Raw genomic sequence first — 59,433 nt, forward strand, 5'->3', positions numbered from 1 at the left:
GAGGAGGAGGAGGGAGAGGAGGTGGAAGAGGAGGAGTAGGAGGAAGAGGAGGAGGAGGAAGAGGATGGGGAGGAGGAGGAGGAAGAGGATGGGGAGGAAGAGGAGGAGGAGGAAGGGAGAGGAGGAGGAGGAGGGGGAGGAAGAAGAGGAGGAGGAAGAGGATGAAGAGGAGGAGGAGGAGGAGGAAGAAGTGAAAGAGGAGAAAGAAGAGGAGGAGGAGGAAGAACAAGAGGAGGAGGAGGGAGAGGAAGAAGAGGAGGAGGAGGAGGAGGAAGAGGAGGAGGAGGAGGAGGAGGAGTAGGAGGAGGAGGAAGAGGAGGAGGAGGAGTAGGAGGGAGAGGAGGAGAGGGAGGAGGAAGAAGAGGTGGAGGGAGTGTGTGTGTGTGTGTGTGTGTGTGTGTTAATGTGTGTGTGTGTTTTAATGTGTGTGTGTGTGTTTTAATGTGTTGTGTGTGTGTGTGTTTTAATGTGTGTGTGTGTGTGTGTGTGTGTTTGTGTGTGTGTGTGTGTGTGTGTGTGTGTGTGTGTGTGTGTGTGTGTGTGTGTGTGTCAGGTGTGGAGACGTCTCTGAGGGTCAGCAGGTGTAAGCAGATCGTTGAAAGTCTTCCTGAACATAATTTCATCGTGGCGAACTTCCTGCTCAGCTTCCTCCACACGGTAAAAACCTGCTGATGTCTTTATGTTTCAGCTTCCTCTGTCCTTCCTTCCTTCCTTCCTTCCTCGCTCCTTTCCTCCCTTCCTTCCACCCTCCCTTTTTTCTTTCCTTCTTCCACCCTTCCTTCCTCGCTCCTTTCTTTCCTTCTTCCACCCTTCCTCCCTCCTTCCTTCTTTCCTTCCTTCCATCCTTCCTCTCTCCTTTACTTCCTTCTTCCTTCCAGCCTTCCTTCCTTCTTCCTTCCTCCCTTCCACCCTTCCTTCCTTCCTCCCTTCCTCTCTCCTTTCTTTCCTCTGTCCACCCTTCCATCCTTCCTCCCTCCCTTCCTCCCTTCCTTCCATCCTTCCCTCCATCCTTCCTCCCTCCTTTCCTTTCTTCTCCTTCCCTCCTTCCTTCCTCCCTCCTTTACTTTCTTCTTCCTTCTACCCTTCCTTCCTCACTCCCTTCCTTCCAGCCTTCCTTTTCTTCCTCCCTCCTTTCCTTCCTTCCTTTCCTCCCTTCCACCCTTCCTTCCTTCCTCCTTTCCTTCCGTCTTCCCTTCCTTCCTTCCCTCCCTCCCTCCCTCCCTCCCTCCTTCCTTTCCTCCCTCCCTTCCTTCCTTCCTTCTTTCCTTCCTTCCTCCCTCCTTTCCTTTCTTCCTTCCTCCCTCTTTTCCTTTCTCCCTCCCTTCCTCCCTCCTTTCCTTCCTTCTTCCTCCCTTCCTTCTTCCTCCCTCCCTCCTTTCCTTCCTTCCTTCTTCCTCCCTCCTTTCCTTCCTTCTTCCTTCCTTCCTTCTTCCTTCCTCCCTCCCTCCCTTCCTTCCTTGACTCTAGTACTGTAGTCTCCTAACCCTTGTCTCCTACCTCCTCAGGTGTCTCTGGAGAGCATCGTGAACAAGATGAGTGCGTCTAACTTGGCGTGTGTGTTCGGGGTGAACCTGGTTTGGCCTCGTCAGGGTTCCATCTCTCTGTCCGCTCTGACGCCCATCAACATCTTCACCGAGATCCTCATCGAGCATTTCCCCACCGTGTTCGCCTCCCGCTGCCCCCCCCCCTGCTCAGGTAACACCCTGAACCAGCAGGTCAGCGGGTCCGACCCCAGAGGGATGGACGGGGGGGGGGGTTTGGGGGGTTTTGGGGTGTTTGGGGTTTTTGGGTTTTTTTTATACAAAGGTTGTATTCTGAAGTTGGAATTTCAGGAAGGAAAGGAGGGAGGAAGAAGGAAGGAAGGAAAGGAGGGAGGAAGGAAGGAAGGAAGGAAGGAAGGACAGGAGGGAGGAAAGAAGGGAGGAAGAAGAAGGACAGGGTGGAGGAAGGGAGGAAGGAAGGACAGGAGGGAGGAAAGAAGGAAGGAAAGGAGGGAGGAAGGAATGAAGGAAGGAAGGAAGGACAGGGGGAAAGAAGGAAGGAAGGAAGGAAGGGAGGGAGGGAGGGAGAAGGAAGGAAGGAGAGGAAGGAAGAAGGAAGGAAGGAGAGGAAAGAAGAAGGAAGGAAGGAGGAAAGGAGGGAGGAAGAAGGAAGGAAGGAAAGGAGGGAAGGAGGGAGGAAGGTAGGAAAGAAACTAATCTGTAAAAGCAAGAAAAGAAGCAGCTCCTAATGCAGGTAGGTTTATTAGAAACCAGCAGCAGTGATGTCTCATGTTACTCTACCTGCATTGGGAGCTAACATGTTAAACAGGAAGTTATAGCAGGAAGTTGTGATTGGTAGCTGAGTTTTAGACAATAAAAATGAAGCATTTTCAAAAATAATACCATGAAAAGTATTAAATTATTAATTAACTAACAGAATTAGATTTCCATGATTTTTGCATTAATGTGATGAACAAATATTGATTAGTTAGATATTTAACCCTTGAGCCTCAGTTAAAAAGTGTTACTGAAAATGTCCACGTCTAAAGATATATTCATATTAATTTATATTATAATCCACAACCAACATCAGTCCTGATAATAAATGTCAAATATTAATTTACATTACATATAACAACTAGTATCTAGTGCTAGTAACAACAACATAATTCATTTTTTATTTTCAGGTTTTTTTTTCATTTAAAAACAAAAAAAGAAATGAATTATTTCTCATGTATGGGGAAAAAAAGTGAGTTCTGACTTTTTTAGAGTTTAAAGTCAGAACTCACTTTTTTTTTCACAGTGGCGCTAATCGTCTTCCGTACCCATGAACTAAATGTTAAGTGAATTATTATTTGGGGGGGCGGGGTCTAGGATATGTAAATGATTGGATGATGTCATTTTGGAGTCCAGCCTTCAAAATTGTAGTTTTGTTTTGTCAAATGATCAAGAAAATAAAAAATGAAAAGCTAGAAATGTCCTCAGTGAGGCACAAAGGGTTAAATATCACTTCATGACACGTCTGGTTAAATCTCCTCCATCATAAAGTCAACGTTTGTCTTTATTGCTGCTGATGTTTGTTTTATTTTGAAAGGTCAGAGTGTTTCCTGCTGTAACCGGGGGGGTATCACAGTCTAGGATATGTAAATGATTGGATGATGTCATTTTGGAGTCCAGCCTTCAAAATTGTAGTTTTGTTGGTCCATATACACAAACAGTACGGAAACGTGTTGCATTCACTTGAATAAATAAAAAAATCCGGTTTTTCGAGGTAATTATTTTTTGTTTTTCTGACTAATCTTTTTTCCTGTTTTTCTAGCTATTTTTTCCCCTTGTTGGAGTAATTTTTTTCTGTTTTTTTGTCATTTTTTCTGTTTTTTTGTCATTTTTTTCTGTTTTTTTGGGTAAAAAACCAAACATAAAAATAAATTACTCTGGAAAAACGGATTTTCTTATTTTTATTCGAGTGAATGCAAAACGCTTTCGTACAAACAGAACCCGAATTATCAAGAAAATACAAAATGAAAATCTAAAAATGTCCTCAGTGAAGCACAAAGGGTTAAATATCACTTTATGACAGATCACATTCACATCTGGTTAAATCTCCTCCATCATAAAGTTTGTCTTTATTGCTGCTGCTGTTTGTTTTATTTTGAAAGGTCAGAGTGTTTCCTGCTGTATTTGCTTGGTTTTTGTATGTTTTTTTTATATGTGGTGATATTATATCTATTAAACATGAAAACTGACACATGAATTTGTTCTTGAGTTTTTTCTTTATTAATGATTCCTTCATTCATTCCTTCATTCCTTCCTTCCTTCTTTCCTTCCTTCCTTCCAAAAAACAGAAAAAATGACCCCAAAAACAGAAAAAATGACTCAAAAAATAGAAAAAAATAGAAAAAAACAGAAAAAATGGCTCAAAAAATAGAAAAAATGACAAAAAACAGAAAAAATGACTCAAAAAACAGAAAAAATGACTCAAAAAACAGGAAAAATGGCTCAAAAAACAGAAAAAATGGCTTAAAAAACAGAAAAAATGACTCAAAAAACAGAAAAAATGACTCAAAAAACAGAAAAAATGACTCAAAAAACAGAAAAAAAAAATCTTTCCTTCCTTCCTTCCTTCCTTCCAAAAACAGAAAAAATGACCCCGGAAAAAAATGACCCAAAAAACAGAAAAAAATGACCCAAAAAACTGAAGAAAATGACTCAAAAAAGAAAAAAAATACTCCAAAAAATAGAAAAAAATGACTCAAAAAACAGAAAAAAATGACCCCGGAAAAAAAGACCCAAAAAACAGAAAAAAAATGACTCAAAAAACAGAAAAAAATTACTCAAAAAACAGAAAAAATGACTCAAAAAACAGAAAAAATGACCCAAAAAACAGAAAAAAAATTTCTTTCCTTCCTCCCGTGATATTATCTGTACCAAACATGAAAACTGACACACGAATTTGTTCTTGAATTTTTTCTTTATTAATGATTCCATTTTTCGTAAGAACTTGGTACAAAAAAGTGAGACTACTCTTTAACCATTTACCAACTTCCATCCATCGACTTTTTAATGCATCATAAAGAAGAAAAAAACTACATTGGCATATTTAAGACAAACACTTTTTTTTTCCTATACACACTATCCACTGGACAGTCCCCTTATTTATTATTAATGACAAATAAAAAAAAATAAAAAAAACTTCTACTTCAACAGCCAACAGACATTTTTAGTTTTCCATCTAAAACCCCCATATCGTGTCGTCGCCGCCTCCTCATGGCAAAAAAACAAGAGACATCAAACGTTTGCAAGCTAGAAGTCAGAATGCAGAACCGGCAAACAATAGAAAAATCCCCAATGTTCTGTTTTCTTTTCTTTTCTCTTTTTTTTTTTGCTCCATTTATTTCTCTTCTTTTTTTTTTTTTTTTTTTTTTTTGCTCCTTGATAAAAGAATATAAAAATGTTCTAACTTTTTTTTTTTTACTTATTTGTTCAAATGTTTGTGTCATGTATTAAAATAGATCTGTTTAAGCACTGCACAGTTTCTCCCGGAGAAGATTTTTCTAGAAACGGATGACGAGGAGGGTTATTTTTGGGGGGGGGGGGAGGGAGGAGGGGATGAATGAATGAATGAATGGATGGATGGATGGATGGGTGAGTGGTTGGGAATGAAGGGGGGGGAGCATCGACGTGACACGGAGCGCTGATATGATTTCCATTTTATTTTTTTTGCCGCCACCTGGAGGCTCGTCGCAGTACTGCAGCTCTCAGGTGACGTCGGATATGCATCACATGGTACGTCACATGGTACATTCTGGCATCGAGGAGCTTCACTCCGCACTGATCATGACTTTATTCATTTATAAAAGGCAAAGCTGGGTACGATGTTAATGCATATCTGCTGTTTTTTAATCTCACGGATGCAGAACGAACGAGGAGCCGTCGGGGAGCTGAGGGGAAGTTTCATTTCTGCATTTATTATTTAAATCTGTCTGCAGCTACAAAAAGAAACTTTGTGTTCCTCCACTGAGTCTAAGTTAACCCTCCTGTTGTCCTCAAGTCAAGGAAGGAAGGATGGAAGGTAGGAGGGAAGAAGGAAGGAAAGGACTGAGGAAAGAAAGAAAGAGGGAGGAAGGGTGAATCGAAAAGAGGAAGGAAGGAAAGAAGGAAGGTAGGGGGGAGGAAAGAAAGGGAGAATGAGGTAGGGAGGAAAGAAGGGAGGAAGGAAGGGAGGAGGGAAGGGAGGTAGGTGGGAGGAAAGAAAGAGAAGGAGGGAGGGAGGAAAGAAGGGAGGAAAGAGGCGGAGGACTGTGGAAAGGAAGGAAGGACGGAGGAAAGAAAGAAGGAGGGAGGGAGAGTGAAAGGAAAAGAGGAAGGAAGGGAGGAAGGTAGGAGGGAGGAAAGAAAGAGAGAAGGAGGGAGGAAGGAAAAGAAGGAAGGAAGGAAGGAACAGTCCAAACAGACGGGGTCAATTTGACCCGGGAGGACGACAGGAAGGTTAAAACACTTTCTGAAGTAAACTGATTTAGTTCATTAATTTTAAAGGTTTCATTTAGTTCGCTTTAACAAGAGATGAGTCGTTAAAACTGAATAACCTAAAACCTGAACCTGGTATCACAGTTGGTCTGTAAACCTGTAAGATTTATTCTTTTAATTAATGTGTTTCTGTAAAGATAAAAAAGAAATATAATAAAAGTTTGTGCATTTAAAGCTTGTTTGAGGTTTAAAGTTCATTTTTGACTCATTATCTATTTAGCTTCTTGTTCATCAGTCACTTTAACATCCTGAATTATAAACCACTCGTTACATTTACGGCGTTTTCTTTGTGAGATGTTTTATTTTGTTAAGTGTTAAGTGACTTCCTGTGATGCTCTGCTGCAGTTAAAGGAACAAAGTGAGTATTTATGTTGCAGAATTCAGTAATATGAGGATTATTTTAGTTTTTAGGGGATATAATTGATGCATGTTTCTCTCCTCAGACTCCCACCAGGCTCTGATGTTCTGATAAAGTGAATTGTTTTTTTAAATATGACCTTTGCGTTCGGCTCGGCGCTGACTGACGGCGGGAAACGTGAAACTGTGACAGAGTTTGATTCACGGTTCAGGTTTGAAAGTACGTTTTGTTTTACGGCTGATATTTGTGTCCAAAGTATTTTCTATCTTTAATATTTACTGAACATCAGATTTAAATGTTTGTTAACCCTCCTGTTGTCCTCTAGTCAAGGAAGGAAGGGAGGGAGAAGGAAGGAAAGGAGGGGGGAAGGAAGGAAGGAAGGAAAGGAGGAAGGGAGGAAGGAGGGAAAGGAGGAAGGGAGGAAGGAAGGAGGGAGGAGGAAGGAAAGAAAGAAGGAAGGAAGGAGGGAAGGAAAGAAAGAGAGAAGGAGGAAGGACAGATGGAAAGAAGGGAGGGAAGAAAGGAAAGAAGGAAGGGAGGAAGGAAAGGAAGGAAGGTAGGATGGAGGGAGGAAAAAAGGAAAAGAGAAAGGAAGGAAAGAAGGAATAGTCAAAACAGACAGGAAGGTTAAGATGTTTTATCTAATCAGAAATATTTAAGCTCTGTTAGTTTGAGAAAGAAAAGGCTTTGTTTCAGCTTTCTAGACTTTTATATCTTTATGTTTTTTGGACATTTGAAGTGTAACAGACATAATTTGTGTGTTTCAAGTGTTTGTTGTATTATCTTTTAATTAATTTAATGTTGTATTGAAGTAAGGAGGTGAGATTCATTCTATAAACTCCACTGGGTTTTCTGATCTCGCCTGCAGAATCTGCTTCTTCTGATTGTTGTCCAACCCCTCCCGTCTGAGAGAGCTGAATGAGTAACAACAAGCTGAAGGATTCAGGACTGAAGCTGCTGTGTTACTTTCTGAAGAGTCCAGACTGTAAACTGGAGACTCTGAGGTTCACTGACTGTCTGTTACTATTGTTGAATCTTAATGTTTAACAACTGAACCTAATGTATGTTCATGTATAATTTACATGCATGAACTTCATTTTCTTTTTTCCATATTTAAATTTTTACTGTACAAAGTTTAGTGTGTAGTTATAAAATATGACTGATTCTTCAAGAAAAATTAGCTTTAAGCAGCTTTAATGTTGATTTATTTTGATTAATCAGATTTTTAACGTCTTATTTTCTGACACTTTATTAAAAATGGAAAATTCTTTGGACACTAAGGTGCACAGACCTTCTGATTTTACACTTTTTTATTATTTCTTCAGGTGAAAATCGTACTTTTATTATATTGTATTATATTGCTTTGTTAGTTGTTAGTCTCTCTTAAGTGTGACTCTGCGGCCGCCGGCCGGTCGGTGGAGCTGCTGAGGAGCACGCTGGTCATTTTAAACGTTTGGCGCTGTGCAGTTGATGCTTCTCCAACAGGAAGGATGTGTTCGTCATCTCGGATACTTAACAGACCAAACGCAGGTGACCTGGATATGACTGGAGTAAAATAAAAACCACCTTCTCACTTCTAACCTCACAACCCCCCCCCCTCCCCCTCCCACCCCTCCCCTTTTTTTTTATTCTGATAAAAGGCATTTTTCTCTGAATTATTTAAATCATTTGTTCATGTTTGTGCATCAGCAGGTAGCAGAGAGCTGCACCTCGACTGTGTGGTGAGTACAGTATGATAAATCATTTTAAAAAAAGGACTAAATCTAAAAGGTTGTAACACTTAACGGACCCTCTCTGGACCAGCAGGAAGACTAGCGAGACACACGGAGCGAGCCGGATCCGACAGGAAGCGCCGCCCCGGTCCGAAAAACCCGGGAGGACGTCGCCTCCGTCGTCACGGTTACCCCGACAGTCAAACAGCGTTGTTGACTCAGTTTGACGGCGTTGTCCCATTTCTGATTGACTGGTGTTTATAAAAAAATGACGCAACAAAGACGAAAAAACCCTGGTTGTTTTTTTTTCTCTTAAACGATTTTGTACTTGAGGCAGTGTTCATCTGTCAGATTAACAGGCTAGTCACCGTTTAATGTTCAGTCATAAAACACGAGTAAAAAAGCCAAAAATATAAAATAGGCAGGGAGGAAATCAAAGAGAAGAAACCCACTATAGACATTATTGATGAGCGATCCCAGTACAAAAACAAAGAGTTTTTGGCATATTTTCTATACTGGTTTTAAGGGGAGCAATGGGCTGAATGATGCATCACACATCGAGTCCTTCGACGTGTTCGTGTTGCAGTGCAGCTGTGAACAAACGACACCGAGTCCTGATTCAACCGCTCGCTCTCTGCAGACGCTCAAATATGACTTCATTATTATTATTATTATTATTTGCTCTTTTTTTCCCTTAAAGATGCAGAAACAAGAAGAAATCTGTTCATTTTAAGGTCATAAAAGCCAAAATATATACAGATTATATCAGTTTTTCTTCTCTTTTCATCTAAAAATCTCTTTAACAGGAAGCAAAGAGGAAATATTTGTCCCATCGTCTGTTTTTAACCCTTCACACGCTGTTCATATTCATATTTCCTCACTTAATTAAGCCTTTAAAACAAACTTCTGAACCATAAATCATTCATAAATAAACATGAATGAAGCTTTCAGAGAGCAGAGAGTGTATTCCTTAGTGTTTATGATTAAAATAAAATATAAAAAACACTATTATGCTCCAATATTACATAAAACATGAGAATCAGTTCAACAAATTATAGTAAATGTGAAGATTTGGATGAATATGAGTCAGATATGTTTCATTTTTTTTGTATATTCTGGGTTACATTAAGGGAAGGCATCAAATTAAATCAAATGTCCTAAAAATAAGCAGTTGAATAGCTGCAAATTTCCAGGAAATTACAATTAAATGAATATTAAATATAATATAAATGCTACTTATTATAGTGGGATGAGTCATTTCTCCATATTTTCTTATTATCAGTATTAAAAGTTAAGTGTGTTGTTGTTATAACTGTATAAATATATATATAAATCATGTGATATTTGACATTATTACAATTATTTCTGCATCTTTATGGCAAAAAAAAAAAACTAAAATCATGTCATATTTTTATTTTTCCGTTGCGTCCGACAGGAAACGAGCGGCGGTAGAAAAGCAGGAACTCACCTCGGGTTCCAGATGTGACTCCACTGAAGTTCATAAAAACCAATAAAATTAAAAAATATAACAAAATAAAAGACCTGCGCTGATGATGATGATGATAATAATAATACAACGTATGTACAGTGATCCCCTTGAATACTCCAAACTTACACTTATCAACAGGCATCAGCATGAAAATACTAAAATCTCCACTAGAAATGCTAATTTTCTGTAAGTTTTTTATCTTAAATACTTTTTTTCTTTGACTTTAACTCTATTTTTTTTTTTTTGTAATACTGAAAAAAAAGTTATTCTCTGCTTTTTGTTTGAAAGGCTCGTATGCGTTCACACATACACGATGAAAAAACATTTTTCCTGAATTATTATGGCAAAAAACATTGTTCATAGGAGAATGAGAACAAACACCTACTCAAGATATATCAATGTACAGTCCTTCAACTTCCTTCACCCTCAGTTTTTCTTTAGTAACTACGACTAACTCTACTGTTCTCTCTCTCTCGCTATATGCAGAACAATAATTATACCTGTGGTTTTTAAAAAAGAGGGAAATATCTTTTTTGGACCGCGCAGACTCGAAAAAAAAAAAAACTCCTTTGTGTTTCTGCAGCAGCTGTTCTCTCATCTAACGGTTTTTTTTCTTCTTGTAATAAATACATTAAGGCCAAGAACATTAATAATAATAATAATAATAATAATAATAATCATAGTAATAATAAATAGAAAAATTAACTTAAAAAAAGAAATCTCGTTAAGCACTGTAGGTGTTGGGTTGGTTTTTTTTTCTTTTCTTTTTAAAAATACTTGAATGGAGTGGAGGATAGAGGCTCTTCTTTAAGTTCTTTTGTCGCTTTCTGTGTTTGTTTTTTTTTTTTTAATCGTTCCACATCAGCTCTCGGAGAAAAAAGATGGTTAGATATTCAGACGTTTAAAAAAAAAACAAAAAAAAAGACAAAAAAACAAAAAAAAAAAAACTTCACCGCTCTGAAAAAATCAAACAGTGTGAGCTAGTTGACGTCGTCCTGGCTGTGGCTCTGGGTGGTGGTGGTGGTGGGGGGGGCGGAGGAGGTGGAGGTGGAGGTGGGGGGGGCCGGTGCCGGTGCCGAGGGGCCCGGGGCCGACGGCTGCAGCGGCGGCGGCAGAGGCGCGGTGCTGGTGGGTTGTTTGATCCAGGACTGGGAGAGCAAGGAGGCGGTGATGGTGGTGGTGGTCGTCATGGTGACCTGGATGACCTGGTCGCGCTGGATCAGCCGGATGAGAGCTTTGAGGCGTTCGAGCGACGCCTGCGTGTCTCTCTGCTGGTCGACGAGCCGCTCCCTCACGTCCATGCACTGCTGCAGGAGGGGGTGGGAGGGTTGGGGGGGGGGAGACAGGAAACCGGCACTGTTAACTTCCTGTCAGATGCTGGGCGGGTTTCACAATAAGAGTACCTTTGCAGTAGGGCGATATCATCTTAGATTTAAAGGATATAAAGAATCTAATTTTCTGAACTTAACAGACTGTTGTCCTCGAGTCAAGGAAGGAAAGGAGGGAGGGAGGAAGGAAGGGAGGGAGGGTGGAAGGAAGGAAGGAAGGAAGGAAGGAAGGAAGGAAGGGAGGAAGAAGGAAGGAAGGGAGAGGGATGAAGAAGGAAGGAAAGGAAGGAGGAAGGGAGGAATGAAGGATGGAGGAAAGAAGAAAGGGAGGAAGGAAGAAGGGAGGAAGGAAGAAGGAAGGGAGGAAGGAAGGAAAGGACGGAAGGAAGGAATGAAGGGAGAAAGATAGGAAGGAAGGAAGGAAGGGAGAGAGGGGTGAAGAAGGAAGGAAAGGAGGGAGGAAGGGATGAAGGAAAGGGAGGAATGAAGGATGGAGGAAAGAAGAAAGGGAGCAAGGAAGAAGGGAGGAAGAAGGAAGGGAGGAAGGAAGGAAAGGAGGGAGGAAGAAGGAATGAAGAGAGGGAAGAAGGAAGGAAAGGAGGGGGGAAGAATGAAGGAAGGAAGGAATGAAGGAAGGGAGCTGCCTCCGCTCTAAATGTTTAAAGTCAGAGAATCTGAAGCTTTTTTACTTGAAGCGTCATCTTGAGCTTCTGGTCTTCTTCCTCCAGGTGAGCGCACTCTTTCTTCAGCTCGTTGTTTCGTCTCAGCAGCCGTCGCTTCTCCTCCTGCCTGACTGCTCACACACACACACACACACACACACACACACACACACACACACACACACACACACACACACACACACAGAGTCAGTGCCTGTATGAACACCCCTCTCTCTCTCTCTCTATCTCTCTCAGTCTCTCTCTCTCAGTGACAGTGAAATGTGTTCTTACCCGTCTTGTGTGTAACGTAGGACTGAACAAAGTTTTGTGGCCATGACATGTTCTCCTTATTCAGAACCTGAAGAACAAACACATAAATATATAAAAACACACATTCATACCCCCTAACCCTTACAGCTGCAGGAGCTTCATATGTTAAATACATGAAAACAAACAAAGACTGAAGGCCAATCTTTTATATTTACACTTATACTATATTCTGACCTGTTAGATTATGTTGTAATTATAAACTCTACTACTGTGTTTGTTGTGCTTTTGTTATATTTTGTCTTTTGTTTTAATGTGTTCTGTTTGTCTTTATGATGATATTATTTATTTGTTTTGTCCATTTTTTTTCTCTAATGCTTTTGCTGTGTTGTATTTTGCTCAGGAAGCTTCATCTCAAAGTGTTATCCTAATGGAGGATTTCAAATGTTTCATTAATGTAGAAGTTATTAGGTTTTTTTTTTTTTTACATATTAAATGTGCTTAAAGTCTGTGTAAAGTAAGAATAAATATGAGTTCTGAGTTTGACATACCACAGAAAAGTGTGTTGTTAACCACCCTGCCAAATTTAAATGATTAAAAAAATCACCAAATATATGAAATTAAGCTTCAAAGTTGTGTAAAAATCAGCCTCTTTCTCTGCTCCCAAACGCTGAAGCCCCGCCCCCTACCAAGTGTCACCTGTCAATCAAAGTCACCACCTCTACCAGAAACATGGACGCTACGTCTGAGGGCTTTCTGCTGCTAGCTCGGTGGCTAACTCGGCATCTAACTCGGCTGCTAACTCGGCTGGTAGCTCGGTGGCTAACTCGGCTGCTAGCTTGGCGGCTAATTCAGCTGCTAGCTCGGCAGCTAACTCAGCTAACTGGCTAACTGTAGACTGTAGTAGTAGTAGTGTTAGATGTAGTAACAATAACTGGCCACTAGGCAGGTTAACCACTGAGGAGAGCGGACTCAGGGTCTTATATAGTAGGGGAGGGACCAAGGTAACGCCGATACGTCACAGAGTAGCCGTTTAACCCTTTCCCCCAGAAAATCAGAAAAAATGAGAAGCTGAGAAACAGTTTAAGGCTCTATCTGTAATTCTCCACAGGTCAGCACTGCATAGTAAATCAATGAATTGACTTTACACTGACTTTAAGTTACATGAAAATTGCTTAAAATGGATGTTAATGAGTTAAAACGCTCTAAAAGTTAATAGTTTCGGACTCGTTACCTTCTTCTGACACTTGGGGCAGTACCAGGGCCCTCTGGGGGGGGTTTTGAGGGGCGGGTGGAGGCAGTTGGGGTGGAAGGCTCGGGGGCAGTTGTGGCAGGGCTGCAGCTCGCCGTCCTCCTTACAGATGGCACAGTGTTCGTCATGCTCCAAGTCCTCCTGCCAACGAAGGGTTAAACATCAAACTCACACTCTGATACACACATGGAGACAGAAGATGGGTTTATTAGGGAAGCGTATTGCATTCACTTCAATTTAAAAAAAATAAAATCAGTTTTTTCTGAGTAATTTATTTTTTGGTCTGTTTTTCTGGCTATTTTTTCCCCTGTTTTTCGGGGTAATTTTTTTCAGTTTTTCAGGGAAATTTTTTTCTTTTTTTAGGGGGAATTTTTTTTGTTTTTCGGGGTAATTTTTTTTTTTTTCGGGGTAATTTTTTTCTGTTTTTTGGGGTAATTATTTCCTGTTTTTCGGGGTAATTATTTTTCTTTTTTAGGGGTAATTTTTCCTGTTTTTCGGGGTAATTTTTTTCTTTTTTTAGGGGGAATTTTTTTTGTTTTTCGGGGTAATTTTTTTGTTTTTCGGGGTAATTTTTTTCTGTTTTTTGGGGTAATTATTTCCTGTTTTTCGGGGTAATTATTTTTCTTTTTTAGGGGTAATTTTTCCTGTTTTTCGGGGTAATTTTTTCCTGTTTTTCGGGGTAATTTTTTCCTGTTTTTCGGGGTAATTATTTTCTCTGAATTATCGAGATACTTCGAAATTGCGCAAAAACATCCAACCTGCAAGTGACTCCCATCTATGGTGACTCAATATGAATGCCCCCTGAACTGAGAAAAAAAACTACCCCGAAAAATCGATCATAAAAAATTAATTACTCTGGAAAACAGAAAAAAAAATTACCTCGAAAAACAGACCAAAAAATAAATGATTTTTTTTTTTATTGAAGTGAATGCAATACGCTTCCATAGTTTATAAAGACACTATTATGAAATCTTTGTGTCTTTGCAGGACTAAAAAAAACATCTAAAACTATTAAAATGACTAAAATGGAACCGAAACACATGAAATTCACCTTTTTTGAGTATTTTTTAATTTAATTTTTACTTTCATTTGAGTTTTTTTACAATATATGTCTGTAATCTATAAGTTAAATCTCATCATATCAGCAATTAATTCAAATTAAATGGACCAAAACAAAAGCACACCTTTAAGACTTTGTCAGAAACATGAAAGCTGTGTTAGGAAGCAGCAGTGAAATGATGTTTTCTTGTTAAATATTTGAGATTTAAGTTAAAACATGAAGAACTGAGACGCTCCACTGGAATATATTTACATGATTTACATTTAAAACCTCCTTATTTATCTTCTACTGGTGCTTTATGAGGGTAGAAGTATGTATTATGTAGTATAGAAGTATGTAGTATGTAGTATAGAAGTATGTAGTATAGAAGTATGTAGTATGTAGTATAGAAGTGTGTAGTATAGAAGTATGTAGTATAGAAGTATGTAGTATAGAAGTATGTAGTATAGAAGTATGTAGTATGTAGTATAGAAGTGTGTAGTATAGAAGTATGTAGTATAGAAGTATGTAGTAGGTAGTATAGAAGTATGTAGTATAGAAGTATGTAGTATGTAGTATAGTAGTGTGTAGTATAGAAGTATGTAGTATAGAAGTATGTAGTATGTAGTATAGAAGTATGTACTATAGAAGTATGTAGTATGTAGTATAGAAGTATGTAGTAGGTAGTATAGAAGTATGTAGTATGTAGTATAGAAGTATGTAGTATGTAGTATAGAAGTATGTAGTATAGAAGTATGTAGTATGGAAGTATGTAGTATGTAGTATAGAAGTATGTAGTATAGAAGTATGTACTATAGAAGTATGTAGTATAGAAGTATGTACTATAGAAGTATGTAGTATGTAGTATAGAAGTATGTAGTATGTAGTATAGAAGTATGTAGTATATAGTATAGAAGTATGTAGTATGTAGTATAGAAGTATGTAGTATGTAGTATAGAAGTATGTAGTATGTAGTATAGAAGTATGTAGTATAGAAGTATGTAGTATGTAGTATAGAAGTATGTAGTATATAGTATAGAAGTATGTAGTATGTAGTATAGAAGTATGTAGTATAGAAGTATGTAGTATGTAGTATAGAAGTATGTAGTATGTAGTATAGAAGTATGTAGTATGTAGTATAGAAGTATGTAGTATGTAGTATAGAAGTATGTAGTATGTAGTATGTAGTATAGAAGTATGTAGTATGAAGTATAGAAGTATGCAGTTTCGAACACTTCCTATGACTCAGTTTATTATCCAACATCAGAACAGGAAACATGTTGCCTATAAACTATAAACCTTAAATCAACCCTGACCCTCTGAGAGCAGCTTAATGAAAGGTTTAACTAAGGATAGGTGTGATAGTCCCCAGGTGTGCCGTGCTGGGTCATGTGCTGGGTCATGTGCCGGGTCATGTGCCGGGTCATGTGACGGGTCATGTGACCTACCTTCCAGCAGAAATCCTCAGAGTCTAGCATGTGGGTGGAAGCAGAGCGGAGGTTAGTGGCAGCAGACGGACAAACAGCAGCGAGTCACAAACAGCCTCATGCAAACATTCACTGATCACATGACTCACATTCACTGATCACATGACTCACATTCACTGATCACATGACTCACATTCACTGATCACATGACTCACATCCACTGATCACATGACTCACATCCACTGATCACATGACTCACATCCACTGATCACATGACTCAAATATGTATATGCATTAAAACTGGGCTGATTAATTAATTACAATGAGTTTAGTGAAAATATTAATATAATTTGTTTTTATGGCAAAATTCATATTTTCCTCCCTTCTTCCTCCTTTCCTTCCTTCCCTCTTCCTCCCTCCTTTCCTTCCTTCCTCCTCCTTTCCTTCCTCCCTCCTTTCCTTCCTTCCCTCTTCCTCCCTTCCATCCTTCCTTCCTCCTTTCCTTTCATCATTCCCCCCTCCTTTCCTTCCTTCTTCCTCCGTCCTTTCCTTCCTTCCTCCCTCTCTCCTTTCCTTCCTTCTTCCTCCCTCCTTTCCTCCCTTCCTTCCTCCCTCCTTTCCTTCCTTCCTTCCTCCCTCCTTTCCTTCCTTCCTTCCTCCCTCCTTTCCTTCCTTCCTTCCTCCCTCCTTTCCTTCCCTCTTCCTCCCTTCATCCCTTCCTTCCTTCCTTGACTCAAGGACAACAGGAGGGTTAAGAAAGTTGAATTATTTGGTACAAAGTTTTTATGGTTACACCACTTAGACATTTTTACCATAATCCTCTAATATATTCTCTCTAAATGGATTAAAAGCAGAAATTTGATGCTGGGTCCACAAAAAAAGAATGTGTGAAGTTATTCATACGTTTATTTTCACATTTTAACCCTTTAAATTTAAACCACTGACCTCGTGCCGACAGGAAGAGCGAGCTGTTCAGGTAATGTGACGCCAGACGTTTCCGCTGCAACAAACACAAAGATAATTATTTAAAATCATAAATCATAAATTGATTAATCACGGGATTGTTTGTCAGGAGTTCAGACTGTTAGGGAATGTTCCATCATTAATAAGCACTGGGTTAAACTAGGCTTTGCGGTAATAGCAAGGCCTCCCCAAATGATAGGTTTAGACTAGGGCTGTCAGGGTTAATTTTTTTTAATCTCATTTTAATGTAGCAAGCCTTTTTGTCCCTTCTACTCCCCCGTAGACGGCTCCTCTAGCTGTAGCGCTATGCTTTGAAGTGGCCTCCTGCAGTAAACCTACCGCGCTGATGGAAAGTAAGAGAGCTACTGGACTTTTGAACGGCTTGTTTAACTTTAAAACACTTCCAGACGCTTCAGTTGACAAGTCAAAAGTAAAATGCAACCTGTGTCAAACGGAGTTTAACTACCACCGGAGTACGTGGAGTTTGAGTTAGCACCTCCACGCTAAACACCCAGGTGCAGCCAAGCCAGCCTCAGCTCCACCAAAGGACCATTTTGGAGTGTGGGAGTCGCAGCAGAGCCGTGATTGATTCCCAGTTAAGACACTCTGGTAAGAAATGCTTTACATTATGGGCTTAAAACTGCCTTCAAATGGAAAATAACAGGATTTTAAACATGACATTCAAAACGTGATTAATCGCGATTAACTATGGAAACTCTGCGATTAAAATCAATTTAAAAAATTAATCGTTTGACAGCCCTAGTTCAGACACTGTCTCCTCTTGAGATAGTGGTGAGCAGTGAGTCTGCTCCTTTTGGGGAAAACAGGAGGCACTCTGATAGTGTTGCTATAGCAACCGAGGTCAGATATGTGTTTGACTGTTTTCCCTGGATGGGGTAGAGGCAACTGGAGTCAGAGGTTTGATATAGTGTTGGATGGAGGACAGAGGTGTCAAACTCATTTTCATGCATCATTAAAATCTGTATCACTGACCTCGGGTTCAAACAGTCCGCTGTAAGCCGGGTTGGCCGTGCTTCTCCTCTTCCTCTCCTGCCTCTTCGTCTGGATTTCTGTTCACAACGAGAAGAAAACATTAAAACGACGAGCTCATCCATTCATCAGCTGTTTGCTTCCATCGTTCAGTCTTTGATTCGTTAAACGTTCGTTAAACTTTTCATCTGATTCTGTTTGTTTGTTTCTTCTTCAGTAAAAACATTCAATCAAAAACTTCTCAAAGACTTTAAATGATGAAAATCTAAAGAGACGAAACTAATATTCACATTTCAGACGCTGAAAACTGAAAAAACTACTTTTCTTTATTCTTTTAGAGCAGAAACATAAAATAATGAGTTTTAAATGAGTGAAATGATGATGATGGTGATGATGATGATGATGAAGATGATGATGATGATGATGAAGATGATGATGATGATGATGAAGATGATGATGATGATGATGATGATGAAGATGATGAAGCTGAAACTCACCTTCCAGATGTTCTGTGGTGACGAGGCCGAGGGCGACCATGAAGGCAATTTTCTGTCAGAGAGAGAAACGTTCATGTTTGATTTATTTCTTCTTTTTTACACATTTCTGTTTTTTATTTTCGTGTCGCTTTGACAACGATTTATTTAAATAGTCGAAGAGAGGGAGAGAGAAACGATGGGGAAACAAAGAGAGAGAAATAGAGAGAGAGAAAGAAAGAGAGTATTAATGAGGTGATCAGACTGAAGGTTTATCTTCTTTATTTTCTCTGAGACATTTTGAAACTTTGAATTTTCTCAGCAGCAGAAACAATCTGATCTGATTTAGTTTCATCATTAAAGTTTAAAGTTCATTGATATCACTAAACTCTCTGAGGGTCTCTGAGGGTCTCTCGGGGTTCTGGGTTCTCTAGTGGGGGTATCTATTGGGAGTATCTATTGGGGGTCTCTACTGGTGGTATCTAGTGGTATCTATTGGGGGTATCTATTGGTGGTATCTAGTGATGGTATCTAGTGGTGGTATCTATTGGGGGTATCTATTGGGGGTATCTAGTGGTATCTATTGGGGGTATTTAGTGGTATCTATTGGGGGTATCTAGTGGTATCTGGTGGGGGTATCTAGTGGTATCTGGTGGGGGTATCTATTGTAACCTTTGGATCCCCATTAGTCTTCTTAGAGATGAAGACTATTCTTCCTGGGTGGTATCTAGTGGTGGTATCTAGTGGTGGTATCTATTGGTGGTATCTAGAGGTGGTATCTAGTGGTGGTATCTAGTGGTGGTATCTAGTGGGGGTATCTAGTGATGGTATCTATTGGGGGTATCTAGTGGTGGTATCTATTGGGGGTATCTACTGGTATCTAGTGATGGTATCTATTGGTGGTATCTATTGGGGGTATCTATTGGGGGTATCTATTGGTGGTATCTATTGGGGGGTATCTATTGGGGGTATCTATTGGGGGGTATCTATTGGGGGTATCTAGTGGTGGTATCTATTGGGGGTATCTATTGGGGGTATCTAGTGGTGGTATCTATTGGTGGTATCTATTGGTGGTATCTATTGGGGGTATCTAGTGGTGGTATCTAGTGGTATCTATTGGTGGTATCTATTGGTGGTATCTATTGGTGGTATCTAGTGGTGGTATCTATTGGTGATATCTATTGGGGGTATCTATTGGGGGTCTCTAGTGGGGGTATCTATTGGTGGTATCTAGTGGGGGTATCTAGTGCTGGTATCTAGTGGTGGTATCTATTGGGGGTATCTAGTGGAGGTATCTATTGGGGGTATCTAGTGGTGGTATCTATTGGGGGTATGTAGTGGTGGTATCTATTGGGGGTATCTATTGGGGGTATGTAGTGGTGGTATCTATTGGGGGTATCTAGTGGTGGTATCTATTGGGGGTATGTAGTGGTGGTATCTATTGGGGGTATGTAGTGGTGGTATCTATTGGTGGTATCTATTGGGGGTATCTAGTGGTGGTATCTAGTGGTATCTATTGGTGGTATCTATTGGGGGTATCTATTGGGGGTCTCTAGTGGGGGTATCTATTGGTGATATCTATTGGTGGTATCTATTGGTGGTATCTATTGGGGGTATCTAGTGGGGGTATCTAGTGGTGATATCTATTGGGGGTATCTAGTGGTGGTATCTATTGGGGGTATCTAGTGGTGGTATCTATTGGGGATATCTAGTGGTGGTATCTATTGGTGGTATCTATTGGTGGTATCTAGTGGTGGTATCTAGTGGTGGTATCTATTGGGGGTATGTAGTGGTGGTATCTATTGGAGGTATCTAGTGGTGGTATCTAGTGGTGGTATCTATTGGGGGTATCTAGTGGTGGTATCTATTGGGGGGTATCTATTGGGGGTATCTAGTGGTGGTATCTATTGGGAGTATCTATTGGTATCTAGTGGTGGTATCTATTGGGGGTATCTATTGGGGGTATCTATTGGTATCTAGTGTTGGTATCTATTGGGGGTATCTATTGGGGGTATCTATTGGGGGTATCTAGTGGTGGTATCTATTGGGGGTATGTAGTGGTGGTATCTATTGGGAGTATCTATTGGGGGTATCTAGTGGGGGTACCTGGTGGAGGTATCTGGTTGGGTTCTGGGTTCTCTGTGTTCTCACCTCAGGATCTTCGTCTTTCTTCGGGGTCAGAGTGGGCGGGACTTCCTGTGATGGCAGGTCGGCCGCGGCTCCTGGTGACCCTTCAGTGCTGCTGGGGGCCTGAGGCTGGATTATTATTACCTGGAGACAGAGACAGCAGGAGATCAATGAACAGGGGATCAATCAGCTGGTGATCAGATCATTGATTAAACACTGATTACAGTTTTCTATCAAAGTTGGTTTATTGACCTACAGAGCTGCAACGATAATCAATGAATTAATTGATTAAAAGCAAATTAATCAATAATAATAATGGAATAAATACTAATAGCAAAATAATAAAATAGTTATAAAAAATAAATAATAATAAATAAAAATACCAAAAAAAAAAAAATAATAATAAAATAAAAATAATAATGAAATAAATAATATCAAAATAATAAAAGTTATAAACAAATAAATAATAATAAATAAAAATACCAGAAATAATAATAATAATAATTAAATAAAAAATAATTAAATAATAAAAAATAATAATGGAATAAATAATAGCAAAATAATAAAATAGTTGAAATACATAATAATAATAATAATAAATATATAAATAAATAAATAAATAAATAAATAAATAAATAAATAAATAAATAAATAAATAAATAATAAATAAATAATAATAATGATAATAATAATAATAAATAAATGAATAAATGAATAAATAAATGAATAAATAAATGAATAAATAAATAAATAAATAAATAATGATAATAATAATGATAATAATAATAATAATAATAATGTTGAGCTCTGTGAGTAATAAATCATTTTATTATTTAGGCGTCAGTGTTTCGGAGGATCTGTGTTTGCACCTTGACGGCCTCGCTGACGGGGGAAACCCCGTTTCCGGTGGCGGGGGAGGCGGCGATGATGGCGTACGCCACGCCGGTCCCTGCAGAGGCGTGCTGGGCGGGGCTGCTGGACTCGGGGCCCGTGGACAGGCTGTGGGGTGGCGGCGGGGGCGGCGAGGCGTCGCTCTGGCCGTTGGGCTGGTGGTCCGGGCTGAAGGTGCTGTTGGCGGTGGGCAGCGTGGGGCCCTGGCTCTTAGGGCTCACCACGGCCGTGGCCCTCTGCAGGCTGAGCGGCTGCAGATCCTGGCAGGGACTGTGGGGAAGGCTGTCGGGGATCTGGGTCTTTGGCCTGACCTGCAGGGACACGAGTCTGAGTGTTAGTGGTTCCTGATCCTCCGTCTGGACTCATGGGACACGAGGACGCAGAGAGAAACAGAAAGAAACAGGAAGAAACTTCCTACTGCAAGAGAGGCTGAAGCTTCAAAACAAGAACTGGTCCTTTAAAACACTGAAAGAGAGGCTCACTGCTGCCCCCTAGAGGCTGCAGAGGTAAACTACAGCCTCACTGCTGCCCCCGAGAGGCTGCAGAGGTAAACTACAGCCTCCCTGCTGCCCCCTAGAGGTAAACTACAGCCTCTCTGCTGCCCCCTAGAGGCTGCAGAAGTAAACTACAGCCTCCCTGCTGCCCCCTAGAGGCTGCAGAGGTAAACTACAGCCTCACTGCTGCCCCCTACAGGCTGCAGAAGTAAACTACAGCCTCCCTGCTGCCCCCTAGAGGCTGCAGAAGTAAACTACAGCCTCACTGCTGCCCCCTAGAGGTAAACTACAGCCTCACTGCTGCCCCCTAGAGGTAAACTACAGCCTCACTGCTGCCCCCTAGAGGCTGCAGAGGGCAACTACAGCCTCACTGCTGCCCCCTAGAGGTAAACTACAGCCTCACTGCTGCCCCCTAGAGGCTGCAGAGGGCAACTACAGCCTCCCTGCTGCCCCCTAGAGGTAAACTACAGCCTCACTGCTGCCCCCTAGAGGCTGCAGAGGGCAACTACAGCCTCACTAAAACATGAAACAATATTAAGTTTCTCTTCTGTATCACAGACTTTAAAAACATTTGAATCTGCTCACTTTAAATGAATCCTGTCAGATAGTTTATTAAAGATTAAAACTCTGTGATGATGATTAAACACAGATTAATGATTAAATACCTGCTTTACTTTGACTGATATTCAATTTGACTTTTATTTAAATCAAACTATATTTTACATTATATATGTTTTAAACTAAACATGCAGAGAAGCTGGAGGTTTTAAATCTTCCTCTCAAGCTGCTCCAAGCTTCAGACCCTAACCCTAACCCTCACACATCTGCAGCAGCTGTTTGGAGGACCCTAACCCTAACCCTAACCCTCACACATCTGCAGCAGCTGTTTGGAGGACCCTAACCCTAACCCTCACACATCTGCAGCAGCTGTTTGGAGGACCCTAACCCTAACCCTCAAACATCTGCAGCAGCTGTTTGGAGGACCCTAACCCTTACCCTAACCCTCACACATCTGCAGCAGCTGTTTGGAGGACCCTAACCCTTACCCTAACCCTCACACATCTGCAGCAGCTGTTTGGAGGACCCAAACCCTCACACATCTGCAGCAGCTGTTTGGAGGACCCTAACCCTAACCCTCATACATCTGAGGCAGCTGTTTGGAGGACCCTAACCCTAACCCTCACACATCTGCAGCAGCTGTTTGGAGGACCCTAACCCTAACACATCTGCAGCAGCTGTTTGGAGGACCCTAACCCTAACCCTAACCCTCACACATCTGCAGCAGCTGTTTATAAACTCTTTAAAAGCTGCTCAGACTGATTTTAAATCTTCTGGAGAGAAAAAAGGACAAAAGTTCACAGAGATGTGAGAAAAGGTTTTGACTCTAAACACTGAAGTGAGATGTTGTGGTTTGTGCTGCCACCTGCTGGACGAATGTCACACCTGCAGTTTAAATAAAGTTTCATTCAGATTCAAAGTGTTTTAGAGTTTTAGACGAAAAATAAGATTAAATAATTAAAACTTAAAATTAAAGAAAGAAAGGAAAGGTGTGTGTGTTACAGGTGTGTGTGTATGTGTGTGTAAGTGTGTATGTGTGTGTGTAGGTGTGTTACATGTGTGTGTTACATGTGTGTATAGGTGTGTGTTACAGGTCTGTGTATGTGTGTGTAGGTGTGTGTACAGGTGTGTATATGTGTGTATGTGTGTGTACAGTATGTGTGTGTAGGTGTATATGTGTGTATGTGTGTGTGTATGGGTGTGTGTGTGTGTGTGTGTATGTGTGTGTATATGTGTGTGTGTGTGTGTGTAGGTGTGTGTATAGGTGTTTGTGTACAGGTGTGTGTGTGTGTGTGTGTGTTACCTGAGGTAGCACAGTGGCTGCTTGTCCTGCCAGCCGGTGCAGCGAGCTGACTTGAGGCACCTTGATGGGCACAGCAGTGAGAGTTCCCAGCATCTGAAAGACACACAAATGCATCATTGACTGACGGTAATACCAGAACCTGAAGGCATCACTGACTGACGGTAACACTGGAACCTGAACGCATCGCTGACTGACGGTAACACCAAACCCTGAAGGCATCGCTGACTGACATTAACACCAGACCTTGAACGCATCGCTGACTGACAGTAATACCAGACCCTGAACGCATCACTGAGTGACAGTAACACCAGACCCTGAACGCATCGCTGACTGACAGTAATACCAGAACCTGAAGGCATCCCTGACTGACGGTAACACCAGAACCTGAACGCATCGCTGACTGACGGTAACACCAGAACCTGAACGCATCGCTGACTGACAGTAACACCAGAACCTGAAGGCATCGCTAACTGACAGTAACACCAGAACCTGAAGGCCTCACTGACTGACAGTAACACCAGAACCTGAAGGCATCACTGTCTGACAGTAATACCAGCACCTGTAGGCATCACTAACTGACAGTAATACCAGACCCTGAAGGCATCACTGACTGACAGTAACACCAGACCCTGAACGCATTGCTGATTGACAGTAATACCAGACCCTGAAGGCATCACTAACTGACAGTAACACCAGAACCTGAACGCATCACTGACTGACAGTAATACCAGACCCTGAACGCATCACTAACTGACGGTAACACCAGACCCTGAAGGCATCACTAACTGACGGCTACACCAGAACCTGAACGAACTTGAAAGCATCACTGACGGACAGTAACACTAGACCCTGAATGCATCACTGACTGACGGTAACACCAGACCCTGAAGGCATCACTGGACTGACAGTAACACCAGACCCTGAAGGCATCACTGACTCCAGATGTTTAATCAGCTGTTTTCTGTGTGAACAAAGAGAAACTAGACGAGCTGAACACTGATGTGAGTAAAGTTAGAGACTCTGCAGGCTTCACGCTGTCAGCTGATCGGTGAGTAATAATAAAAAACATAAAAGATGAAACAGAGAAAAGAAAGATCAAAAGGTTTTATAAGGGATTCATTAATGAACTCAGAGATCTGAACTCTGTCTCTATCTGAGGTGTTTGATGTGGAGCAACTAACCAGCATTTACTCATTAACCCTTTACAGTCTGCTCAGAGTCACATTACACCTTTATTTTAACATAGTAGAGCTTTAAAAACACCATATACACATTTCTGTTAGCCAGACTTTTCCTAATAGAACTTTTTTCTTTTTTTCTGTGCAGCTACTAAACATTTATATATATGCAAATGACTAAAAAATCAGCATTAAATTTAACTTTTAATTATTTATTAGAAAAGTTAAAATCACAGCAGCTTCAGTTGCAGTGACTGTAAACGTCCACCGGGGGAGCTGTTACTACACCCAGGTCACATTTACCCATCTGTTTTGACTGTTCCTTCCTTCCTCTATCTTCCTTTCCTTCCTTCCTTCCTTCTTCCTTCGTTTCCTCCCTTTCCCTCCTTCCCTCTTTCTTTCCTCCCTTCCTTCCCTTCCTTCTTTCCTCCCTTCCTAACTTCCTTCCTTGGAGGACAAACAGCTGGTTATTCATCTTATAGAGTAACAGTTTAACATCGTCCTTTCATTAGTCGCTCTGCATCGTTTCAGCATCAGCCTTCCTTCCTTCCTCCCTCCCTCCCTCCCTCCCTCCTACCTTCCTAACTTCCCGTCCTCCTTCCCTCTTTCTTTCCTCCCTTCCTCCCTCCTTTCGTTCCTTTCCTTCCTTCCCTCCTTTCTCCCTTCCTTTCCTCCTTCCATCCTTCTTCCGTCCTTCCCTCATACCTTCCTTCCTTCCTTTCCTTCCATCCTTCCTTCCTGCCCTCCTTCCTTCTTTCCTCCCTCCCTCTCTTCCTTCCCTCCCTCCTTTCCTTCCTTCCTCCTTCCTCCCTCCTTCCTCCTTTCCTTTCCCTCCTTCCTTCCCTCCCTCCTCCCTCCTTTCGTTCCTTTCCTTCCTTAACTCCTTCTTTCCTCCCTCCTTCCTTCCTTCCTTCCTTCCTTCCTTCCTTCCCTCCTTTACTTCACCTCGTCTGGACGCGACTTGTCTCATGATTTAATGAATCGCTGCGGAGAGACAAACCTCCCAAACGTCTCGTTAGTCAGAGAACATTCTACCTTCTGTTGCTCTTGTTGTTGCCCGGCATTAAAAATAAAAGAAAAGCTCCTCTCTCTCTCTCTCTCTCTCTCTCTCTCTCTCTCTCTCTCTCTCCCTCTCTCTCTCTCTCTCTCTCTCCCTCTCTCTCTCCCCCCTCTCTCTCTCTCTCTCTCTCTCTCTCTCTCTCCCTCTCTCTGTCTCTCTCTCTCCCTTCCCCTCTACCTCTCTCTCTCTCCCCCCTCTCTCTCTCTGTCTCTCTCTCTCCCTTCCCCTCTACCTCTCTCTCTCTCTCTCCCCCCCCCTCTCTCTCCCCCCCTCTCTCTCTCCCTCTCCCTCTCCCTCTCTCTCCCTCTCTCACTCTCCCTCCCTCTCTCTCAGTCTCTCTCTCTCTCTCTATCTCTCTCTCTCTCTCTCCCCCCTCTCTCTCTTTCTCTCTCTCTCTCTCTCTGTCTCTCTCTCCCTCCCTCCCTCTCTCCCTCTCTCTCTCTCTCTCTCTCTCCCTCTCACTCTCTCTGTTTCTCTCTCCCTCTCTCTCTCTCCCCCTCTCTCTCTCTCTCTGTCTCCCTCTCTATCCTTCACTCTCTCCCTCCCTTTCTCTCTCTCTCTCTCCCTCTCTCTCTCTCCCTCCCTCTCTCTCTGTCTCTCTCTCTCCCTATCTCTCTGTCTCTCTCCCTCTCTCCCTCCCTCTCTCTCTGTCTCTCTCTCTCCCTCTCTCTCTCTCTGTCTCTCTCTCTCCCTATCTCTCTCTCTCTCCCTCTGTCCCTACCTCCCTCTATCTCTCTCTCCCTCCCTCCCTCCCCCTCTCTCTCTCCCTCTCTCTCTCTCTCTCCCTCCCCCCCCCCCTCTCTCTCTCTCCCGACTAACGAGGAGCTTTTTCTTTTTTTCTTTTCTTTGTGTTGAGATGTGTCACCAGCAGAACTAACTTCCTGCTGCTGAGAAACTTTTTCACCTAATCTAACAGAAATAACAGAAAGTCTGAACAGTCAGCGCTGATATTTATAAAATAAAAACTGCAGCATTAAAAACATTTAATAAAATATTCATACCAAAAAAATGATGAGTTTTAAACTGCAATGAAGTCAAGTATGGAAGTTAAGGGATGCCAAAATTAAAATCCTTCCTTCCCTCCTTCCTTCCTCCCTCCTTTCTTTCCTTCCTTCCTTCCGTCTGTCTGTCCTTCCTCCCTCCCTCCTTCTGTCTTTCTTTCTCCCTCCTTCCTTCTTTTCTTTCCTCCCTCCTTTCCTTCCTTCCTTCCTTCTTTCCTTCCTCCTTCCTTCCCTTTTTTCATCCCTCCATCCTTCCTTCCTTCCCTTTTTTCATCCCTCCCTTCTTTCCCTCTTTTCATCCCTCTTCCTTCCTTCTCCATCCCTTCCTTCTTATCATCCCTCCATCCTTCCTTCTGTCCTGCCATATTTCCTTCCTCCCTTTCTTTCCTTCCTGTCTTCTGTTCCTCCCTTCCTTCCTTCCTTCCCTCCTTCCTTCCTCCTTCCTTCCTCCCTCCTTCCTACCTTTCCTCTTTCCCTCCTTCCTTCCTCCCTCCTTTCTTTCCTTCCTTCTTTCTTCCTTCCTTCCTTCCGTCTGTCTGTCCTTCCTCCCTCCCTCCTTCTGTCTTTCTTTCTTCCTCCCTCCTTCCTTCTTTCCTCTGTCCTTCTTTCCTTCCTCCCTCCCTCCTACCTTCCTCTCTTCCTTCTTTTATTTCCTCCCTACTTTCCTCCATTCTTCCTTCCTCCCTTCCATTCTTCCTTCCTCCTTTCCTTCCTTCTTCCTCCCTTCCTTCCCTCTTTTCATCCCTCCATCCTTCCTTCTGTCCTTCCATATTTCCTTCCTCCCTTTCTTTCCTTCCTGTCTTCTGTTCCTTCCTTCCTTCCTTGAGGACAACAGGAGGGTTAAGCAACTTAACGTATAAATTACAAACATATTTTACTTTTTAAGTGGTTTAAACTTATTATATTATTTTATACATTAACAGCACCATATAATTATAATTATATATAATAATTATAATTGTGCTGTCTTTAAAGTTAAGTTAAATAAGTGGAATAAGTTATTGGTTAAAAAAGTAAAATGTGGGTGTTCTGTTCGTCAGGTCTCAGAAATAGCGTCAGAGTGAGCGCTCTGTTCTATATGTTTTTTGTTGCATCTCTGTAGCTCTCCTGCTAGTTTTAGCTGCTGCTTTAGTGAAAAACAGACAAGCAAGACAGACAGATGAACGCATGTTGCTGAACACTTTTTGATACGCTTCTGCCTTGGAGACTATTTGTCTGTAAGTAGCCTAGTATGTGTGGAGAGTTATTTAACACTTTTGGTTTTTGAGAATATTATGTTATAAACCTTTGTGTTTTATGGGATGTGTGCTGCTAGCTAATATTTATAGCAGTAGCCTTATTTTTTGATGAGAATTGTGCAAGAGTGTGATATTTGCCATTTCTATTTATATTTTATTGTACACTGATTTATGTTCTTATCTCTGTAATATTTCAGTTTTACAAAAAACACAAGAGGAAACCAGTAAACACAAGAAAAGTCAAGCCTTGTGTCGTTATTGGAGGACTCATTGTATGTTAGCTGGCTGTCTAGCTTTGCACAGGACTACGCGCTGCAAGGGCAGTACAGTAAAAAGACAAGAGACCGGCGGGCTCAAGCATCAGAAAACAATACTCAGCAAACATGAGTTTACGTTCAGGAAAGAAATATCTTAAAAAACAAGCCACTACACAGCAAAAAGAAGCTAGTGGAGAAGAACAGGCAGAGGTTGTAGATCAAGCAACTGAGAATAAAGTGCCTCCTCAAGCTTCTGATGCTAAGTCACAGTCATCTAGAGCATCCAGTAGGCACTCTCAGCAATCACCATCAACAGTCTCTTCATCAACAGTCTCTTCAGCTACAAAAGCCCATGCTAAGGCAAAAGCTGCCCGAGTTCAACTAGCCTACGCTAAAAGAGAAGCTGACGTGATGAAGCAGAGGGCAGATCTGGAAGCAAGCATGCTAAAGCAAAAGGCTGACTTCGATGCTAGTCTTCATCTACTCAAGTGCCAAGGAGAAGTTGCTGCAGCTGAAGCTGAGGCTACAGCTTATGAGGAAGCTGAAGCTGAAAGCGAGGATCTCCATCAGCTCCCTGATGTCGAAGAGGAACCCCTCAGTGCAGTGCAACGCACTAGCGAGTATGTCCAACAGCAGTCTGAGTTGGTTTTGCAGGAACAGCCTTCAACGCATGTAGCTGAGGAGTCATATGAGGAAAAAATAAAGGAACTGGAAATACATGATATTAAACCAGCAATTTCTCGCAGCATACTAAGCAACACACAGCCTATTTACAAAGACATGAAGAAAGAGCCAACAATGAGTACATATCCAAGTGAGACTTACCCTCATAGTAATCCAAAGCACACAGCCAATCCTGAAAAAGAGTACTTACCAGACCCTAAAGGTGCACAAGACTTTGCAAGATATCTCATCCGGAGAGAAATGGTGAGTGCTGGTCTTCTGCAGTTTGATGACAAACCGGAAAATTATTGGTCATGGAAAGCCTCTTTCATAAGTGCCACTAAAGACTTGAATCTGTCAGCCAGGGAAGAACTGGATCTGATGACAAAGTGGCTTGGAGCTGAATCCTCAGAACAAGCAAAGAGAATTCGTGCAGTGCATGTCCTCAATCCCTTAGCAGGTGTCGCTATGGTCTGGCAACGTCTCGAAGAGTGTTATGGGACTCCTGAGGTCATCGAAGACGCACTGCTCAAAAAGATTGAACACTTTCCGAGGCTGACCAATAGAGATAATGTGAAGTTGAGAGAGCTAAGTGACATTCTCCTTGAACTGGAATGTGCTAAGGAAGATGGTGCTCTACCAGGGCTCTCATATTTGGATACAGCCCGGGGGATAAAGCAAATAGTGGAAAAGCTCCCTTATAACCTTCAAGAAAGATGGATAAGCTTTGGAAGCATGTACAAGGAGGATTACAGGGTGGCTTTTCCTCCTTTCTCTGTCTTTTCCAAGTTTGTCCGACAACAGGCAAAGATAAGAAATGATCCGAGCTTCACTATATCCACCCCCAGCAGTCACACTCCTGTCAGGACCGAAAAACCTGTGAGGTACACAAACAAATTCTCTGTGGCTGCACATAAGACAGACATCCCCGCAGAGTTGTCAGGCATTCAAACCAGACCTACTCCTGCTCCAGTCTTGAAGAAATTGGAGGAACCAGATCGGCAGTGTCCGATACATAAGAAGCCACACCCACTGAAAAAATGCAAGCTCTTTAGAGACAAATCCCTAGAAGAGCGCAAGGCATATCTCAGAGAGAATCGCATCTGCTATAGATGTTGTGGGTCTACTCAACACATGGCAAAAGACTGTAAGATAACTGTCAAGTGCTTTGAGTGCAGCAGTGACAAACATATTGCAGCATTGCATCCGGGTCCTCCTCCTCTTCCTCCTGTAACCAGACAGAGTGCTGTGGCAGATGAAGATGACAGCGGGGAGCAAGATGAGAACTCAGTCTCTTCAGTCACCTCCAAGTGCACAGAGGTTTGTGGAAATGTGGACAGTTCACGTTCATGCTCCAAAATCTGTTTGGTGAAAATATATCCTGCAGGAGAAAAGGAGAAGACAATCAAGATGTATGCAGTAATGGATGAACAAAGTAATAGGTCTCTCGCCAAGACAGAGTTTTTCACACTCTTTGGAATTAATGCTAGCTCCACCCCATACACCCTGAAAACCTGTTCTGGGAAATTGCAGACTGCAGGTAGGAGGGCCGCCAATTTCGTCATTGAGTCCATGGATGGGAAACTGCAACTTCCTTTACCCCCCTTAATAGAGTGTGACATGGTGCCAGATGATAGGACAGAGATCCCTTCCCCAGAGATTGCACACCATCACCCTCACCTATGGTCAGTTGCTAACAAGATCCGACCTGTGGACCGAGATGCTCCTATCCTTCTGCTCTTGGGGAGAGACATCATTAGAGTGCACAAGGTACGTGAGCAAATCAACGGGCCTCACAATGCACCTTATGCTCAGCGGCTAGACCTTGGCTGGGTCATTGTAGGTGATGTGTGCTTAGGGACATTTCACAAACCATCAGAGGTCAACGTCTACAAAACAAACATACTGCCGAATGGTCGCACATCCTATCTCAAACCTTGCCCAAATAGTATCCATGTCAAAGAAGACTACAGTGGCATGACACAGCATCACAGTTCAACCTTTACTGCATGTGAGGAGAACACAAGTCTCATTGTGAATACAGACAGCCTAGGGTGTTCAGTGTTTGACAGGACCAAGGATGACGACAGACCAGCACTATCCATTGATGACAAAGCTTTCCTAGCCATCATGGATGCAGAGGTCTACCAAAGTACAGGAAACAGCTGGGTCGCTCCTTTACCTTTCCGCTCTCCTAGACGACGTCTTCCAAGCAACAGGGAGCAAGCTTTGAAACGTCTCTGCTCACTACGGAGAACTCTGGAGAAAAGGCCAGAAATGAAAGACCACTATGTCAAGTTCATGCAGAAGATGCTGGACAATGATCAAGCTGAGCCTGCTAAACTTTTGGACAAAGATAAAGAACACTGGTATTTGCCAACGTTTGGAGTATACCACCCACAGAAGCCAGACCAGATACGAGTTGTATTTGATTCAAGCGCTGAGTGTGAGGGTACGTCTCTCAATGATGTTCTCCTAAGTGGACCAGACTTGAATAATACCTTGTTGGGAGTTCTTTTGCGGTTCCGTAAAGAACCCATAGCCCTTACAGCAGATGTGGAGCAAATGTTTTATTGTTTTATTGTCCGAGAAGACCACAGGGATTATCTCCGGTACCTCTGGTATGAGGATAATGACATCAGCAAGAACGTGGCCGAGTACAGGATGAAGGTCCACGTATTTGGGAACAGCCCTTCACCTGCTGTATCCATCTACTGCATGAGACGAGCAGCTCAAAAAGGTGAACAAGAACACGGTGCTGATGCAAGACAGTTTGTGGAGAGGCAGTTTTATGTTGATGATGGTCTAACCTCAGTTGCCACTCCTGAAGAGGCAATAGACCTCCTCACAAGAACCAGAGAGATGTTAGCGGAATCTAACCTGCGACTGCACAAGGTGGCATCAAACAGTAGCCAGGTAATGGAGGCCTTCCCAGCAGAGGACCGTGCCAAGGATCTGAAGGATCTGGACCTTGGAGTGGATCCTCTCCCTCTTCAGAGGAGCCTTGGGCTCTCCTGGAACTTAGAAACAGACAGCTTTACTTACCTGGTGTCCCAAGAAGAGAAGCCTTTCACACGAAGAGGTGTGTTGTCGACGGTCAACAGTTTGTATGATCCCTTGGGCTTTGTAGCCCCTGTAACAATGCAAGGGAGAGCATTAGTCCGAGAACTGTCATCTGAACAGAGTGAGTGGGATGCTCCTCTCCTCCCAAAAAAGGAAGCAGAGTGGAACTTATGGAAGGGCTCTTTAAAGGCCCTGGAAAACCTGCACATACAGAGGTGCTACATACCTGTTTCACTGTCTTTGACACAGAGAAAAGAACTGTGCGTCTTTTCAGATGCTTCCACAGTAGCTATAGGAGCTGTGGCCTACTTGAGAGCTGTTGACACTGAGGGACAATATCATGCTGGATTTGTCATGGGGAAATCTAAATTGGCCCCTCGCCCTGCCCACACCATTCCACGTCTAGAGCTCTGTGCAGCTGTGCTGGCTGTTGAACTATATGAGCTGATCAGAGATGAGATGGACATTGAGGTTGACGCTGTGAAGTTTTTTACTGACAGCAAGATTGTGCTTGGTTATGTACACAACTCTACAAGAAGATTTTATATGTACGTTTCCAACAGGGTAACTCGGATTAGAAGATCCACACACCCTGATCAGTGGTACTATGTGCCAACAGACATAAACCCTGCAGACCATGCAACCAGGTCTATGCCAGCAGATCAACTCCAGCACAGTAACTGGTTCTCAGGTCCGGCTTTCCTGTATCATGATAAAGCAGCAGAGACATCTGAACCCAATCTCTTTGCCCTCATTGACCCTGAGGCTGATGATGAGATTCGTCCTGAGGTGACTACTCTGGCAACCAAAGCATCAGAGTCCCAGTTGGGCTCACAACACTTTGAACGATGCTCAAGCTGGAGAACACTCTGTCGCACCATAGCCAGACTCATTCATGTTGCAGCAGCTTTCAAAGGAAAGACGGACAAGACCGAAAGGAAAGGATGGAAATGTTTCACAGAAACGTCCAGCATAAGTGAGCTTTCACAGGCCAAAGCTGTGATTATTCGTTCTGTCCAGCACGAAGCTTTCAAGGAGGAATTTAAATATATTAAAGACAGACAAACATACCCCAAGCGAAACACACTCAAAAAGCTCAATCCGGTTGTGGATAAAGATGGTTTGCTTCGTGTCGGAGGCCGTCTTTCTTCTGCTGACCTGTCAAAAGAAGAAAGGCACCCACTGCTTATTCTACACACCCATCACATAGCCACTCTACTTGTGAGACACTTTCATGAACAAGTAGCTCACCAAGGGCGACACATTACAGAAGGAGCTATCCGAGCAGCCGGATACTGGATAATTGGAGGCAAGCGTCTGGTGTCTTCTGTCATCCACAAGTGTGTTATCTGCCGCAAACTGCGAGGGAAGATGGTAAACCAGAAGATGGCTGATCTGCCGGCTGACAGACTCACTCCTGAACCTCCGTTCACCACTGTTGGTCTAGATGTCTTCGGGCCATGGACTATCACGACCCGTCGGACAAGAGGAGGATGTGCTGAGAGCAAACGCTGGGCTGTGCTCTTTACATGCATGTCAACCAGAGCGGTGCATATTGAACTGATTGAAACTATGTCAACAGACAGTTTTATCAACGCTCTAAGAAGATTTTTTTCTATTCGTGGTCCATCCAAACTTCTACGGTCCGACAGAGGGACAAATTTTGTGGGAGCTTGTAAGGAGTTGAACATAAACACAGAGGACACAACAATCAGGAAGTACCTTGAGGAGAAAGGTTGCTCCTGGGTGTTTAATCCTCCCCATGCTTCTCACATGAGTGGCTCCTGGGAGAGGCTCATCGGAGTCGCCAGGCGCATTCTGGACGCAATGCTGCTTCAGACAGGACCAACACGTCTCACCCATGAAGTCCTGAGTACTTTCATGGCCGAGGTGATGGCGATCATCAATGCAAGACCCCTTGTGTCTGTATCCACTGACCCAGATATGCCTACAGTGCTCACACCTGCGATGCTTCTTACTCAGAAAATGAGTGCTATTTCTGCGCCTCCTGGGAACTTTGGCACAGGTCAGTTGTACAGAAAGCAGTGGAAGCAAGTACAGTGTCTTGCTGACACTTTTTGGAAGAGATGGAGGGGAGAGTATCTGTCTACTCTACAAAGCCGCAGGAAATGGACAAAAGACAAACCCAATGTCAAAGAAGGAGATGTTGTCTTATTGAAAGACAGCCAGGCCTACAGAAATGAATGGCCAATGGGACTGGTCGTTAAGGCTTGCCAAGTGGTGACAAGAAAGTTCGCAAGGTAGAGGTGCGGATTGTGAAGGACGGAACAGCCAAAGTGTTTCTTAGGCCAATCTCAGAGATTGTTTTGCTACTTTCAGAGACTCAGTGAAAGGACTCTAAGTATGTTGCTACCAGAAGACATTCCCCTTTAAGTTTGGTTGTATATTTAGTGATATAATGTTATTATATCAAGCGGGGAGTGTGCTGTCTTTAAAGTTAAGTTAAATAAGTGGAATAAGTTATTGGTTAAAAAAGTAAAATGTGGGTGTTCTGTTCGTCAGGTCTCAGAAATAGCGTCAGAGTGAGCGCTCTGTTCTATATGTTTTTTGTTGCATCTCTGTAGCTCTCCTGCTAGTTTTAGCTGCTGCTTTAGTGAAAAACAGACAAGCAAGACAGACAGATGAACGCATGTTGCTGAACACTTTTTGATACGCTTCTGCCTTGGAGACTATTTGTCTGTAAGTAGCCTAGTATGTGTGGAGAGTTATTTAACACTTTTGGTTTTTGAGAATATTATGTTATAAACCTTTGTGTTTTATGGGATGTGTGCTGCTAGCTAATATTTATAGCAGTAGCCTTATTTTTTGATGAGAATTGTGCAAGAGTGTGATATTTGCCATTTCTATTTATATTTTATTGTACACTGATTTATGTTCTTATCTCTGTAATATTTCAGTTTTACAAAAAACACAAGAGGAAACCAGTAAACACAAGAAAAGTCAAGCCTTGTGTCGTTATTGGAGGACTCATTGTATGTTAGCTGGCTGTCTAGCTTTGCACAGGACTACGCGCTGCAAGGGCAGTACAATAATTATATATTATAATTATTATTAAACCCAAAATAATGGATTTTTAACTGTCATGAAGCCTTGTATGGAAGTTCAGAGATGCCAATATTAAAATCCAAACAAATAGTAAAATTATGTTTTTTTAAATGACAATCACTCATTTTTTAAATCTGACATCACTTCCTGTGCTGACATCACTTCCTGCGCTGAGGTTCAGACTGTAGATCAGCTGACATCGACCCGCAGCTTCAGTCAAGGTCAGACGGGCGCTGACATTTACGGCTGACCGTGAAATACGGAGGATCAGAGAGGAAGGAAGGAAAGAAGGACAGAAGGAAGGACGGAGGGTCAGAGAGGAAGGAAGGAAAGAAAGACAGAAGGAAGGACGGAGGATCAGAGAGGAAGGAAGGAAAGAAGGGCAGAAGGAAGGACGGAGGATCAGAGAGGAAGGAAGGAAAGAAGGACAGAAGGAAGGACGGAGGGTCAGAGAGGAAGGAAGGAAAGAAGGACAGAAGGAAGGACGGAGGATCAGAGAGGAAGGAAGGAAAGAAGGACAGAAGGAAGGACGGAGGATCAGAGAGGAAGGAAGGAAAGAAGGACAGAAGGAAGGACGGAGGATCAGAGAGGAAGGAAGGAAAGAAGGACAGAAGGAAGGACGGAGGATCAGAGAGGAAGGAAGGAATGAAGGACAGAAGGAAGGACGGAGGGTCAGAGAGGACGAAGAACAGCAGCAGAGAGGAAGGATGGAGACCGTCCTCACGATGAGTTCAGGTTCAGAGAGAAAGAAACGGAGATTACACGAGTCATGTGATCATTAACCCTCGACTGAGGAAAGAAGGAAGGAAGGAATGAGGAAGTAAAGCAGTAAGAAGGGAGGGAGGAAAAGAGGAAGGCAGTAAGGAGAGAAGGAAGGGAGGAAGGAAAGGAAGGAAGGAAGGAGGGAGGGAGGAAAAGAAGAAGGAAGGAAGGAAAGAAGGACAGAAGGAAGGACGGAGGATCAGAGAGGAAGGAAGGAAAGAAGGACAGAAGGAAGGACGGAGGATCAGAGAGGAAGGAAGGAAAGAAGGACAGAAGGAAGGACGGAGGATCAGAGAGGAAGGAAGGAAAGAAGGACAGAAGGAAGGACGGAGGATCGGAGAGGACGAAGAACAGCAGCAGAGAGGAAGGATGGAGAGAGTCCTCACGATGAGTTCAGGTTCAGAGAGAAAGAAACGGAGATTACGCGACTCATGTGATCATTAACCCTCGACTGAGGAAAGAAGGAAGGAAGGAATGAGGAAGTAAAGCAGTAAGAAGGGAGGGAGGAAAAGAGGAAGGCAGTAAGGAGAGAAGGAAGGGAGGAAGGAAAGAAGGACAGAAGGAAGGAAGGAAAGGAAGGAGGGAGGGAGGGAGGAAAAGAAGAAGGAAGGAAAGAAAAGAAGGACAGAAGGAAAGAAAGAAGGACAGAAGGAAGGAAGTAAGGAGAGAAGGCAGGAAGGAGAGAAAGGCAGATGGAAAGAAGGACAGAAGGAAGGAAGGAAAGAAAGACAGATGGAAGGAAGGAAAGAAGGACAGAAAGAAGGAAAGAAAGACAGATGGAAGGAAGGAAAGAAGGACAGAAGGAAGGAAGTAAGGAGAGAAGGAAGGAAAGAAGGACAGAAGGAAGGAAAGACGGAAGGAAAGAAGGACAGAAGGAAGGAAGGAAAGAAGGACAGAAGGAAGGAAGGAAAGAAGGACAGAAGGAAGGAAGTTCAGAGGGAGAGAAATGGAGATCACACTAGTCATGTGATCATTAACTGAGTTTCTGTGACGAGGCTTCAGATGACATCACTGATGACATCATCACTCTATAATTATGATCATGTTTATTATTATAATGTGTTTTAGTAGTTCTAGTTTAGTTCTGATCATAACAGGAAGTGATGTCAGCACAGGAAGTGATGTCAGCACACTCTTTATATGTCACACAAACAGCTGATCAAACTTCTTTCTATCAGAGCTTTTTTATTTTCTGCATGATTTCTATTTTTAATGTCGCAAATAAAAGTATGAAATAAAATCTTATATTTCTGTGATATTTGGGAAGTTTAATGATCTGAAGAGGAGATTACTTTCTATATACTTATTCCTCATGTTGAGTTTTTTTACTAAATAAATATTAAAAAATAAGGATTTTTTAGGTCAAATTATAAAACAGGACATAAAAAAATTAAATAATTTATAAATAAAAAATAAATAAAAAAATAAATTAGAAAATAAAATAAATAAATAAATATATAAAAAAATAAAATAAAATAAAAAATATATAAATTTAAAAATAAAATAAATAAATATATACATTTAAAAAATAAAATAAAATAAATAAATATATACATTTTAAAAATAAATTAAAAAATAAGTAAATTGATTAAAATTATGGGTCAAATAAATGAATAAAAAATTCCTGAGAGTTTAAAGAAGTAATTAAAAGATTTATCCTGAATATTGTTTGTATAGTAACAATTTTAGAGATGAAATATAAAAAATAAAACCAGTTTGATTTATTTAACTAATAAAATCACAAATATTTGCTCAAACAGTTTTAAAAACAAGATGTGAGGAGATGACTTTTAGTTTTTGTGCTCATTCTGAACTGTCTCTCTACATATTATAATAAATAACTTAATTATAGTTTTGACCTTTAAGTTGAAGGAGAATAAAGAACTTAATAAATCTACTTTCATCTTTACTCTCTGGTTTTATTTCCGTCTCGTGGCTCTATGTGATCTATAAATAAACTCTTCTCTGAATGATGAGAAGCTTTTTACACACTTAGTCCAGATTTACTCACGTTAACCAGAATATCTTTTACAGTTAAAATAATTAATCTGGAAACTAAAATGTTTTTTTTTAAAGCAAAATCACCAAAAATCTGCTTTTATCTTCTTAAATGTAACGTTTAGAGAGTTTAATGTGACAGTAAACTCATCTATAAATAAAATATACAGTATATGAATCACTAATCAGCTTTATAATCTTATTTAATAGTTTAATTTAACACGTTCACTTCCTGCTTCCTGTTAAAACTACAAATTAAAACTCTAACCTCTAAATGAATGATGTGTGTGATGTAAATGAAGACATAATGAATCAGATGTGAGTTAAATTAAATGAAATAAAACACACAGTGACCTTTAAACCCCATGAAGAGGTGACTGTATTATCTGTGGATGCTGGGCTGTGATTGGCCGACAGCTTCCCTTTCAGAATAAAAGACATTCACAGCTGTCGGATGAGACGCTGAAGTTTTCTCCCCCCCCCTCGCTCCCCCTCCTTTCTTCTACTGTGAAAATCCCTTCGTTCCATTGTATTGTGCTGCAGAGCGGCTCGGCGAGGAGAAGGGGGGGGGGGGGGGGTGAGGAGGAAGAGGAGGGGGGGGCGGCCGAGGCCTGTTCCCATGGAAACTGCCGAGATGAAAATTCTTGCAGTGCAAGGGCTTTCATTTTCGTAATTGCTGCCTCTTTTCTCCAAACCTAAGCACCTTCGCTTTGGGGGGGGGGGGGGGCAGAGGAGGGGGGTGAGGGGGGGGTGAAAGGGGGGGGGGGGGGGCTCCTTGTCCTCGTCCTCCTCTTCCTCTCGAGAGCCAAACACAACCTTGGACCAATGATTTCCTGTTTCTCTTAATTCATTTTTCTTTTCTTTTCTTTTCTTTTCTCCGAGTAGCAAAGTCAGTCCAGTGTGTGAGAGGCAGATGAAAGCTCAGCAGCCCCCCCCCCCCCTCCCCCCAGCAACCCTAACCCCCCCCCCCACACACACACACACACACACACACGCAGACTAACCCACCCCCCCCACCCCCTTTAAACAGGGGGTCAATATGTAAACATTAAATATATATATAGGCTCCTCTCTCCTCTGCTAACTTTATCTCACATCCAGCTGTTATTAGTTCCTCATGCTTGTGTCCAGCTGCTGAATGTAAAGTCTAATACTCTGTTTTACTCTCTATTAACTCCTGAGGGAAATAACTCACTGTGTAGCAGCAGGTAGAGTATAGTGGAAACGAAGCTATGAGCTCTGACAGTGAACCAGAACAGTAAAGCTGCAGCCAGACATTTAAACAATGATGTGAAACTCAACTCTAAAGCTTCATACTGAGGCTGATAGTTTGGTTTAGCTTCATGAATGTGGACTGTGGTGTGTTTTCACCACTAGGGGGCACAACACGGGGTGCATGAATGAGAACAACAAGTCAAAGTTCCTTCCTTTCCTCTCTCCCCTCCTTCCTTCTTTCCTTTCCTCCCCTCCTTCCTTCCTCTGTCCTTCCTTCCTCCCTTCCACTTTTCCTTTCTCCCTCCTTACCTCCCTCCTACCTTCCTTTCCTCTGTCATTCCTTCCTTCCCTCCTTCCTATCTTCCTCCCTTCCTTTCCTCCCCTCCTTCCTTCCTTCCTCCCTACCTCCCTCCCCTCCTTCATCCCTCCCTCCCTTCCACTTTTCCTTTCTCCCTCCCTCCCTCCTACCTTCCTTTCCTCTGTCATTCCTTCCTTCCTTTCCTCCCTCCTTTCCTTCCTTCCCTCCTTCCTATCTTCCTCCCTCCCCTTCCCTCCTTCCTTCCTCCCTCCCCTCCTTCCTATCTTCCTTCCTTCCTTCCTTCCCTCTTTCCTTCCTTCCTTCCTTTCCTTCCTCCCTTCCTATCTTCCTTCCTTCCTTCCTTCCTTTACTCCCTCCCTTCCACTTTTCCTTTCTCCCTCCCTCCCTCCTACCTTCCTTTCCTGTCATTCTTTCCTTCCTTCCCTCCTTCCTATCTTCCTCCCTCCCCTTCCCTCCTTCTTATCTTCCTTTCCCTCCTACCTATCTTCCTTCCTTCCTTCCCTCCTTCCTATCTTCCTTCTTTCCTTCCCTCCTTCCTATCTTCCTTCTTTCCTTCCCTCTTTCCTTCCTCCCCTCCTTCCTCCCTACCTCCTTCCCCTCCTTCCTCCCTCCCTCCCTTCCACTTTTCCTTTCTCCCTCCCTTTCTCCCTCCCTCCTACCTTCCTTTCCTCTGTCATTCCTTCCTTCCTTTCCTCCCTTCTTTCCTTCTTTCCCTCCTTCTTTTCTTCCTTTCCCTCCTACCTATCTTCCTTCCTTCCTTCCTTCCTTCCTTCCTTCCTTCCTTCCTATCTTCCTTCCTTTCCTTCCTCCCTTCCTATCTTCCTTCCTTCCTTCCTTTACTCCCTCCCTTCCACTTTTCCTTTCTCCCTCCCTCCCTCCTACCTTCCTTTCCTCTGTCATTCTTTCCTTCCTTCCCTCCTTCCTATCTTCCTCCCTCCCCTTCCCTCCTTCTTATCTTCCTTTCCCTCCTACCTATCTTCCTTCCTTCTTTCCTTCCTTCCCTCCTTCCTATCTTCCTCCCTCCCCTTCCCTCCTTCTTATCTTCCTTCCTTCCCTCCTTCCTATCTTCCTCCCTCTCTCTTCCCTCCTTCTTATCTTCCTTCTTTCCTTTCTATCTTCCTTCCTTCCTTCCTTCCTTCCTTCCTTCCTTCCCTCCTTCCTATCTTCCTTCCTTCCTTCCCTCCTTCCTATCTTCCTTCTTTCCTTCCCTCTTTCCTTCCTTCCCTCCTTTCCTTCCTCCCCTCCTTCCTTCCCTTCCTTCCTTCCTTCCTTCCTTTCTTTCCTCCCTCCCTTCCACTTTTAAAAAATAAAATAACACATTTATTTTATTTCCCAGAAAGTCAATTTATTATTTATTATTAATATTCAGCTTCTGTGTGATTACACTTTAATTACAGTGAGATTGGAGCCAGAGTAGTAATTAAATGTCTAATTTATATGAATTACTAAGAAGAAAAAATTATATCTCAAGACTTTTATTCTTCTTTCCACCAACCTGAAATCTACTCATTTTAATTTAACTGCTTTTCTTTCATTAATTAAAAAGAAAATCATCTGTTCTTCATTATTTTATTATTGGGTTTAATCATAATTAATATAATCCTCAAGCAATTATACTGAAATTAACGTATTTCAAAGTAAAAGTTTACACCTTCAAAATTCAAAACTAAAGCTGGTCAATTCCTTCAAAATAAAACTAGAAAACTGGTCAATTCCTTCAAAATAAAACTATAAAACTAATCAATTACTTCAACATAAAACTATAAAACTAGTCAATTCCTTCAAAATAAAACCAAACTAAAACTGGTCAATTCCTTCAAAATAAAACTATAAAACTAGTCAATTCCTTCAAAATAAAACCAAACAAAAACAGGTCAATTCCTTCAAAATAAAACCAAACTGAAACTGGTCAATTCCTTCAAAATAAAACCAAACTAAAACTGGTCAATTACTTCAAAATAAAACTATAAAACTAGTCAATTCCTTCAAAATAAAACCAAATTAAAACTGGTCAATTCCTTCAAAATAAAACCAAACTCAAACTGGTAAACTCCTTCAAAATAAAAACAAACTAAAACTGGTCAATTCCTTCAAAATAAAACTATAAAACTGGCCAATTCCTTCAAAATAAAACTATAAAACTGGTCAATTACTTCAAAATAAAACCAAACTAAAACAGGTCAATTCCTTCAAAATAAAACCAAACTGAAACTGGTCAAATCCTTCAAAATAAAACCAAACTAAAACTGGTCAATTCCTTCAAAATAAAACCAAACTAAAACTGGTCTAACATATTTGGATTAACGTATTTCAAGGTAAAAGTTTCCACCTTGAAACTTGAAGCTGATTTTGTCCATAAAATGAGAAATAAATGGGATTAATAATAAACAGAGTGAGCCGGACAGGAAGTAGCCGGACAGGAAGTAGCTGGACAGGAAGTAGCCGGCGCTGGATTACCCTTTAATAAAACTCTCTGTCGATCGACTTTATCAATCGATCATCTCGCTGACATTCATCACGTCTGCTCCACTGACCCCACTGAGTCCGAGCCGCCGCCGTACAGCTGTTACCATGGCAACGCCGTCCCTCATCAAATCCATCAGATCCCCGGGAATAAACCTCAAAGTCCGCCTTAAACCACCTTAAACCTCCTTAAACCTCCGCAACCTTTTCCGTCAACCACTCCTGGAAAATTCATCTAGGATCCAGAAAAGAAATCCTGAAGAACCTTGAATGTAATGTTCTCCAGGAGGAGGAGAACCGGATCAAAGGTTCCTGCAGCCTCATGAAGGAACCTTGAATCGCCTCCGAGGAAGGAAGGAAGGAAGGAAGGACGTAAGGAAGGAAAGAGAGGGAGGAAGGAAGGAAAAATAGAAGGAAGGAAGGAAAGAGGGGAGTAAAGATGGAAAGAAGGAAGGAAAGATGGAAGGAAGGAAAAGAAGGAAGGAAGGAAGGAAGGAAGGAAGGAAGCAAAAGAAGGAAGGAAAGGAAGGAGGGAGAAAGGAAGGAGGGAAAGAGGGAAGGAAGGAAAGGAGGGAGGGAGGAAGGAAGGAAGGAAGGAAGGAAGGAAGGGCTATAAAACTGGTCAATTCCTTCAAAATAAAACCAAACCAAAACTAGTCAATTCCTTCAAAATAAAACTAAACTAAAACTACTCAATTCCTTCAAAATAAAACTAAACTAAAACTACTAAATCACTTGTTGAACTAACAAAAAACTAAACTGAAATTTAAAAGAAGCAAAGTTAAAAACTAAATAAAACTATAAAACAAGTCAATTCCTTCAAAATAAAATCAAACTAAAACTAGTCAAATCCTTCAAACTAAAACTAGTCAAATCCTTCAAACTAAAACTAGTCAATTCCTTCAAAATAAAACCAAACTAAAACTGGTCAATTCCTTCAAAATAAAACCAAACTAAAACTAGTCAATTCCTTCAAAATAAAACTAGTCAATTCCTTCAAAATAAAACCAAACTAAAACCGGTCAATTCCTTCAAAATAAAAGTAAACCTAAAGGAGCTGTGATAACCTCGGTGGAGTCACACAGAGTTCACCGAGCTGCTGAAACAATGCAGCTGTAAACGTGTGCACTCATGCAGAGCAGCAGTCCCATTACACCTCATTATTGATCTCCAAATTAGTGGCCAGGTGGTGTGAGGGTCCAACGCCCCCCCCCCCCCTCCCCTCGCCCCCCCCCCCCCCTCCCCTCGCCCCCCCCCCCCCCTCCTGGTTGGCCGAGGCCTTTATGACTGTGGATTGATGAAGGCAGGAGCAGCGTGGAGGCTTTTCTCTCTTTATTGCCTGAAGCTCGGAGGCAGGCAGCTGGAGGAAGAAGAGCGCTTCAACCCCTCCCATTCCTCCCTGTCCTCCAACCCCTCCCATTCCTCCCTGTCCTCCAACCCCTCCCACTCCTCCCTGTCCTCCAACCCCTCCCACTCCTCCCTCTCCTCCCTCTCCTCCCTCTCCTCCCTCAAACAATACAGCCATAAAGAGAGGAGAGAGACAATCCCGTCGCCTGACCCGTTCACCTCCAGCGAGAGGAGGAGGAGGAGGAGGAGGAGGAGGAGGAGGAGGAGGAGGAGGAGGAGGAGGTGACACATTGATAAAACACAGCAGCTTTATCACAGGAAACGTCTGCATGTGTGTCGGAGCTTCAGAGCTGCTCAGCATCACAACAACAGGACGAGGAAAAGTACATTTAACCCCTTATGTACTGCTGTAGAAACACCTCAAATGTATTTTATTCTGAAATTTGATTACTTTTCCTAAAATGGCCCAAAAATGCACAACAACTAAAATATATTAAATGTTCTACTTTTGTATAGATGCTACTAATGTTTATAGCATTGAGGCTGTTCTGGGTCAAATTATCTCCGTATCTACTGCCATGTGTTTTAGTGAAATGAATAGTTAAAGTCCGTGTAAAGTAAGAATAAATATGTGTTCTGAGTTTGACATACCACAGGAAAATGTGTTGTTAACCACCCTGCCAAATTTGAATGATTAAAAAAATCACCAAATATATGAAATTAGGCTTCAAAGTTGTGTAAAAATCAGCCTCTTTCTCTGCTCCCAAACACTGAAGCCCCGCCCCCTACCAAGTGTCACCTGTCAATCAAAGTCACCACCTCTACCAGAAACATGGACGCTACGTCTGAGAGCTTTCTGCTGCTAACTCAGCTGCTAGCTCGGCGGCTAAATCAGCTGCTAGCTCAGCGGCTAACTCGGCGGTTAACTTGGCTGCTAGCTCGGCGGCTAACTCGGCTGCTAGCTCGGCGGCTAACTCGGCTGCTAGCTCGTATGTGAAGATTTTCTCTGTTTTATATTATCATAATAAACTGTAAAGCATCTGCAGGTCACATAAAACAAGATATTCATATTATTAATCTTTAATTATTATTGTTTATATTCTTTCTTGGCACCACTTTACAATCAGACCAACCTCATAAAGGATTTATAAATGATTGTAAGATTATTAATTACGTTGTAAACACTTCATTAATTAACAGTTATAAATGAGTTATAACATAATGATCTCACATCAAAGCAGGGTCACTATTTGGCAAGATGAAGATCGACTCTACTTCTGTATTTATATATCCATCAGATCTCCTCCCTTCTATCTCCTCTCACTATAAACATTAATGTATGACTTATAGATATTTATAACTGGTATAAAAAGGAGCCTTATTTTAAAGTATAATACACTACACACTACTACATTTTATTTATGAGCTCATGAAATGCAAAGACGGATGAAACAGAATCAAACTAAACTTTTTATTCATGATTAAATGTTTTACACTTTACAATAAAGCTTCTTTTTTAGTGTTTAAACAGTTTGTATGTAACTCATAAATAAAAGTTAAGAAACATGAAGATAAAGAATACAGATGAATATGGGATCACTATTTGGCAAGCAGCCGCTCACTGCCATTGAGTTATAATATCTGCTTATTAAATATTTAGAGAGGGTTCAAACCTTCCACAAAGCCTTTATATGAGAGCAGACTGATTGTAAAGTGGAACATATTGTTTTAATATATATATAAAACTCATTTAAGTCCATATTTGAATCTTATATTTCTTTTATTTTTTCCTTATAAACTGAATTTAATCTTTGGAGTTGAAGAGTGAAGAGTTTCTGTCAGAATAAAGAATAAAGAAACTTCTCACAGCATGAAATATTAAACTTCCTGTCGGTCTGTTTTCACTGTTCCTTCTTTCCTTCCTTCCTTCCTTCCTTCTTTCCCTGAGGCTCATGCAGCAGCAGCACCCTGAGGCTCATGCAGCAGCAGCAGCACCCTGAGGCCCATGCAGCAGCAGCAGCAGCAGCACCCTGAGGCTCATGCAGCAGCAGCACCCTGAGGCTCATGCAGCAGCAGCAGCAGCACCCTGAGGCCCATGCAGCAGCAGCACCCTGAGGCTCATGCAGCAGCAGCAGCAGCACCCTGAGGCTCATGCAGCAGCAGCAGCACCCTGAGGCCCATGCAGCAGCAGCACCCTGAGGCCCAGCTCTGTCTGTCTGCTCTGTGTTTACTGTAATAGTGTGGAGCTCTGATCCAGCAGCAGCACCCTGAGGCTCATGCAGCAGCAGCACCCTGAAGCTCATGCAGCAGCAGCACCCTGAGGCTCATGCAGCAGCAGCACCCTGAGGCTCATGCAGCAGCAGCAGCACCCTGAGGCCCGGCAGCAGCAGCACCCTGAGGCCCGGCAGCAGCAGCACCCTGAGGCTCATGCAGCAGCAGCACCCTGAGGCCCAGCTCTGTCTGTCTGCTCTGTGTTAACTGTAATAGTGTGGAGCTCTGATCCAGCAGCAGCACCCTGAGGCCCGGCAGCAGCAGCACCCTGAGGCCCAGCTCTGTCTGTCTGCTCTGTGTTTACTGTAATAGTGTGGAGCTCTGATCCAGGCTGTGTGCTGACGGAGGCCGTGGTGCTGAATACAGAGGAGGGTGGAGGAGACGCGGCGCTGTGGTCTGAATCCTAACAGCTGCTCAGAGGTTCATGCAGCAGCACCCTGAGGCCCATGCAGCAGCAGCACCCTGAGGCTCATGCAGCAGCAGCACCCTGAGGCTCATGCAGCAGCAGCACCCTGAGGCCCATGCAGCAGCAGCAGCAGCACCCTGAGGCTCATGCAGCAGCAGCACCCTGAGGCTCATGCAGCAGCACCCTGAGGCTCATGCAGCAGCAGCACCCTGAGGCCCGGCAGCAGCAGCACCCTGAGGCCCATGCAGCAGCAGCAGCACCCTGAGGCCCATGCAGCAGCAGCAGCACCCTGAGGCTCATGCAGCAGCAGCACCCTGAGGCTCATGCAGCAGCACCCTGAGGCTCATGCAGCAGCAGCACCCTGAGGCCCGGCAGCAGCAGCACCCTGAGGCCCATGCAGCAGCAGCAGCACCCTGAGGCCCATGCAGCAGCAGCAGCACCCTGAGGCCCATGCAGCAGCAGCACCCTGAGGCCCGGAAAATAAAACAGCAGCTCTGATTCGTCACAGCTCAGAGAGGCAGAGTTTAAACTGACGGAGACGATGATACACTTCTCTCCTTCACACAAAGATATGACATGTTCATACTCACTATGATCTGTCTGAGCCTTTAAATACATCTGAGTCATGTTTATAACTTCTACTTCAGGTACTTCTGATACTATACTACTATATATAGTACTACTACTACAGGTAATACTACTGACAATACTACTAAACCTGCAACAAGTACTCTCAGTACTACGCCTGCAAATACAACTACTGTAAAGTACTATAGTAGAGTACAATATTACTACTACTACTATCTTTGTTAGTTTTACTACTGCTGCTGCAAATACTAATACTGCAAATATAATAATACTACTAGTACTTCTACCAGTACTACAAATGCTTAAGTTACCACATTTGCTACAACTAGTACTTATTTCATTACAAGTCCAACTTCAGGTACTTCTGCTACTACTACATGTACTACAACTGCTACTATTACAAGTACTACTACAGTTAATACTACTGATACTGCAACAAGTACTCTCAGTACTACACCTGCAAATACAACTACTAGTAGTACTGTAGTGTACTATATTACTACTACTACCATTGTTAGTACTACTACTGCTACTGCTGGCCACTGCAGTACTACAGCAAAAATAATACTACAAGTACTTCTACCAGTACTACAAATCCTTAAATACTAGTAGTAATACAAGTTCTACTTCAGATACTTGTACTACTACTACTTGTACTACAAGTACTTCTACAGTTAATACCACTAAGTGCTGTACTGTACAATATTACTACTACTACTACTACTACTACTACTCTTTGTTAGTTTTACCACTGCAGTACTACGGCAAAAATAATACTACTAAAAGTACTTCTACCAGTACTACAAATGCGTACGTTACCACATTTGCTACAACTAGTACTGATTTCATTACAAGTCCAACTTCAGATACTTCTGCTACTACTACATGTACTACAACTGCTACTATTACAAGTACTACTACAGGTAATACTACTAAACCTGCAACAAGTACTCTCAGTACTACGCCTGCAAACACAACTACTAGTAGTACTGTACTGTAGTGTACTATATTACTACTACTACTATTGTTAGTACTACCACTGCTACTGCTGGCCACTGCAGTACTACGGCAAAAATACTACTACTAGTACTTCTACCAGTACTACAAATGCTTAAATACTTAGTAGTATTACAAGGTCTACTTCAGATACTTGTAATACTACTACTTGTTAGTTTTACTTTACTGCTACTGCTGCGAGTACTACAAATGCTTAAGTTACCACATTTATTACAGCTAGTACTGAATTCATTACTACAAGTCCAACTTCAGGTACTTCTGCTACTACTGCATGTACTACAAATGCTACTATAACAAGTACTACTACAGGTAATACTACTGACAATACTACAAGTGTTTAGAGTATTACAACTTTAAGTACAACTACTATAATAACTACCTGAAGTGTTACTGCTAGTACTACATCTACCATTGTTAGTAGTACTCTGCAGAATTATACTACTACATGTACTAGTACTTTAAACTACTACATGTACTAGTACTTCAACTGTTCCTGCTACAAATACTTATGTTACTACGTCTGCTGTTATAACCTGTTACTGATACTACTGTAGTTTTAAACAGGAGCAGTATTAAACCTGTACTACTGTAGTACTAGCAGTCATGGATACTTTCACTGTTTCATACTTCTATAAAGTCACAAGAAGAAGAAAAGGAACCAGAATGCAACTGGACAGCGACTTTTCATTAAAACCCCCAGTGTGTTATTACGCCCCCCCCCCCCCCCCAGGCACACACACACACAGACACACACACCCGATGACATCACTCAGCTTACCTGAGAGGGGGGCAGCTCTCCGGCTCTCCTGCTGCTGAACGGGTGAACGCCGGCGGCCGCCACCCTGCCGGCCGTCTGGAGGTTGATGGGGGACGTCTGCAGCGGCTCCGAGCTCGCCGCCTTCTGTCCGTTAATGTGTGCGGTCACCATGGAAACGGGAGCCTTGGCAGGCACCACGGAGATGGCGATGCCCTGGCTGGGAGGCTTGATGAGAGACAGAGGCTTGGTCGACCCGACAGGACAAGTTCTGACTGCCAGCTTCTGCAAAGACAGACGTGATGTCACCGTTAGTACTTTCATAGTATTAGTACACAGACGTGATGTCACTGTTAGTACTTTCATAGTATTAGTACACAGACGTGATGTCACTGGTAGTACTTTCATAGTATTAGTACACAGACGTGATGTCACTGTTAGTACCTTCATAGTATTAGTACACAGACGTGATGTCACCGTTAGTACTTTCATAGTATTAGTACACAGACGTGATGTCACTGTTAGTACTTTCATAGTATTAGTACACAGACGTGATGTCACCGTTAGTACTTTCATAGTATAAGTACACAGACGTGATGTCACTGTTAGTACTTTCATAGTATTAGTACACAGACGTGATGTCACCGTTAGTACTTTCATAGTATTAGTACACAGACGTGATGTCACTGTTAGTACTTTCATAGTATTAGTACACAGACGTGATGTCACCGTTAGTACTTTCATAGTATTAGTACACAGACGTGATGTCACTGTTAGTACTTTCATAGTATTAGTACACAGACGTGATGTCACCGTTAGTACTTTCATAGTATTAGTACACAGACGTGATGTCACTGTTAGTACTTTCATAGTATTAGTACACAGACGTGATGTCACTAGTACTACTTTCATAGTATTAGTACACAGACGTGATATCACTGTTAGTACTTTCATAGTATTAGTACACAGACGTGATGTCACCGTTAGTACTTTCATAGTATTAGTACACAGACGTGATGTCACTGTTAGTACTTTCATAGTATTTATACACAGACGTGATGTCACTGTTAGTACTTTCATAGTATTAGTACACAGACGTGATGTCACTGTTAGTACTTTCATAGTATTAGTACACAGACGTGATGTCACCGTTAGTACTTTCATAGTATTAGTACACAGACGTGATGTCACCGTTAGTACTTTCATAGTATAAGTACACAGACGTGATGTCACTGTTAGTACTTTCATAGTATTAGTACACAGACGTGATGTCACTGTTAGTACTTTCATAGTATTAGTACACAGACGTGATGTCACTGTTAGTACTTTCATAGTATTAGTACACAGACGTGATGTCACCGTTAGTACTTTCATAGTATAAGTACACAGACGTGATGTCACTGTTAGTACTTTCATAGTATTAGTACACAGACGTGATGTCACTGTTAGTACTTTCATAGTATTAGTACACAGACGTGATGTCACCGTTAGTACTTTCATAGTATTAGTACACAGACGTGATGTCACTGTTAGTACTTTCATAGTATTAGTACACAGACGTGATGTCACCGTTAGTACTTTCATAGTATTAGTACACAGACGTGATGTCACTGTTAGTACTTTCATAGTATTAGTACACAGACGTGATGTCACCGTTAGTACTTTCATAGTATTAGTACACAGACGTGATGTCACTGTTAGTACTTTCATAGTATTAGTACACAGACGTGATGTCACCGTTAGTACTTTCATAGTATTAGTACACAGACGTGATGTCACCGTTAGTACTTTCATAGTATTAGTACACAGACGTGATGTCACTGTTAGTACTTTCATAGTATTAGTACACAGACGTGATGTCACTAGTACTACTTTCATAGTATTAGTACACAGACGTGATATCACTGTTAGTACTTTCATAGTATTAGTACACAGACGTGATGTCACCGTTAGTACTTTCATAGTATTAGTACACAGACGTGATGTCACTGTTAGTACTTTCATAGTATTTATACACAGACGTGATGTCACTGTTAGTACTTTCATAGTATTAGTACACAGACGTGATGTCACTGTTAGTACTTTCATAGTATTAGTACACAGACATGATGTCACTGTTAGTACTTTCATAGTATTAGTTCACAGACATGATGTCACTGTTAGTACTTTCATAGTATTAGTACACAGACGTGATGTCACTGTTAGTACTTTCATAGTATTAGTACACAGACGTGATGTCACTGTTAGTACTTTCATAGTATTAGTACACAGACGTGATGTCACTGTTAGTACTTTCATAGTATTAATACACAGACGTGATGTCACTGTTAGTACTTTCATAGTATTAGTACACAGACGTGATGTCACTGTTAGTACTTTCATAGTATTAGTACACAGACGTGATGTCACTGTTAGTACTTTCATAGTATTAGTACACAGACGTGATGTCACTGTTAGTACTTTCATAGTATTAATACACAGACGTGATGTCACTGTTAATACTTTCATAGTATTTATACACAGATGTGATGTCACTGTTAGTACTTTCATAGTATTTATACACAGATGTGATGTCACTGTTAGTACTTTCATAGTATTTGTACACAGTGGTACTACTGAGAGTACTACCAACACCTGAGACAGTACACAGCAGTACTACTGAGAGTACTACACAATTACAAACTAGTACTGCAAAAATAATTATACTCAAAGTACTTCTACCTTTCATTACTACTATTAGTATTACTACTTCAGGTACTACAGTTATAGTACTGATACTGCAACAAGTATTTTCAGTACTGCGCCTGCAAATACAACTACTAGAAGTACTATAGTGTGTAATATTACTACTAATACTGCAAAAATAATACTACAAGTACTTTTACCGACTGCTTAAGTATAAGTTTAATACTGCAATAACAACTTCTACTTATTTCATTACTACTACTAGTACTACAAACTCTACTTCAGATACTTCTGCTACTACTACAAGTACTAGAAGTGCTACTACAGTTAATACTACTGACAATACTACTACTAACTTCAAGTACTACTACTATAACTTCCTGAAGTGTTGTACTACATCTACCATCGTTAGTAGTACTCTGCAGAACTACACTACTACATGTACTAGTACTTTAAACTACTACATGTACTAGTACTTCATCTGTTCCTGCTACTATAACAAATACTACCATAGTTAATACTACAGTCACAGTACTACAACAAATACTTTTAGCTTTACCACTGCAAATACAACTACTACTCATTTAATTTCACATACTACTGCTGAAAGTACAAATACTACAAACCTTTATAAAACTACTTTTACTACACCTGTTACCACTGCTGCTATTAAACTACTACATGTACTAGTACTTTAAAAGCTAGTACATGTACTAGTACTTTAAAAGCTAGTACATGTACTAGTACTTTAAAAGCTACTACCTGTACTAGTACTTTAAAAGCTACTACCTGTACTAGTACTTTAAAAGCTAGTACTTTAAACTACTACATGTACTAGTACTTTAAAAGCTGCTGATATTACAACTGATACTGTTCCTACATCAACTCATAATACTAGTACTGTCACTAATACTACTACTACTACTAGTACTACTACTAATACTAGTACTACTACTACTAGTACTACTGTTGCTGAGTAAAAACATTCAGAAATATAAGTAATAATAATAATATAACAGATTTACCTTTTAAATGTTATAGTCCTTTGTGTAGTGCTGAGGCTAACAGGCTAAGCTAACAGGCTAAGCTAACAGGCTAACGGTCACCAGCAACGCAGACAGCAGCTTTCAGACTCTGATGTGGACAGAAAGCAGCAGAAAGAAAGAAAGAGGCCTCGTCCACATAGCGTCAGACACTCTGCTGCTGCTAGTCCTACCCACCAGACCGGCATCATCATCACACACACACACACACACACACACACACACACACACACACACACACACACACACACACACCCATCCCCCACCCCGTCCACTGCCTCCTCCTCCTCCTCCTCCTCCTCCTCCTGCTGCTGCCTGGAAAAGAAAAATACATCTTCCAAAGCAGAGATAAGTACATCTCGCTTTCCCCTCTGCTTCACCCTCGCACCACTGAAAAGAAGAAGCTCTCTAAATATTTTATATTCCATCCCGCTGCCCCTTCTCATCCCGCCGATGCCTCTTTTATGCTTTTTGTATGGACTACAGTGGTTAGTGGGGGGAGGAAGGAGGGAGGGATGGGAGGGGTTGGAGTTCTTGTTTTTTTGGGCTGCTAAAGTGCAGACAACATGGCTTACAGTAAAAAGCATTTTCAGAGACTTCAGTAATTACTCTGTAGACGCATCAACAGAGAGGCAGAAACGCCTTCAGGCTTTATTTTATTTTATTTTATTTTATTTTATTTTATTTTATTCTATTTTATTCTATTTTATTTTATTTTATTTTATTTTACTTTATTTTATTTTATTTTATTTTATTTTATTCTATTTTATTTTATTTTATTTTATTTTATTTTACTTAATTTTATTTTATTTTATTTTATTTTATTTTATTTTATTTATTTTACACGCTGGAGTAATTTAACGTTTAATGATCAGGACATTAGGGTTAGAGTTAAAACTTTAAAGCAGGGATGTCAAACATGCGGCCCGTGGGCCAGATCCGGCCCACCGAGGGGTCTTATCCGGCCCACTTTCCTTATTCCTCCCTTCCTTAAATCTTCCCTTCCTTCCTTTCTGTCTTCTTTTTCTTCCTTCCTTCTTTCCTTCCATCTGTCCTTCCTTCTTTCCTTCCTTCCTTCATTCTGTCTGTCTTTCATGCCTGTCTACTCTTCCTTCTCCTCCTTCTTTTCCTTCCTTTCTTCCTTCTATCTGTCCTTCTTCCCTTTCTTCCTTCCATCATTCCTTCCTTCCTTCCTTCTGTCTTTCATGCCTGTCTACTCTTCATTTTTTTTTGTAACTTTTATTTATCAAATGCCAGACAGTCATTCTTTCTTTTTCCTTTTATAACATTCAATGAACTTAAATTAACACCAACCCCTCCCATCCACCCTTCCTTCCCCCCTCCCTACACACCTACATACATATAAACTGTCTGAGTGTTTAAGAGGTGATTCATTATATTTAATTTAATATATAAAAGTTTATTTTTAGAACTTTAAACAGAATACTTTATTTTTATTGTGAAATTATTAAAATTAGCTACCATACACACTAAAAACTATGTATTTTCTGTTAGTTAAAGAAATGTCAGGAGTGTAATTCATTTATTAATTAAACTAACTTAACTCTTACACACAACATTTACAGGAATTTAGTTTAATTTAATAGTTTGAATTCATTATATTTGTATTAATATGTTGTTTAATTTTTAGAATCTTAAACAAACAAATTATCTAACTACTATAACGTTAAAACTACACACTGTATTATCTGTTAGTTAAAGAACATTAATTAATTAAACTAAACCAGCTTAACTCTTAAACACCATCACAGTAAATTCACCTTTAAAAACCTTAAAATTATGCAGCTCAGCAGTTTAATTTAATAGTTTGAATTCATTATATTTGTATAAATGTGTAGTTGATATTCTTTTATAATCTTAAACTAACAAAAGAGTTCATTTTTATTATATAATTTAAAGGAAGTTATTGAAGTTAACTACTATAGCGTTAAAACTACACACTGTATTATCTGTTAGTTAAAGAACATTAATTAATTAAACTAAACCAGCTTAACTCTTTACACCATCTCAGTAAATTCACCTTTAAAATAACCTTAAAAATTACATTCAACATTTCCAGGATAATAGTATAAAATTAAAAAGCCTGTAAAATAAAGTTTCTTAATTCAATCTTTGTATTTATTTTGTTCTCTCTCTTCGTCCTCGAGTGGAAGAAAAGCCTCCCCCCCCCCACCCCCCCACCCCCATCTGCCCACCTAAAAAAGCTCCATTAGAGCTCTCTATTATCCAGGCAGAGTGCTGTGGGGGAGGAGGGGGACCAAGTGGAGGAAGCAGGGAGGGGGGGGGGGGGGCAAGGGAGAGGGGGGGGGCTTCATTTAAGGCCCACTGCTGCATTCCTAATCATCCTTAAAAACACGAGCGAGCCGCCTTAAGGCCTTAAGGTGGAGCTGAAGAGTTAAGAAGCGAGGAGTTCAGTAGTTCAGTTTCCTGCTTTTGTGCTCTGGATCTGCTCTGATGTCACTTCCTCTCCCGTCTTTACACTTCCTGTCGTCCTCCCGGGTCAAATTGACCCCGCCTGTTTTGACTGTTCCTTCTTTCCTTCCTTCCTTCCTCCCCTCTACCTGCCTCCCTTCCTTTCCTTCCTTCCCCCTTCCTCTTTTCCTTTCTCCCTCCCTCCCTCCCTCCTTCCTCCTTTTCTCCATCCCTCCTATCTTTCTTCCTTCCTTCTTTCCTTCCTTTCCTTCCTCCCTTCCTTCTTTCCTTTCCTCCTTTCTTCCTTCCCTCCCTTCTTTCCTCCCTTCCTTCCTTCTGTCTGTCCTTCCTCCCTCCCCTCTACCTGCCTCCTTTCCTTTCTTTCCTCTGTCCGTCCTTCTTTCCTTCCTTCCCCCTTCCTCTTTTCCTTTCTCCCTCCTATCTTTCTTCCTTCCTTCTTTCCTTCCTCCCTTCCTCCTTTCCTTCTGTCTGTCCTCCCTCCCCTCTACCTTCCTCCCTTCCTTCCTTGATCCGAGGACAACAGGAGGAATAATCCTAAACTAATGTGCTGATATAATCCTGCTAATTCTCTCAGTTAGAGGTTGGAGTCATCTTGAGTTTCTCTTTAATGTCGAATATTTAAAAGAAAACCTTGTTGAGATTAAACGAGAGGAAAGTCTAGACATGAATGAAATGATTCTTTGGTGACCGATCTTTGAACCCAAACATATTACAGCAGGGGTGTCAAACATAGAAACTTCCAAACCAGAAGATATTAAGTTTACAATAAAAGTAAAGTATATTTTTACTTAAAACAACTGACTGATTATCTAAGTTGTTACTTATTTTGGCTGATACTAATAAAATAATGTGTTTATGTACAAAACCAACTGTTGTCTGATGTGTTGTTAATAGATTAGTATTATTAAGTCCCAAGTAATGTGAGATATTACTGTGTATTAAATCATTTTTTAGTCATTTTTAAGCACATTTTCTGTTTCACACGAGCCTCATCTGGACCTACTGGAGGATTAATTTAGGATAAATGACATTTACCTGAACCAGACACCATGACTCAGATCAGTAGTATAAGTATAAAAAGTGAAATAAGGAAGGAAGGAAGGAAGGAAGGAAAGCAGTAAGGAAGGAAAGAAGGGAGGAGGGAGGGAGGAAAGAAGGAGAGAAGAAGAAAGAGAGGAAGGTAGGGGGGAGGAAGGACAGAAGGAAGGGAAGAAAGAGAGAAGAAGGAAAGAAAGAGAGAAGGAGAGAGGAAGCACAGATTCTAGGAAGGATGGAAGGAAGGAAGGAAGGAAGGAAAGCAGTAAGGAAGGAAAGAAGGGAGGAGGGAGGGAGGAAAGAAGGAGAGAAGAAGAAAGAGAGGAAGGTAGGGGGGAGGAAGGACAGAAGGAAGGGAAGAAAGAGAGAAGAAGGAAAGACAGAGAGAAGGAGAGGAAGCACAGATGGAAGGAAGGAAGGAAGGAAAGAAGGTAGGAGGGAGGGAGGAAAGGAGAGAAGAAGAAAGAGAGAAGAAGGAATGAAAGGGAGAAGGAGAGAGGAAGCGCAGATGGAAGGAAGGAAGGAAGGAAGGAAGGAAGGAAGGAAGGAACAGTCAAAACAGACAGGTCAATTAGGGTTATTAAGTCCCATGTAATGTGAGATATTACTGTGTATTAAATCATTTTTAAGCACATTTTCTGTTTCACACGAGCCTCATCTGGACCTACTGAAGGATTAATTTAGGATAAATGACATTTACCTGAACCAGACACCATGACTCAGATCAGTAGTATAAGTATAAAAAGTGAAATAAGCTGGTTTCATTCCTCTACAACAAACCTGCTGACTGTGTTAGAAGTAAAAATATAACCCAGATTCAACCGCCAGGGCTTCGGTGACAAAAGTCTTTTATAACAAATGATTTCACAGCCGAAGAAAGAGAGAAGAAGGAAAGACAGAGAGAAGGAGAGAGGAAGCACAGATGGAAGGAAGGAAGGAAGGAAAGCAGTAAGGAAGGAAAGAAGGTAGGAGGGAGGGAGGAAAGAAGGAGAGAAGAAGAAAGAGAGGAAGGTAGGGGGGAGGAAGGACAGAAGGAAGGGAAGAAAGAGAGAAGAAGGAATGAAAGAGAGAAGGAGAGAGGAAGCACAGATGGAAGGAAGGAAGGAAGGAAGGAAGGAAGGAAGGAAGGAAGGAAGGAAAAAGTGAAATAAGCTGGTTTCATTCCTCTACAACAAACCTGCTGACTGTGTTAGAAGTAAAAATATAACCCAGATTCAACCGCCAGGGCTTCGGTGACAAAAGCAAAGTCTTTTATAACAAATGATTTCACAGCCGAGTCCTCCGCAGCAGCACACAGTTATTAAAACCCCCCCCCCACTCTCCAGAAAGCCCCCTGCAGTTATTCACATGTTGTTATTTATTAATTCCCCCTCAACAATAAGCGTGGTGGGCCACATTGTTTCAGGGGATCAATGTAATCCACAGGCGGTGGTGCACTAGGACCCAGGGGTCGACTCTCACCCATTCAGCATTTGTTGGAGCCGGGGCACCTCTGATTGTCTCAAAGGTCACTCATTTTAAAGCCTCTCCAAAGCTGGAGAGCACAGACTCGCCCCTCCTGGAGAGAGCCGAGGAGAAAGTGAATGAAGGGGAAGGGGAGGAGGAGGGGAGGGACGGGGGAGGCGGGGGGGCGGGGGGCAGGTATCAGAGAGCCGTGTTCAAGACATTTTTAAAGACACCTGCAACCGGATTAAAGAAAGAAACGATGCTAATATGTGCTTCCTTCCTTCCTTCCTCCTTTACTCCATTCCTTCCTCCTTTCCTTCCTCGACTCATATAACGAAACCTACAGACTATTCTATCTTCTAATAGTTGTACAATTTCAGGTTTTTCAAAATAAGATGCTAAAAACTGGAGAATATTCACTTTTTAATCACCTTAAAATGTATTAAACTAATAATGAACAATTAAAATAGTTGTAAAGTTTATTTTTTTTAATTAGTTAATTATGTTTTTTTTATTAACTCTAACTCTCATTAACTCTCATTTTACACTTTACATAGAAAATAACATTTAAACACCAAAAAGAGACATACAAATAAATAAAAAGAGACTTAAATTGACTAAAAAATACTAAAAAAATGACTAAAATCAACCTACAGTTAGTTTGAGTGACAGCTGCCATCTAGTTACCATGGCAACGTAGAGATGGAGCGACTAAGGAGACTCAAACTACCAATAAAATACATTTAAATCATTATTACTATGCTATATTTCCCTCAAAACAATTAATAAAATACAGTATGTGAGGGTTAAGCAGGGGAGTCGACGTCACGATATAAGAAACAGCAGAAGGTGAATGACCTACGGAGATCATAAATACATGTTAGACAATCCTTATTCATGCTGAACCGACCCCGTTTTTATAGAAAAAGATTGAGCGGAGGATGATGAGGTGGCCTTTCCTCTCCGACAGGCTGGTAAACAAACTGTCCTCCAACCACAAACATCCTTTTTCTTTTCTTTTTTTTTTAAAGACTTGAGATCTCAGACTGAGCAGCCGAGTCACCGAGAGGTCTTGTGAGTCTGAGCTGCATTGACAGATTTATGCGTTTGCAACAACCGTCAGTGGGTTTTTCTGTTGTTCAGTGTTGACATTCAGGGCCGGCTGCCAAACAGCAGGCGTTCCCGTCACCCTCAGAAACTCACAAGTGCCTCTGAGGGGTGGGGGGGGGGGGGCTGATTGCACATGTCACACCCATCATGGGTCCTCAGGTATGGATTTTCAGGATGAGGGGAAATAAAGAGTGCTTCTAAGTGTTCGACACGTCTAAAATCGGTTAACCCTCCTGTTGTCCTCAGGTCAAGGAAGGAAGGAAGGAAGAAGGAAGGAAAGGAGGAAGGAAGGGAGGGAAAGAAGGAAGGAAAGGTGGGAAAGAAGGAAGGAAGGAAGGAAGGGAGTAACGAGGGAGGGAGGAAAAGAGGAAGGAAGTAAGGAGAGAAGGAAAGTAAGGAATGAAGGAACTGAGGAAAGAAGTATGAAAGGAGGAGGGAGCAAAGAAAGAGGGAAGGAGGGGAAGAACGAAGGAAAAATTAAAGAAAGAGGGAGGAAGGAAGGAAGGAAAGAAGGAACAGTCAAAGAGAGACAGGGTCAATTTGAGTCAAGGAAGGAAGGGAGGAAAAGGGAAGGAAGGAGGCAGAAGGAAGGAAAGGAGGGAGGAAGAAGGAAGGAAGGCAGGAAAGGAGGGAGGAGAAGGAAGGAAGGAAGGCAGGAAGGAAAGAAGAAGGAGGAAGGAAGGAAGAAGGAAGGAAGGAAGGAAAGGAGGGAGGGAGGAAGAAAGGAAAGGTGGGAGGAAGAAAAAAATAAGGAAAGGAGGGAGGAAGGAAGGAAAGAGGAGAGGAAGAATGAAGGAAGGAAGGAAGGAAGGAAGGTAGGGGAAAGGAAAGAAAGAAGAAGAAAGGAAAGGGGGGAGGAAGGAAGAAAGGAAAGGAGGGAGGAAGAAGGAAAGGAGGAAGGCAAGAAGGATAGAGGAAAGAAGGAAGGGAGGAAGGAAGGAGGGACGGGGTCACTTTGACCCGGGAGGACGACAGGAGCTTAAATGATTTGAATTTCTCCTCTGGACTCAAATATCTGAGCGTCGTCTGGCTCCTCGCTCAGATCCGGCGTTCCAGCTGCCGGTCATACTCGGTGATTTGCTTTGATGTGCAACCAAAGCTCGCAGACGGAGAACACCGCCGACGTGAATCATCAGCTCTCAGAGGCCAGTTAACGAGTGTAGCCGCGGAAAATTGGGCACGCATCAGAAAGCCCATTTCCCCCCATCACGCCGGAGTCCAGCCGTCATTAGAGTGGCTCGGCGTGGATGAAAGGTGAGCGGCGAGCGGCGAGCGGACGCTGATGAAAGCCGAGCCGTCTAATTTAACTCGGCCAGATACGTGCAGAAAAATGGCTCGTTAACAACGTCATTAACATTTCCTCACACAGACCGTTCCCTGTCTGCCGGGGGGGGGGGGGATGCACATCCTCCACTGTGATCCACCAATGATGAGGCAGGAGGAAGAAAGGAAGGCAGGAAGGAAAGAAGAAGGAAGGAAAGAAAGGAGGGAGGAAGGAAGCAAGGAAAGGTGGGAGGAAGAAAGAATGAAGGAAAGGAGGGAGGAAGAAAGAAGGAAGGAAGAAGGAAGGAATGAAGGAAGGAAGGAAAGGAGGGAGGAAGAAAGAAGGAAGGAAGAAGGAAGGAATGAAGGAAGGAAGGAAAGGAGGGAGGA

At 41.8% G+C, this 59,433-nt stretch overlaps 3 protein-coding genes across 3 annotated transcripts in view; 2 read left to right on the forward strand and 1 right to left on the reverse strand.

The window, feature by feature from the left end:
* Positions 1-6,477, forward strand: part of LOC128353148 (rho GTPase-activating protein 8-like) — a 15,948-nt gene extending 9,471 nt beyond the window's left edge. The window contains exons 11-13 of the mRNA XM_053313830.1: positions 554-657; positions 1,506-1,695; positions 6,452-6,477. Coding sequence (XP_053169805.1) covers positions 554-657; positions 1,506-1,695; positions 6,452-6,477 — 320 coding nt within the window. The remainder of the gene's footprint in view (positions 1-553; positions 658-1,505; positions 1,696-6,451) is intronic.
* A 1,700-nt stretch (positions 6,478-8,177) lies between these two features.
* On the reverse strand, positions 8,178-48,331 carry phf21b (PHD finger protein 21B). Its single transcript, XM_053313831.1, has 14 exons — positions 48,032-48,331; positions 23,342-23,434; positions 20,965-21,297; positions 20,120-20,239; positions 17,993-18,044; positions 17,499-17,575; positions 16,488-16,542; positions 15,564-15,586; positions 13,059-13,217; positions 11,849-11,915; positions 11,585-11,688; positions 10,663-10,874; positions 9,547-9,569; positions 8,178-8,329 (listed from the first exon to the last, which is right to left on the reverse strand). The coding sequence occupies exons 1-14, from the start codon at positions 48,329-48,331 to the stop codon at positions 8,178-8,180; spliced, it is 1,770 nt and encodes a 589-aa protein (XP_053169806.1).
* A 9,596-nt stretch (positions 48,332-57,927) lies between these two features.
* Positions 57,928-59,433, forward strand: part of xpot (exportin, tRNA (nuclear export receptor for tRNAs)) — a 42,241-nt gene continuing 40,735 nt past the window's right edge. Inside the window, exon 1 of the mRNA XM_053313832.1 lies at positions 57,928-57,939. Coding sequence (XP_053169807.1) covers positions 57,928-57,939 — 12 coding nt within the window. The remainder of the gene's footprint in view (positions 57,940-59,433) is intronic.

The sequence above is a fragment of the Scomber japonicus genome, chromosome 23 (assembly GCF_027409825.1).
Source record: "Scomber japonicus isolate fScoJap1 chromosome 23, fScoJap1.pri, whole genome shotgun sequence".
In the NCBI taxonomy this organism is placed as follows: Eukaryota; Metazoa; Chordata; class Actinopteri; order Scombriformes; family Scombridae; genus Scomber; species Scomber japonicus.

Excerpts from the sequence above, each read along its gene's own strand:
- phf21b (XM_053313831.1), bottom strand. The coding sequence starts at position 48,331 with ATGAAAGTACTAACGGTGACATCACGTCTGTCTTTGCAGAAGCTGGCA. Across the intron at positions 21,298-23,341 it reads CAGCCACTGTGCTACCTCAG|GTCAGGCCAAAGACCCAGAT; the intron begins GTAACACACACA and ends GTGTCCCTGCAG. Across the intron at positions 9,570-10,662 it reads CTGCCGCCGCCGCTGCAGCC|TGGAGTCACATCTGGAACCC; the intron begins GTCGGCCCCGGG and ends TATGAACTTCAG.